At 45.1% G+C, this 71235-nt stretch overlaps 2 protein-coding genes across 7 annotated transcripts in view; one reads left to right on the forward strand and one right to left on the reverse strand.

The window, feature by feature from the left end:
* The first annotated feature begins 17911 nt into the window (after positions 1 to 17911).
* On the forward strand, positions 17912 to 49701 carry EDRF1 (erythroid differentiation regulatory factor 1). Of its 3 annotated transcripts, none has more exons than XM_040255132.1 (25): positions 17912 to 18158; positions 19500 to 19708; positions 21651 to 21717; positions 22355 to 22480; positions 23549 to 23673; positions 23911 to 24067; positions 26999 to 27100; positions 27369 to 27490; positions 28206 to 28317; positions 29648 to 29795; positions 29885 to 29993; positions 30284 to 30395; positions 31652 to 31912; positions 34175 to 34246; positions 34916 to 35066; positions 36780 to 36968; positions 37224 to 37424; positions 38861 to 39079; positions 41157 to 41380; positions 43429 to 43587; positions 43759 to 43908; positions 45531 to 45684; positions 47170 to 47285; positions 48276 to 48427; positions 48832 to 49701. In XM_040255132.1, the coding sequence occupies exons 1-25, from the start codon at positions 18051 to 18053 to the stop codon at positions 48998 to 49000; spliced, it is 3714 nt and encodes a 1237-aa protein (XP_040111066.1). In that variant the 5' UTR covers positions 17912 to 18050; the 3' UTR covers positions 49001 to 49701. The 3 variants fall into 3 exon arrangements, with proteins under 3 accessions (XP_040111066.1, XP_040111067.1, XP_040111068.1); XM_040255133.1 differs by having other exon boundaries at positions 48835 to 49701; XM_040255134.1 differs by lacking the exon at positions 26999 to 27100.
* Positions 49702 to 63890: 14189 nt separating this feature from the next.
* The window catches only part of UROS (uroporphyrinogen III synthase), a 24790-nt gene continuing 17445 nt past the window's right edge, over positions 63891 to 71235 (reverse strand). For all 4 annotated transcript variants that reach the window (XR_005723503.1, XM_040254431.1, XM_040254429.1 and 1 more), the window contains 4 exons: positions 69988 to 70068; positions 69068 to 69153; positions 67890 to 67988; positions 63891 to 64414 (listed from right to left, as the gene is read on the reverse strand). Coding sequence is in view for 3 of the 4 variants with exons in the window: in XM_040254431.1 (XP_040110365.1) it covers positions 64280 to 64414; positions 67890 to 67988; positions 69068 to 69153; positions 69988 to 70068 (401 nt within the window). In the remaining variant the exon portion in view is untranslated. The remainder of the gene's footprint in view (positions 64415 to 67889; positions 67989 to 69067; positions 69154 to 69987; positions 70069 to 71235) is intronic.

Raw genomic sequence — 71235 nt, forward strand, 5'->3', positions numbered from 1 at the left:
TTGAGAGCAGAGGCTCTGATGGGTATTTGGATACCCATGTTCATGGCGCATTTGCAGCTGCCCAAAGGCAGAAAACAACCCAATGTCCACAAGAAGATAAATGGATAAATGAAATTTGGCATGGACACACAATGGAATATTATTCAGCCTTAAACAGGAAGACCCTTCTGACACATGCTGTAATACGGATGAGTTTTGAAGAGCTTATGCTCAGTGACATAAGCTGACTACAAAAGGCAAATATAATTCTACTTATATGAGATACCTAGAACAGGCAAATTCATAGAGACAGAAAAGAGAGATTACAAGGGGCTGGGGCGGGAGAGTGGAGAGCTATTGCTTAAGGAGCACAGAGCTTCCCTCTGTGCTTTTTACCTTCTGTTTGAGAAGATAAAAAATTCTGGAGCTGGATGGTGGTGATGGTCCCACAACACGGACGGTGTGCTTAATGCCACTGAATTGCACACGTAAAGTAGATAAAAAGGATAAAGAGAAATACCTGGATAAGAATAATACTGGGGGACTTCCCTGGCGGTCCAGTGGGTAAGACTTCATGCTTCCAAAGCAGGGGGCCCAGGTTTGATCCCCGGTCAAGGAACTAGATCCCACACAGCTCAACTAAGAGTTCACATGCTGGAACTAAAGATCCCACGTGCCACAGTTAAGACTTGGCGCAGCCAAGTAAACAAATCTAATTTTTTAAAGAATCCTATTTGAAGTTCTGTCAGTAACCAGCAGGAGAAATAGCCGCTTCCCACAAGGAAGTGATATGAGGGGATGGGAGGGATGTGGCAAGAGACTGTTCCTTTGCATTACAGTTCTTGCACTGCTTTACTGTAAAAAGTCTAGTGTTAACATTCCTGCAGTGCTGACTGTGCTCCAGGCCTGCTTCACATACTTTCTGTATATGCTCATTTAATCCTTGTATCGCTGTGAGCTGGGAGTCTGTTCCACATTTCAGAGAATAGGAAACAGATCCAGAGAGGCGGGGAGGGGGCATCCAGCCCAGGCAGGCTGGCTCCAGAATCACTGCTCTGAATCATTGGACTTTGCTGCCTTTCGTGCATATGACACAAGTGAAAAATTAATTTTAAAATATGCTTATACACTTATCTTAGGTGTGAGAGTATCAGATTCCTGGGAGTGAAACACCCCCAATTTCTATGAAGGATGAAACATGGCATTCAGTTCATCGTGTGAGCATGAAAGCTACTCAAATAACACTGACATTATGCTCATTTCATTACAGAACTGAAGCACTGAAGCAAACAACTTGTCTTTGTGTTTTAATTTTTATCAGGTCTCCCTGGTTTTTGCAGCCTCCTCCCCAATTTTCCCTCTCAGCTCCCCTGTCCCAGTATCACCATAACAGTACCTGTGGAATAAAACACTAGAAAAATGAACACTGAAAGAGTACATCAAGCTTCCTTTAGAAATAGAGGAAAATAAGTTTACAGTTAGAAAACATGTTGAACTATTACTTTTACAGTGAAAACAGTTACATCACAATTTTAAATTACATTTCCATTCGAAATGGAGTCGATTTGCACCACCTACTGGAATATACAGCTCTCTATAGTCAGAGGTTTCAAAATGATGAACCACTTTTAAAATTTTAGCGTTAACATGTCTAGTTATCTTCAAGAGACCAGCCCCTTTGACATGCTGGAAATGCCAAATGCTAATTTGCTTTGGGGACCAGTTTCTAAAACAAACTTTCTTTAAAAGCCAAATTTAATCATCTAGCTAAATTAAAAAACTGTACAACTGCTTATAAAAATAAAATGATTAAGCCAAATACATCTACCAAAGAGATAAAAATGTAAATTAGAAGCAAAGCTGAAATCAATACACATTATCAGTTGCTAACTCACCATTTAAAAAGAAAATTCAAGCAGACAAATGGAAAATGGCAGGAAACATAAGCAAAAAGGATAATAAACAGAACATAACACAACATTAATTAAAAAAGAATTCACCCAATGAAAATTTGATAGTGTTTATATCCAAAGTAATAATCATTGTCATGGCTTAATTACAGCTGAACATCAACATACAAAGTATTTGTATTTAGGGGTGTTTTTTTTTGACATTTTAAAGGAAACATCAACAAACATTTTTCATTTTTCATGACAAACTACTCCAAGCAATAAATTTCTGAATATATAGTGGCAACATTTATTATTGTGTAATTGACAGAGATTCGGGAAAAATCACATCTACAATATCTACTCTTCTAGATGAGATTGGCTTAGACTAGAAGCCTAAATATATTACGTTTTAATTTCTTGAAACCTATTATCGCATTTCACTTATTTTATGGGTATTTTGTCTGAAAATTGATTTTATTTTTATATGTCAACTAAATTAGATGTCAACTAAATTAACTGGAGCATAAAATATGCCAGCAAGATATATTTACAAATACACATGGCAAAATGGTGTGCAAGTAACAGGAATCTGATTTAAAGTCATAAGCACAGAAAGACTCTGTGCGACGATGACCCAGTCGTCCATAATCCTCTTTGTGTTGCAGTTGATTTGTGCACGACAAGCTTGTTTACAGTAACAAATGTCATGAGCAAGGTGGCCGGAAGGTTTTTCTTTCTCATTATAGTTCACTGCTGGGGTGATTTCTTTCTTAAGGTTCTCATCTGCATTGGAAAGCTTGGGTTGCTTAATTCCTACCACGTGAGCAGTGTGTCCCCAGACATCACATTCATGGACCCTGACCCTAAGGTTAAGGTTGGCTCATCACCTCCATGGAGAGATGACTCCCACACTGAAGTCTGCAGCCCTGATCCCTTTTTACAACTAGAGTGGTGTACCCTGCAGCCTGCTGAGGGCCCTCCTGGGTATCCCAAAGTTACCTCAAACCTATATATATACATATATGTATATATATACATACAGAGACAACTCATGACCTCCTATCCAGCCTTATCTTTTCTCAGTTATTCCAGCTCATCCCTCCCATCTATCCAACAGGTAACCCTGATACCTATTTCCTACTTGCCGCTGATCCAATCCCCTCAAAGTCCTGGCCATTGTACTTTCTAAGTCTCCCTGGAGCCTGTCTGCCTTTCTCCATCTCCATCACCACCCCACTGGTCCAAAGGACCATCATTTCCAGCCTGGACCAGTTCAAGATGGTGTATCTTCATTTACCCTCACCAAAGCTCTTCACTGAGGATCCTGAGAAATTTCTTAACAAGGTCACAGAGCCTTCCCCTGGCCAGTGCTCACCTGCCTCCCCGGCCTCATCTCTCCTCTTGAGCTCCTGGGGCTTCTGTCCCAGTCTCACCACCACTGTTCTGGGCCTCTCTCCACTGATACCTTTGCCTGGCCTTTTCCCGCTGCCTAGAATTCTCTTCTCTCCCCTTGTTGCCAAGTTACCTTCTCTCTGACTTTCCCAACTGGGTCAATTCATAGTTGCAAATTCACTTTTAGCGGGGAACATATTTGAAAGCTTCTGCATGCCCCCAGTAAACTGTCTTCACTCACCTCTGTGTTCCCAGCCTGCCACCTGTACATAAAACCATGGAATGATTCACTCAACTCTGGGCCAGAGGAGTGCCCACTCTGGCTTCCCTCTGGCAGGGAGACAGGTCCATCTGGAGCTCCAGGGATCCTGCTCTAATGGTTTCAAGCCTGCTTTAGGGCCCACACAGGCTGCTTCCCAGACCTGGATCCCAGAGGACCTGGTATTTTCACCTCTGTGCCCAAGGGGTGGCCAGAGGGCCTCTGTGCAAGGGTCAGATGATAGCACATTTTAATAGATTCCAAGGGGTGGCTGTCCAGAAAAAACGTCTACTTCTACTTCATTGACTATGCTAAAGCCTTTGACTATGTCAGAATCACAACAAACTGTGGAAAATTCTTCAAGAGATGGGAATATCAGAGCAGCTTACCTGTCTCCTGAGAAACCTATATGCAGGTTAAGAAGCAACAATTAGAACCAGACATGGAACAATGGACTGGTTCAAAATTGGGAAAGGAATACATCAAGCCTGTATATTGTCGCCCTGTTTATTTAACTTTCATACAGAGTACATCATGAGAAACACCAGGCTGGATGAAGCACAAGTTGGAATCAAGATTGCTGGGAGAAATATCAATAACCTCAGGTATGCAGATGACACCACCTTTATGGCAGAAAGCAAAGATCCTCTTGAAGAAGATGAAAGAGGAGAGTGAAAAGACTGGCTTAAAATTCAATATTCAAAAAACTAAGATCATGGTATCCAGTCCCATCACTTTGGGGCAAATATATGGGGAAACAATGGAAACAGCGAGAGACTATTTTCTTGGGCTCTAAAATCACTGCAAATGGTGACTGCAGCCATGAAATTAACAGATGCTTCCTCCTTGGAAGAAAAGCTATGACAAACCTAGACAGCATATTAAAAAGCAGAGACATTACTTTGCCAACAAAGGTCCATACAGTCAAAGCTATGGCTTTTTTAGTAGTCATGTATGGATGTAAGAGCTGGACCATAAAGAAGGTTGAGCGCCGAAGAATTGATTCTTTTGAACTGTGGTGTTGGAGAAGATGCTTGAGAGTCCCTGGACTGCAAGGAGATCAAACCAATCAATCCTAAAGGAAATCAGTCCTGAATATTCATTGGAAGGACTGATGCTGAAGCTGAAGCTCCGATACTTTGGCTACATGCCAAGAGCTGACATTAGAAAAGACCCTAATGTTGGGAAAGATTGAAGACAGGAGGAAAGGGGATGACAGAGGATGAGACAGTTGGATGGCATCACCAACTCTATGGACATGAGTTTGAGCAACCTCCAGGAGATGGTGGAGGACAGGGAAGCCTGGCATGCTGCAGTCCGTGGGGTCGCAAGGAGTCAGACACGATTGAGTGAACAACAACAAAAGGTGGCTGTCGAGAATGTGAATCAGTCAAGGAAGGAAGACAGGATGGATTTCATTTAATAGTTTGTTGGCTTAATATATACCTTAGATGGGCTTCCCAGGTGGCCCTAGTGGTAAAGAATCTGCTTGCTAATATAAGAGATGTAAGAGAGAGATGCAGTTCAATCCCTGGGTCAGGAAGACCCCCTGGAGGAGGGCATGGCAACCGACTCCTGTATTCTTGCCTGGAGACTCCCATGGATGGAGGAGCCTGGTGGGCTACAGTCCATGGGGTCGCTAAGAGTTGGACACGACTGAAGTGACTTAGCACGAATATGCCTTAGATATTTAGCCATATCCTATGTAGGCCTCCATTTACAGTCTTCCTCAGGCCCTGCAAAAAACAAACAAACAAACAAAAAATCAAACTTCTCCTTTCTCATCTGCAGTCAGAGTTCAGAGATGAACTGACTTTGAAAGTCAACAGAGATAGAAATACTAACCCCAAAACCTGAGAGCACAATGAATGGGGGGGAGGGGGCAGGGGTGAATGACTCATGTCATTCAGGGTTGAAAACATGTTCCAAAATCATGACACCAAAATATTAAAAATTATGTTCTTTGGGTAGTGGGACAATACATTTTCTTGCCTTTTTGCTATTGTTTGAATTTTCCAACATAAAGGGTCCTATGTTTGTAATGAAAATTTTATTCTTTCAAATCAAGTTTCTATTCTGTTTCATTTACAAAACATGAATATTTTGCCAAAACTCACCATCTCCTTTGCAATCCCTTCCATGGAAGCAATGCTTGGAATTTTCTGTCCACGCATTTATTTCACTGGTGGAGACAAAAAACAACAACAACATGTTTTCTCAGAACTCAGAAAAAGACTTCAGCTATACTTACAATTTATGTAGTGGGGAATCACTATAAGCCTCATTTATAAGTTTTAAAAATGCACTGTCTGGTTAGTGGAAGCAGGCTCCGCTTTACTTCATGCAGCTCCCAGAATTTTCTCATACCACTGCTGCTGCCTAATCTCCATGAAGCCCACCTTGATTCCTTTCAATTTCCTAAGTGGTCTGGAGTTTGCTTTTCCTAGCCACGCTCTAAAAATCCAGTTTTGGAACTTCTCTGGTGGTCCAGTGGTTAAGACTGTGCTGTCAATGCTGGGGGAGTGGGTTCAATTCCTGCTCAGGGAATTAAGATTTCACATGCTGTGTAGTATGACCAAAATAAAGTAATTTCAAAAATCCAGTATTGGTTTCCCTTACTTAGAAGTGAGTATTATCTAGTTCCCAGGTGGCTCAGTGGTAAAGAATCCACCTGCCAATGCAGGTGATGTAGGTTCGATCCCTGGGTAGAGAAGATCTCCTGAGAAGGAAGTGGCAACCCACTCCAGTATTCTTGCCTGGGAAATCCCATAGACAGAGGAGCCTGGCGGGCTCCATGGGGTTGCAAAAGAGACAGAGATGACTTTGCCACTAAACGACAACCATTATTAACCTGCTGCTGCTGCTAAGTCACTTCAGTCGTGTCCGACTCTGTGCGACCCCATAGACGGCAGCCCGCCAGGCTCCCCGTCCCTGGGATTCTCCAGGCAAGAACACTGGAGTGGGTTGCCATTGCCTCTCCAATGCATGAAAGTGAAAGGTGAAAGTGAAGTCGCTCAGCCGTGTCCGACTCTCAGCGACCCCATGGACTGCAGGCTACAGGCTCCTCTGTCCATGGGATTTTCCAGGCAAGAGTACTAACCTAGGAAGACCCAACTGCTCTCCTCCCCCACCCACCCTTCATTCCTGAATCCCTCCCACCAAGCCCCTTGCAACTTGGGTTCCACCCAGCCGGAGGACACTCTTGTCCCCACGTCCCCTTCAGAGATTCCCACCCCCATGTTTTGACAAGTGTTATTCCTTCACTGTCCCACCCTGCACCCAACCTCCAAGTCCCTCCTCAACACCTCAGGCTCCACGGCCCTTCCTGACCTCCTGCAACCCTTGGCCCTGCCAGCTCAGGGTGTTCATCTCAGCCTGGAATGTCCCCCTTCCTCTGTGGCCACACTATTGGTCACGCACTGTAGGTCACCTCCTATACTAAGCTCTTGCTACAGCCCTGGTTCTCTGCCTAGAACTGGATCAGAGGCCCTTGAGATGAGGAAACCTGTCCTGCTGAGATCCTTAACCCACTGTGGAGCATAGGACTACACATGTGTCTGTTGGGTGGAACTGAATTAAGCCTACATCTTTTGGTCAATCTCAACATTTCTCCCAGAACAGCTTAGGACTCCCTGGAGCCACAGCCAACCCAGGAGACTGACTTAAGAGTGGTTGACAGAAGAAAATGCCCAGAAAAATGCAACAGGGAGCATTAAATTAAAAATGATTCAGTTCAGTTCAGTTCAGTTGCTCAGTCGTGTCTGACTCTTGGCAACCCCATGAATCGCAGCATGCCAGGCCTCCCTGTCCATCACCAACTCCCAGAGTTCACTCAGACTCATGTCCATCGAGTCAGTGATGCCATCCAGCCATCTCATCCTCTGTTGTCCCCTTCTCCTCCTGCCCCCAATCCCTTCCAGCATCAGAGTCTTTTCCAGTGAGTCAACTCTTCGCATGAGGTGGCCAAAGTACTGGAGTTTCAGCTTTAGCATCATTCCTTCCAAAGAAATCCCAGGGCTGATCTCCTTCTGAATGGACTGGTTGGATCTCCTCGCAGTCCAAGAGACTCTCAGGAGTCTTCTCCAACACCACAGTTCAAAAGCATAAGCTAATTTCAGTAATCATCTGAGGAAGAGGAGGGTCTCTGGAAGGAGACAGAATGGTGTTGGTACTTTTTCAAGAAGCACAGTGGCGATGGGCACGTGGAGGTTTGTTTTGCTGTTCTCTCTGCTTAGGGAGGGCTTCCCTTGTGACTCAGCTGGTGAAGAATCCACCTGAAATGTGGGAGACCTGGGTTTGATTGCTGGGTTGGGAAGATCCCCTGGAGAAGGCAAAGGCTACCCACTCCAGTATTCTGGCTTGGAGAATTCCATGGACTGTATAGTCTATAGGTCACAAAGAGTTGGACGTGACTGAGTGACTTTCACTTTCTGGTTAGGGATGGGCTTCCCAGGTGGCGCTAGTGGTAAAGAACCCAGCTGCCAACACAGGTAACATAGGAGACACAGGTTTGATCCCTGGGTCAGAAAGATCCCCTCAAGGAGGAAATGGCAACCCACTTCAGTATCTTTGCCTAGGGAATCCCATGGACAGAGGAGCCTAGCGGGCTATAGCTCATAGGCTTGCAAAGAGTTGGACATGACTGAAGCGACTTAGCATGCACGCATGCACTGCTTAGGTATGGATTTGAAATGCTTGTGATGAAAAGATACAAAGAAGGTGGCAGAGGAGGAGGAGAAGTGGCAGCTGGTTTGCAGACTCAGAGGGGACCCTGGGCGGGGTATAAGGGTCTGGGATATGTGTCTCTGTCTCTTTCAGAACCATACCCCCTGGTGGCAGCATTCTTTCCCTCCAAGCACCTCTCTGCTTGCATCCATACACGGCCCCCACTACTCATTTACACACCCCCATACACAGACCTTTGACTCAAGAAACACCAACCCAGGCTCAGTCTCTTGGCTAATGCTCCCTGTTCTAGAACATCCCCAGGTAGGCATGGGAGCCCCTCAGAGCCAGGCTCTACTTCAACTGCTACAGTTGGCGAACGCTCATGCTGTGTGTGATGTCACACATTGAGATCTTCTGGGGCAGAAAGTTCTTGATGTTTCGTGTGTGTGTTAGTTGCTCAGTCGTGTCTGACTCTGCAATCCCTGAACTGTAGCCCGCCAGGCTCCTCTGTCCATGGGATTCTCCAGGCAAGAATACTGGAGTGGGTTGCCATTTCCTCCTCCAGGGCATCTTCCCGGTCAGGGATCTAACATGGGTCTCCCGCATTGGCACCAGGGAAGCTCTTGATGTTTCTTAAATCACAGCAGGGCCCCTAAAGAAAGGACCTGCCATGGGTCACAAGGGCCATCTTGTTGGTGGAAATTTCTCCACTCCAGAAGCCAGTGGAGAACTGACCACCCTCTGCTCAGAACAGCTCCACTCTAAATGACTCCTCAGAAGGTCTTCCCTGTGGCTGTGATTCTTCCATGAGTCACTGCAATCAGATAAGATACATGCATTGCAGCCAATATGCACAAAGCACTGTGTTGATCTCATACTGAGGTCTTTCCAAAATAATTCACGACATCCACAGCAATTATGTCCAACCACGAATGGGGAGAAACCAGCCTGAGACCCTCCAACAGGAGAGCTCACTCTTATGTAGTCCCTCTGCTACTTCCAGACCATTAGAGATATCTGTAATGTAGATGAGGCCAGTCCTTTTGCACAAAGTTGACAGACAAGAGGAAGATTCCAGAGAGAAATGCCACAGCAGCAAGTGAATATAAATGATACTTTTCCACTCTGTGCTTACAAAAATGCCTTTTGTACCCAAATCTCAGAGCACTCCAGGACGCAAGGCTTGACTGGCACTTCCACTCAGGGTAACCATGAATGGTCAGAGCTTCTCAAGTCATTTGTGATAAGAAAGAACAAAAGTCCAGATACTTTTAAAATGCAATATTCTCACCTTCTGGGTAGTAAACAAAAGTGTGCAGATGGATAATGACATCTGTGGATTCTGGCTTCATTTCCCAGAGAGAAAATGTAAATGAATATGCAAAAAGTTGTCATGTGGAGATAACACCCATGGTCCATCCAGTAGTTAACATTCTGCCCAACATTCTCCTGCAATGGATTCCATTCCTGGGTACAACCTTGTGACTGTATTACACTGAGAAGGTAAAATAGATTTCTTCAATACCCACAGGCAGGCCAATATAGAAATGTTTAGTAAAAACGTCCAGTCAGTGGGTTTGACCCAGAACACTTCTGCACTAAGCAATACCTTCCTTTCGTTCTCTCCACTGGACCCTTGCTTGGAAATGCGCAATGGCTAAATGATTCGATAGGGTCTGCAAAGGCCAAGCCCTTAACTGGAAAGGCAGGGGACTGCCTGAGGGATTGATTTGAAGGTTCATTTAAGAATTCTCTTCGTACCCTCTACTTAAGGTGCTTCCCAGGTGGCGCTAGTGGTAAAGAACCTGCCTGCCAATGCAGGAGACATATGAGATGCAGGTTTGATTCCCTGAATCAGGAAGATCCCCTGGAGGAGGGCATGGCAACCCACTCCAGGATTCTTGCCCGGAGAATCCCATGGACAGAGAAGCCTGGCGGGCTACAGTCCACAGAGTCGCAGAGATGGACACAACTGAAGCAACTTAGCACGCACAAGGTGCACACATGGCGTGAGTCACTACCAGTGCTCCGGCCCTGGAGAGCAGTTGTTAGTAACTCTGGAACTGTTCCTAGGATTCATTTCAGGTAATAATCATCTTCAGAGGATGAAACTCACCAAGACTCTGAGGACATTTCTGCTGGGAAAGTAACACCTAGCAGAGACAAACTGGCCCTCTGATCACGTGCACTGGATTCTGGAAGTCAAAGCTAATAGCTCGGGAATGAATCTGAGTGCATTGAGTATCTGGAAAAGGAACTCCTCCAAATGCAGTCGAAATGATTTCCAAATAGTTTCAAGAACGTTATTAGTCTACAGAACAACCATTAAATAATTATCAAGAATAATGACATAAGGTATCCTGTAGCTGTAACCAAGAGTTAGCCTCGCTAGTACACTGATCAATTGCACAACAAGGTTTGCATTATCTTATACTCTAAAAATCTTCTACTCTGGTCAAATTAAAGTGTAAAGGAAAATAGAGATCATTGCTTGATTGATAACTGTTCTTGAACTAAAAAGTAACTAGTATGCAACTTTTGGTTCTAAAAGCAGTGGTCGATAAGCTTTTTTAAATGTAGATTTCTTCTCACTTTTTTTTTTTTGCCAAGCCAGGCAGTATGTGAGATCTTAGATCCCTGACCAGGGGTTGAAGCTGGGCCCTCTGTAGTGCAAGTCTGGAGTCCTAAGCACTAGACCATCAGGGAAGGCTCTAAATTTTCTTATCATACACTATATTAATTGAAAAAAATTCTGAACATGTAGCCCCCATATATGTGTATAACTTTATTTGCAAATAATGTACTAGCAGCAATACATTAGCATAAAACAAAAGTAGAAAATGTTCAAAGTCTAAAAAATAATAATAATTTTATTTAGTGGCTGCAAACTATTTAATAGTTCTGTTCTCCCAACATTTTTTTAAAGAGAGTGAAGCGGTCAGATACGTTTATGTTTGTGACTCTTGGCTGGAAACTCTGTGACGTAACAGTTTGAAGTGTCCTGAGGTTCAGTTCATTTTGAAACTTGGCTTTAATGGCTGTCATCCCTTAAAATATCTCAGGAGACAAGTAACCTAACTAGGAAGAATCACATGTCTTAGCAAGTCACACTGCGCATTTCAGATGTATCCACAAGTTATGCAAAGGTTTTAACTGAAATCTGGCTAAATTTCCAGCTTCTCTGAAGTCTACCAATCTTCCTTTTAAAAACCAATTATATAATGTCAAGGAATAATTCAGATATACTTAGCTAGTTGTTTCACGTGCACTTCACTTACTTGTGCATAAGAAGAAAGGTCAATTGACTGTTGTCATGGAACACAATTAAAAACAGGATGTATAAAAGAGAGGAGAGAGGGAAAACCCTGCTGGCAGCTAGCAATAGTGAATCTTACAGGCACATTTTGGGGTAAACAGATCAGTTGGAGACCGACAAGGAGATCAGTCTGCGTGTTGTGAGTAGGCCAAAATTAAAATATGGATCCAAAAACTCTTCACCTGGGAGATTTTTTAAAAGATGTGAGAAATTTCAGTTTGTAAGTTTTGTGCAGGTATTAGTTTTTTTTTAATAAGTGATACATGTCATTTTCAGCAACAAAATCACAAACATTGGAAAGATTGGCAAACCTCTATTTTCAAAAATGCTCTCTCCATGAGATTCAGTTCTTTTGAAAACCAATGACTTTCTCACTCATTGTTAAAACCTCACTGTTATCTTGAAGGAACAGGTTAAGTCTGTTTATTTTTGTGAAACTCTCTTACAGCACCTTCATGACAGCTACCAGTCATTATGGAAAAGATGAGGAAATGTGAAATATTTTTTGCCAAAAAACCATTGTCAAACTTGATTTTTAAGTATTTTGCCACAATAAATTCTGTGATCTCTGTGTGGTACATGAGATTTTCAAGGTCACCCCTCACCTTATCAAAACAGTCTGAAAAGCCTCTCCTAAAGGCCTTGTTTTGTCACCAAATTTTACCATGTGGACAGCATCAAGTGGCCCGCCCAAGCCACCATATGCCATGGTAGACTGCACAATGGTCTACGGACACCCAGTGACCCTCCTTCGTGGACAATTAGTCTGTACCTCCACCCAGATGCTAAGCTTGCCAAAATGTATCATTTTCACCAAAAAAAAAAGTGAGTGGCGCTGATGTTTGTGACTTCTGAGCAGGTGCTTCAGGAGCTAGTTGGTGGTTCACCAATCTCTCTGTTTCTCTACCACTCCACTGGCAGAGCTCCAGGTCCAGGTTGTTTCATCAGCCTGGGTCCTCGAGCAAAAACTACCTGGACTAGAGAAAGCATGTCCCAAACATCACACGGGATGCCTCTACTAAATATCTGGGCATCTCACCCCAAGTTTTTTTCACTGTTTACCTGAAATTTGTTTTATCTGGCATCCTGGGTTGTAAGTCACTGATGTTTGGGGACTGTTTGGTTTGGCGGCAAACCCAATTTTACTGAACTGATACAGCAGCTGACCACAGCCCAAAGAAGGCCAACTATGTCAACTTGTACGTTAAATATATTAATAGTAAGGCTTTGTTGTTGTTATCCAGTTGCTAAGTCGTGTTCGACTCTTCTGTGACTCCGTGGACCATAGCCTGCCAGGCTCCTCTGTCCATGGGATTTCCCAGGCAAGAATCTGGAGTGGGGTGCCATTTCTTTCTCCAGGAGATCTTCCCCACCCAGGGATCAAACCTTCATCTCCTGCATTGGCAAGTGGATTCTTTACCACTGAGCCACCAGGGAAGCCCATAACAGTAAGATTTGTGAGTAAGTGATAGTTGCTGTCATGTCTGACTCTTTGTGACCCCATGGACTGTAGCCTGCCAGGCTCATCTGTCCTCGGAATTATTTGCCCTTACTTTTCAGATTAATAAAAAACACAAAAACCAGAAGCCATAGTTTTCCCTGCACCCCAGGGAATTATTTTAGGAGATCGTTGTTCTAAGGTGTGGTCTGCAGGGCAAGGTGGTCAGACGCTAGTAACTCACTGAAGACACAGATTGCTCAGCACTGCCCCAGTGATACCATCTTAGAATCTGGAGATGGTAGAGGATCTGCTCACTTAACAAGTTCCTCAGGTGATTCTAAAGCAAATTAACATTCCACTGGCTGGTGTTTGCAATTTAACTTTTTTAAAGGGCTAACAGTACTAACTAGTACTCAGAGACCTGGGTACTGGTCCTGTCTTTGCTATTTACACGAGCTTTGTACGATGTTCAATGGGTCAATTCTATTCTCCTTTCTGGATGGCATTGCTCTCATCTAAAGAGGAATGAGACTGACTCAGACATCTCATATCCTCTTCCAGCTCAAAGTCCAGGAGTGGAAGTCAGAAAATCAGGGCCTTGCATGGGCCAGCAGGCAACGGACACCGTGAGGCTGCAGAGGTGTCAGACAGTAGGTCACGGAGGGGCCCTTGGGAAACAGAAGGGCCCAAGCCCGTCTCCGTGCTCCTTGGAATTTTGTGTAGGCGCAGCTGCCAATTTGGGAATTCCTAGGGCCATAGGCATACCTGCCTTACATATAACCGTAAAAACCTGGTGAAAGACTTCTAATTTTGCTTTGGTAAATACTGTGTTCCACAAGTAACTAAATGAGTTTATGATTGACTGACATGTCTCTGAAATCATCATATGGGCCGAGAGGATTTTTGTAAGCAGGGAAAATCTAATGTACCAATTATTCTAGAATGGAACAAACTGTGTGAATACTAACTTTAGTAATTAAGGACATTGACATGCCATATATTGGAGACACACATTCATTAACATTTTTAGCTTTTTTCTGTGAGATTATATATATCTTGGAGCCAACAGGGTTATGTCTGAAACATTTCGATAAGCATTTTAAAAGCCTGTTGGCACCAGTCATTTGATCTGCATTAGCTTAAGGGCTAAAACACTCATGGGCTGATGCCGCTCTGGTACTGGTAAAACAGAGATGATCAGACAGGACGTTACCGAGGAGCTCATTCAGCAAGGGAGGCAGATACAAATGAGTAATTTTTCTATAGGCTTCCCTCGTGGCTCAGTGGTATAGAATCTGTCTGCCCTGGGTTGGGAAGATCCCCTGGAGGAGAAAATGGCAACCCACTCCAGTATTCTTGCCTGGAGAACTCCATGGACAGAGGAGCCTGGTGGGCTACAGTCCATGGGGTCACAAAGAGTTGAACACAACCTAGTGACTAAAGAAACGACAAAAATAACAATTTTTCTGTAAAGAGGCAAGTGCCAGATAAAGCTGCATACAAGTTTCAGGAACAAACCCCATGAGATAAGGAGAGGGAGCGAGGTGTCAGGACAGACTTATTAGGGATGACACATGCGACGGAGAGTCTTCACGAATAAATTAGCCAGGTGAGGAAGGGAAAGGTATTCCAGGCAAAGGAAAATCACCAGCAGACACAGATTTATGGGACAACTCACTGAAGCAGCAACGTCGCTTAAGTGGTGATGGCATCAGGCACTGGGGAGGCAGGTAAACAGATGAGAGCGCTGACTGGTTACAAGGTCCAGGGTGCGGCTCCTGCAGGGCAGAGGGGGCCACAGAGGATGAAGCCTACTTGGAGGAGCTGGCCGCTGGGGGCAGGGAAGGAGGGGAAGGCAGACACTGGGAAAACATAACAATGAACCTACATGTCTCAAAATGTCAAGTTCTGGAAGTTATGGTCCAGGTCTTCCCACATTACATTTCAATCACACACATTAAAAACGATAATAACTTAAACCCAAAGCACATAAACATTTTCGAAGCGGGAAAAGAAAATAATAAGCACTTAGAACCAGCCATCAGGGATCCTCCTCCTTTAGTACCTAAACCTCTCTAGTCCTGCCCTGTTAAGAGAGCCCAGAAACCCGGCCCCTCCTCAGGCTTCCCTCCACAAACTGTTCCTGGGCATCCTCAGTTCCCCCGGCCCGAAGCCGGCTCTCACGGTCCCCTCTGCTGCTGACTCTCTGTGTGCTGAGTTCCTGGCTCTCTCTCTATTTGATTCTTTGCCTTTTCACAGGCTGTTTCCAGCACATTTTCTCCCTAGGCATCATCAACAAGGGTTCAAGCACTTAGCTCTCTAGTACTTAATAGCTCAGTCTTGTCCGACTCTTTGCAACCCCATGGACTGAAGTCCGCCAAGCTCCTCTGTCCACGGGGATTCTCCAGGCAAGAATACTGGAGTGGGTAGCCTTTCCCTTCTCCAGGGTAGTTCTCAAGAGGCATGCAATATATTTGAGTCTTAAAAAAAGAATTACAGTTACCTCAGGAAACTTCTTACCAACACAGAACTATATAATAAAACAACAGAATTTAAGGATCATTAGACGATAAATTATGTATAAAAGCTTAATGAAATGATGTTTTACTATAAAATAATGCATAATAGGAAATAAAAATAGGAAAATGAAGCTTTAAGAATATTAAATCACTTCATTTTACCCCTCAGAGATACATTTTTATTGACATTGACACAGAAATAGATATGTTTGTAAAATCAAGGTCTTATCACAGGTGTGCTTTAGATTCTTTTTCTCATTTAACATCATGCACAATTTTATAGTACAGGCACCTTTAACAGAGCCTGTGGAGTTTACATGTTCTTGAAAAATAAGTGAATTGTTGCACAAGTTAATGATATTATGTACCAAAAGTAGACTTCACCATGCTCCTAATGTTAAACATTTGTATTCAACTTACTACAATGTAAAATAACAATGTATTACCGGCAAAAACACAAAGCAGTGACTGCAAAATCCAAACAGAAAATTATAAATATCAAAACCAATACATGTTGACTTAAGGGTCTACACAATGTATTATAAAATTCAGTTATATTTAATTTATAAAAATATTTTGTTATAATTGAAACAATTTGTAAATTCTTTGCTAACAGACACAAGGACTTCTAAATCTGCAATTAGTGCCTTATCAGCACCTGATGTAAATTACAAATTGAGACAAATAATTGCAAAGGCAAAATTAATTTTTTAAAACCACTCCCAACATTTTACTGCAAAATACAACAGACATTTTAAGGAAGGCTGCAGCTCCATTTAACTACATTTGATAGGTTAGATATTGAGTATTCCCTCCTAGCTCAGTTGGTAAAGAATCTGCCCACAATTTAGGAGCTGCTGCTAAGTCACTTCAGTCGTGTCTGACTCTGTGTGACCCCACAGACGGCAGCCCACCAGGCTCCCCCATCCCTGGGATTCTCCAGGCAAGAACACTGGAATGGGTTGCCATTTCCTTCTCCAATGCATGAAAGTGAAAAGTGAAAGGGAAGTCGCTCAGTTGTGTCCGACTCTTCACAACCCCATGGACTGCAGCCTACCAGACTCCTCTGCCCATGGGATTTTCCAGGCAAGAGTATTTAGGAGACCTGGGTTCAATTTCTGGGTTGGGAAGATTCCCTGGAGGAGAAAACGGCAACCCACTCCAGTGTTCTCGCCTGGAGAATCCCATGGACACAGGATCCTGGCAGGCTACAGTCCATGGGGTCGCAGAGTCAGACACGACTAAAGTAACTAAACCGTCACCATATTGAGTGCTGGCTCAGAGGCTAACTTGGTTTTGCTGTTTCTCCACCTTTTTGCAGCTCAAGGGACTGGCATTATCTCCTGGGGTTCTGGTAGAGATTCCGAGTCTCAGGCTCCTCCCAGACCAGCTGAATCAGGATCTGCATGCCAACTAAAACCCCAGGCGTCTCCTGGGCCTTTTCAGGCTGGAGAAGGTCCTGAACCACTGCAATACCCTTTGCTAAATCCCTAGATCCTAAAGGAAATCAGTCCTCAATACTCATTGGAAGGACCGATGGCTGAAACTCCCAATACTTTGGCCACCTGATGCGAAGAACTGACTCCTTGGAAAAGACCTTGATGCTGGGAAAGATTGAAGGTGGGAGGAGAGGGGGACGACAGAGGATGAGATGGTTGGATGGCATCACCCACTGGATGGACATGAGTTTGAGTAGGCTCCGGGAGTTGGTGATGGTGCAGTCCACGGGGTGGCAAAGAGTCGGACACGACTGAGCGACTGAACCGAACTGAGATCCCTGGGGCGCGATAAATAAGGGGGCTCTCCGTAAATGCTCCACTAAGTCACTAAGTAGCAAACTGCACCTTTGGCAGGGGTAGGGGTGGGGGGTGCCATCTCCTCTGAAATCCATCTCCTCTCCTCAGCAAAGGCGGAGAGCCTCTTCTACGCCCCTCTCCCCACACTCGGGCCCGCGAGGCCCATGCACGCATTGTGATGCGCGGACAGGACGCCGAGTCCAGGAAGGCCTGATTCTGTGGACGGCCCCTCACCTGGGCACGTCTTTCCCTTCCTGGGCCTGCGAGCCCGCCGGGAACCCGATGGGTGGGGCGCACTGGAAGCTGGTGAGGGAAGAAGGCTACCGCTACACTGCTTTACGTAACAGGAGCCGCTGGTTACACCTACGGCAGCTTTCCCCCGCCCAAACGCAGAGAGGGAAGGGGGAAACCCCGACTCTATCCTGAGCCCAAGTCCCAGGGACTGTTTGCCAACAAAGAGGACCGGCGTGCAAGGGGTGGAGCCTGGGAGCCGGATTACCGCGAGACGTAGTTTCCGAAGAGCCTTTGACAGGCGCAGGCGCACTACCGTTCCCGCCCCACCCCTACCGCCTCCGCGAAGGTGGCCGTCACCGGGGGAGGCGGGGCCGGCCCTATGGCACGAAGCTCGCGAGATGTGAACGCGTCTGCGCTCGTTCTTCCTGTCAGAGGCCGGAAGTGCGGGGCCTCGCTAGCGCTCCGTCTGCTGTCTGCGGCGGCGCCGCTGGGCCCCTGGTATCCGTCTCGGCTCCTCGGGTCGCGCTTCGCCTGGCCTCCCCTGGAACGAGGTGATGGCGGACTGTAAGGAGGCCGGGGCCGAGGCTCCGCCGGCCGGGGCCGCTGCTCGGGGAGGGCTCAGCCTCCTGTCCCAAGGGGAGTCTGAGGAACCTCCTGCACAGGTGAGTCCTCCGTGGGGGCGGGACCTGCAGGGCTCCCCCGGGGCCTGCGGGTCGGCTCGGCCCGGGAGGGATGTCATGGTGCCCGGTGGCTGGTGGAGCCTTCTCCACGCCTCCCCGACGGGGCCCCTGAGGGAAGAAAGTCCGTGTGCCTGTCGACTCACGTATTTACCAGGCAAGTCATGTATGTCAAAAGCGACCCTGGCCTGCCGGTCCATGCTAGCCCACAGGTGAGTCTGACACGATCCCTTCTCTCGAGGAGGAGCGCAGGTAGGAATCAGTTCAGTTCAGTCGCTCAGTCGTGTCCGGCTCTTTGCGATCCCATGGACGGCAGCACGCCAGGCCTCCCTGTCCATCACCACCACCCGGAGTTTACTCAGAACTCATGTCCATGGAGTTGGTGATGCCATCCACCCATCTCATCCTCAGTCGTCCCCTTCTCCTCCTGCCTTCAGTCTTTCCCAGCATCAGGGTCTTTTCCAATGAGTCAGTTCTTCTCATCGGGTGGCCAGAGTATTGGAGTTTCAGCTTTAGGATCAGTCCTTCCAGTGAGTATTCAGAACTGGTTTCCTTTGGGATGGACTGGTTGGATCTCCTTGCAGTCCCAAGGGACTCTTGAGAGTCTTCTCCAACACCACAAGTGGCTCCAAAACTGACCCAGCCTTGCAGAGCTCGAGAGGGACAGAGAGTGCGTTCACTGAGATGGGACTGAGCTAGTATTTGAAGGGCGCAAACTGTTTGCCTGGCTGAAAAGGGACTGTGTGAGAGAAGGTTGGAAGAGTTAACTCAGACCCTGAGCCTTCTTGGAGGTATGCGGGTGAAATCTGTGCAGATCCCACAGTGACTTGCCTTGCTGTGAATTTAGACATTCAGAGTGTTTATGTAATAGACAGACCAATGAATTACTAAACACTGAAAAACGAAGAAGACCCAAATATTACCACAAACCACTTCCTAAATGATGCATGCTATTGAAATTAAAATACATGTTTAATATTGAACCGAGCTTTTATTACATTTTGTGTTTAGTTACTGTGGTACTGTTTACTCCCTGGTTTCTGCTTCTGCCCTTATGAATGTTTTAAAAGACAGTTTGATTGGCCTGTTTCCTAGCTAAAAACCATAACCATGATACTCCTTGACTCATCTTTTTTCTTTGAAATTATGTGAAAAAGAGCTAAGTAAATTGTACAAATTTATGCTCCCATTTATCAACTGCTGCTAGTAACATGTAGCATATTATTGTAAGCCTGATGTGGTAGGGTATTATTATTATTAAGATGGGATTTTTTTTTTTTAATTCCTAGTAATGTACATTAAAGTTTCATTTAACATGTTAATCAGGGATCAGCTTTATTTCTCGGAGGCAATGAAGTGAAGAGCCGAGCTGTGGTGAAATACTCTTCTGCCCCTCCTCGGACGGCATTTGCACGCCTCGAAGAGAAAACAGACTTGAAACTCCCACCTGCCAACTGGTTACGAGAGAGTGCCAAGTTAGGGCCGGCAGGAACTACCATTCTTGGCAACAGCAGGAAAAGCAAGCCATTTTCCAGGTAAATGTTAATTAATGGCATTTTAACCTGCTCCTCAACCCTCCACCTTAGAACTCTTAAGACTTGCTTTTCAGTGTAATTTATAACGCTCATCAACATGCCAAGACTTCACTTTAGGAAAAGATTATATTTGACTTTCATTGTGCTTTTTCACAATAATGGGATTCTGTTAAAATGTGAAGATATCAATTGCATATGCTTCTTTCAAGTCTGCATTATGTTATTAACAAAGATTAATTTTGACCACTAAAATTCAATTAGCTAGTTTCATTTTAGCCAGTTTTCATACCTTTTGATTATGTGAATATGGAGTCTCAGGGGGGAAACCCTTAAAACTACCTAACCTGTCCTGTGGAATTTTCCATTAAATGGTGGTGGATTGTCTGGTCTGAAACAACAGTGATGTAAAAACACAGCATGTTTAGATATATACCCTTAACTTTTGACACTTGCTGGAAATTCCGCTGGTGGTATTTAAGGTTGAGAAAAAGACCTGGGTCTTACAGAGGAGAATGTACTGATGTCCATATTCTTATTGACCTTTTAATGTGGGGGGTTCCCTTTTTCCCTCTCAGTGATTGAACCTAAAGTATTTCCGCATAACATACAGCAGGAGCCCTAAATATATTAATACCTTACATGCCAGTGATTTGGAAATTACCCTGATGCCTCAAGAGGTAAAAGCTATATTTGCAAAATGTTGCTTGTATGTAGCATTCTTTATACTAGCAGAAAAATTGCAAAGAGTTCGCATGTCTTCTTTTAGAAAAATGGCTTAATAAAGCAGAATTAAATGTTATAAAGTGATTTGGCTGATAATTATATTGACAGTGTACAGACACTGCTGAGTACTTTATGTGCTTATCTCGTTTCATTCTGTCAACAGCCTTTTGAATTTGGTGCTGTTAACTTTCCTGCAGAAAAGTGAGGCTTGGAAAGGTTAAGGGCTTGCCTAGCCCATGTGGTAAATCATCAGCATACTTTGAAGTGAGGCAGTCCTAAATAAGTGTTCTGACTCTGCCACCTCCTCACTAAAAAATGGTGACGGCAGCTGCTTTTCATACTTGCAGATTATAGATGTACCTCACGTGGTACCTGGCACAAGTTTGGTGCTCAGTGAGCTATTTTTTCTCCTTCTGGTTGAATTGGTGTTGTGTGCATTTTTTTCTCATACATTTTAAAAAACGGTACTAGTGTATATCACTGGGAACATGATCCCAGAGACTAAAACCGTTATAAATGTTTCTATTGTTTGTCTTATCTCCCCATCTAAAAAGAATAACTCAGACTGACTGTTTTCTATTGCATATTTTTTTAGATTTCATGACTAGAAAAGTAAAAATGATTGTAATTGTTTTTATTCTAAATATTTTCTATTATTGCTTCTATTACTGTTGTATTTCTGTCTTGTATCAAATTTAAGATGCCATTGATTTTAAGTTGTCCCATTATTTTTATTTGTTTTAACAAAATTTTTAAAAGTCTGGTTGGCTTATAATGTGTTGGTTTCTGGTGTACAGTAGTGATTCAGTTATATGTATATATACATATATGTATATTCTTTTTCATATTCTTTTCCATTATGGTTTATCATACAGTATTGAATGTAGTCCCTTGTGCTATACAGTAGGACCTTGTTTATCCATCCTGTATATAATAGTTTGTATCTGTTAATCCTAAACTCCATTCTGTCCCTCCTCAACTGCACTCCTTCATGGCAACCACAAGTCTTATTTTCTATATCTGTTAAGTGACCCCCATTATTTTATGTACCACTAAGAAGGAAAAACTAGCCAACTGTAATGGTGATAAGCATACTGTTTTCAGAGATGTTAGAGTGTGGAAAATGTATATCCAAGAAATGCTGAGATATAGTATTCTGTTATAACAACACCTGCCCCACCATGAACGTGATTTTTGTGGCCTTTGTTTTCTCCGTTAGTTTTGGGATGGCATACGACTTTATTGATTCAGTGGGAAACGATGTGGATGTTGTCTCTGACTCTGAAGTAAGTGTCCTCTTTGCGACTATAATTGGGATGTTTGTGCGGGGATTTATAACCTGTTCTTTCCTGCAGCCTGGAAAAATTATTGATGAAATAAGCTACAACTGTCTGATTATTGAACACCTTTTTTTATTAAAGTAACACTGTTCACTGCATCATTTCCTCAAAGAGGAGGGAACAACTTGCAAAATACTGGCATTGGTATTGATGGTTGTATTTTAATGATAGCAGTTTTGTTGATAGCAGTTACAATGTTGGGTTATGTAATGTTGCTGGTTGAGAATTAGATACGATACTTGTAGTAAAATCTGTTGATGCTTAGTTGGCCAGTTTTTTCTGAGATGCTAAAAGCTTGGGTCAGTGCAACAGTGTGACCTATATATACTTTATGAAATTCCATCATGTAAAAGTAAATCTTTGTCATGTACATTAACACAGGGAGACTGGTAAAGTGTAGGTGATTCTGGTTTTAAGCTCTGGCTTCCATGTGTTTGTAGGTAGCTCCTTAAGGTACAGTTTGTATGAACTTAAAGGAAATGAGGTTTATTATGCTTTAAAACTGAGTGAAGTTAAATTTGAAAGATTCCAGATCATACCGCAGAGGTGTCTCTAAACTGTTTTTCCTTTTGTATTTTTTAAGAACATAAAAAAGCTTCTGAAGATTCCCTACAGCAAATCACATGTGAGCATGGCCGTGCACCGCATAGGAAGGACTCTCTTGTTAGATGAGTTAGATATCCAGGAACTCTTTATGAGATCATCTCAGGTAATTCTTGAGAAATAACAAAAAAGCACTGTTTTAACAACTTATGGGCACTAGAAATGTGGTTTTGTTTCAAAGAAAGGACAAAGTGAAAACGTGGTTGAGTGCTTCCACCAAGAAATGAAAAGTTTAACTGAAGATTACAAAAGCTTTAATAAAGAAAAAGGTAGAAAAGAGAACAGTAGAGAAACTTATTTTATTGATACCAGTAGCCAGAATTCTTATAAGTAAAAGGGTGAAGTGAAGAAAGTTACGAAAAATATGAAGTTTAAGGGCCTGGTTAAATTTTCGAAAAATCCTTTCATGTCTATATTAAAGAGATTGTCATGAAACATGGCTACCAGGAAATGTGAAAAATGTTTAAAAAATTATTCCTCTGAATATATAGTTACGTCAGAATTAATTGGTTCTCTTTAAGCAGAGCTTCTCAAACTGTGTGTGGTAAATGACTGTTGTCCTGCACCATTTTTTTGTGATGGTGGTTTAGTTGCTAAGTCGTGTCCGACTCTTGTGACCCCATGGACTGTAGCCTGCCAGGTCCTCTTGTCCGTGAGGAGTCTCCAGGCAAGAATACTGGAGTGGGCTGCCATTTCATTCTCCAGGGGATCTTCCCCACCCAGGAATTGAACCCAGGTCTCCTGCATCGCAGGTGGATTCTTTACTAACTGAACTACAAGGGAAGTCACCATTATTTTGTAAAATGTAATAATGCTGCAGTTTCCGAAAGCTGACTCTACATTTCTGTATTTACCTTGTTGTTACAAATAGTTGTTGATTGCAAATAGTTCATGGTCTTGCCACTCACTCCCATAGGCTACTCTTAAAGAATAGTCTTGCAATGCTTTGATAAAGGAAAAGAAGTTACAGTGATTTAAACTGACATTTATAGTAAATGTTTTTCTATTTGTAAAGATCACAGTTCAGTTCAATCTGTATGTGTTAGCCACTAGGCAAGGTCTTGAGAATCACAGCCCTGCTTCCTTGTAGCTTATAAACACACAGATAATTTTAGTGCTTTGTGCATAGTGGGACTTATCCCAGGCACTAATTATCAATTTCTTATGTTACCAGACTGGTGATTGGACATGGTTAAAAGAGTTTTATCAAAGACTTATTGATCAGAAATGGCAGAGGAAGAAAAAAAGCAAAGAACACTGGTATCAGAAGGCTATTCTTTCGAAGTTTTTGTATTACAGGTACTTAGCTATTTGTTTATTTTTATTTGAAGAGAAAAAATGAAATTCTGATATAAAACGTAATTTGAAGCCAGTAAAGGTAATTTAAGTTTGGCTACTGTTATTGTTGGCATTTGTCCTGTATTCCTTTTTTTAATGAGACTTATGCTTGGTTATAGAATCTAGTTTTTTGAAACTGGTGGGCTGTTACATAAAGTTAAGTAACAATGTGTGTTTTTTTGCTTCTGACTTGGCCAGTATCAATGGCGATGGAGCTGCTCAGCCTGTCCCATCTGCCGCAGAACAGCAGGAATCGCCCAGCTCTGATCAGGCCAGTGATTCAGATGGGGCTTCGTGGCCTGCCCCCTTTGAAATGCCTTCCTCAGTCTCTGAAGACCCCAGTGCTTCCAGTCAGGTTAGACATTGCTTAGATGCTAATTCAGCAAAATCATTTAAGGAGACAAAGCCAATTATCCTATCAATAAAAAATAGACAAATAGGAATAAAAAATATTCTATCAATTTATGTCTTCACAGGTACAAAAAGTCCTTTTTTAGGTTTTTCAGTATGGAATTTACAAGGGTTATTATGGATGGCTAGATCAGATTTTTTTCAAGAAATAAAGATTTTTTAAAGTTTTACCACATTTAAAATAGCTTATTAATATGTTTATCAATATTGATGTATCTCCTCATAGTCATAAGGAGATATGGTGTATTTAAACTGTGGAAATATTAAGTGCCTTTCAGATATTGAGACTCACAGGCCTGTTTGTAATTTAAATACTAGCCTTCTACCTTAACTTTCAGTCGGATTTCTTGGTCCTGAAATAGCTCTGCACATTTTCTCAGTGGAGTTACTAAGACTTAACCTACATTAATGTTATAAAGCTTTTAGAAAGAAGAGAGAATGGACTGTGACCTCTTTGATCTCTTATATTCTTGGTTTCTTCTTATTGTTCATTTGTTTTTGTCCTTATTGTGTCTGTCAAGTAACTCCATAGATGTAAATGGTGCATGTTTATTTTTAGGAAAATTGACAAGCTTGAGGTAACTTGGTAAATTGCATTTCTCCTCTGACTGTGTGCTCTCACACACTGAACGTTCATTATTAGATTGTTTCTATCCTCGCAAACTATAAGGTCATAGGAGACAAAATACCTTTAACCTGATTTTAGTTTAGTAGGTTTTCAGATAGAGATGCCTCACTGAACTGTGTAGTGAACTTAATTTTTTTCCAGAGTTGGGAAAACTGTAAGGAAGAGTAAGGGAGTAATTAGCATCCAAGTCCACATAGTGATAACCCAGGAGGTAGGAAAGTTATTAACATAGAAATGAGAAGGGACATGGGTGCTGGGTGCTGGCAGGGTTCTATGTCATGACTTGGGTGGTGGTTACATGGATAATTTGTTTTCTAATTAGTCGTCATACTGTATTCTGTATAATTTATGTGCTTTTCTGTATTTGATTATATGGTTAGACCGCATCACCGACTCAGTGGACATGAATTTAAGCAAACTCCGGGAGATAGTGGAGGACTGAGGAGTCTGGTGAGCTATAGTCCACGGGCTCGCAAAGAGTTAGACATGACTTAGCAACTGGCCAACAGCAAAATATGTGATTATACTTTACTGAAGGAGTTTTTAAAAAATTATTTAGTATTCCTTGACTGCAAAACACACACATTATAAAAAGGCCACATAATGAAAATTCCAGTCTCCTGCTGCCCATCTCCCCATATCAGCCTTACCATCCTGTCCTTCAAAGGTCACTTTGAAAACTCTGGAGGCTTTTGAGAATCTGTAGACTTGCCTGTGAAAGAAATGGCCTGGACTCTATCTGTTCAATGCTTCTGATGCCTCATACTTTATGCCACATGGTGTGTGTATTCTTCATCCTTTTAGCTGCATATGTATTATGTTGATGGTATCGTTTTTCAAATAAGTAAATAAAGCTCATAAAAAGTAGATGTTTGTCTGTGGTCACACAGCTGGTGGAGTTCAAGCTAGGGTTTAAACCCTGGTCTTACTGATCAGAGGCCTGTCCTCACAGCAGGACTCCACTGTGTCTGTATATTCCACACATTTAGAAGGGCCCTGTGAGCAGTCAAGTTGTCTGGGCAATGGCATATCCCTAAGCAGAGCTACCCTGCCTACAAATAATCTTTTACAGAATGCTTTCTGTGACATATATAAATCTCTAAACTTCATGAATTCTTGCTCCCAAGACTAAATCGGCAAGTTTGAGGCCCATGTTAACCAATAATAGAGTTTAAATAGTTCTCTGGTCTGGCCTTGGAGCCAAACTTTTATTAAGAACATTATAACCTAGAACCTATAAATCCCACTAAAGCAATATGTGGCAAATATAATTTTGGGAACGGATCCATAGGTCGATAACTTGTCTGTATAAGTAAACAATACAGTATATGTTTGAAATTCTTTAAGGACCTCTGCGAAGAAGACATGCAGAAGCACTGGAGATCTCCCACTGCTTACCTCAGAAAACGGGTGCTAAGCTTATTAGCACACAGATAGGAATAAGCAACACACATACGTGCTCACATGCACACACACATATGCTTGCTCGTCTTGGCTTAATGGTTTTTAATGGCAGCTGCCCTAATGGTTGGAAAATCAGTGGACTGTGTTTACTATGTCAAAGGTTCCTCTTCCTGTGTGTTTTCCAAAATATATTCCACAGATAATAATAATTATAAGAATAATCTGTAATAAGAATAAAAAGTGTCACAAGATCACATAAATTGGAGAGTAATGGATTATGTAGAGGTCATGTAGGCTTCCCAGTGCAGGACCTCTCAGGAGCCTTTTATGGTAATAAGCATTGTTACTCTCCAAAAGCAAATCCTTGTAAACAGTGTTTTGCAGATCTGACTCTGGGAATTTTTCACCAAGTACCTCAGAGACTAGACTTCTGTGAAAAACACATTAGAACATGTGAAGCTGAGGACTGTTCTGATGACCTGTGTCACAAAAATATGGCTGAGATTTCTTGGGAAATGTTTAATCCAGTAGGGATGGAATAGGCTTTGAAAGAGCAGTGCTGTTCCAGTTCACCTCAAAAAAGAAGAAAAAAGGTTGGGAAGCTTAAAATAAATCTTTAGTCTTGATTGAGTAAGATCTGAATGTGTTTAGCTTATTATAGTGACTGACGGTTAGGAACTGAAGTCTGCACCCGGTGAGGAGAGGTAATGATTCATATCAGCTGTAATTTACAAGAGCAGGTTTGAGCTGTATGCCTTGATGTGTGGGTGATACTCTTTAACAGTAGGCCATCTGTAAGAAGTTACGACAGCAGAATCACTCCTGTCCTTGCACTTTTCACAGGGAACTGAGCCTCTTGAACCCTCATACATAGTGGGGCATGTGGCCTCAGCGCCTAAAGAACAAAACCTGACTCCTTTATTCAATGACGGGGAGAACAGTCAGGTATGCTCTCTGTGGGGTCCAAGTCGAGACACCACATCCCCAGTCTACTTCGTCATCTAAGAGCTAGTCTTAAATTGGAATTCATAGGGAAAAAAATCCACTTGATCTTAAAAATCTCTTCCTAAACATTTGTGATCTTCTAGCTCTGTGGCTTCATTTATCTTTTCTTCTTTGTCTTTTCCTTCTTCTAGTCTTTTTGTGGATCATGGGGGGAGATTACAGACCCCCTGTTTATTATATAATCTTTCTATTTTATTTCAAATCAAAGGGTCTTAAAAATGACTTTGTTCGGAATATTTTATGGACGTTTGAAGACATACACATGTTAGTTGGCTCCAACATGCCTATCTTTGGAGGCGGCCGATATCCAGCAGTCAGCTTACGTCTCAGGTAACTAGACTTATGTTCCTTTAGAATCGTGTTCCAGTTTGCTTTCACCTGCTTATTTTGGCATCCTTTCTTTTTTCTAGTTTTTTTTTTTTTTCTTTCACTTCCCTCCTTCCTCCACCAGTTGAAATGGCCACAGTACAGAAGGAGTGTTTGAGCAAGTGCTGAAAACCCTGTGGCTGGCTTTTCATTCTAGTCTTCGGTAGTGGAGTCAGAGACCTGCTGTCCTGACTGAGTCTTAGGTCTGAATCTACGACTTGTGAGAATAGAGTACAGTTTATTTAACTACTTAAGAAGGTGGTTTACCGGCTTCCTGTTAACTACATGTGAGCATTTTGTAATGTTCCAGTTGTAAGTGTTCACGTCGTCCATCCTGTGTGAATCCTGCCTTGGGCACTGTGATGTACGCTGGTCAATCTTCACTTCAGGTTGTATGAGGAGCATGCAGTAGGCTCCCAGCCGTCTGTGTCATAGATCCTCCTTTTGCTCCTGAAAGCTCTTAGGACACCCATTAGGAGTCCAAGCAAAGCTTATGGGAAGATGTTGAGTACAGCATACCCCATGAGCTGTGTATGCATGTCTCATTAGAAGAGAAGCATAAATGGCATTCTCCAACTAGGGAGAACAGATTAAAACATTCTAACGAGGGGAGTAAGCCTCAGAGGATTTGCAATGGAACATCTTCATTAATCAAATAACACCAGAAATGTGTTTTTAGGGATAACAACAAACCGATTAATGTGCTAACTGGAATTGACTATTGGTTGGACAACTTGATATGCAACGTGCCAGAGCTTGTCATGTGTTTTCATGTAAATGGAATTGTACAGGTAAGCCTGATACAATGTGACTTTTGAACTAACCTCTCAACTACAGATTGGGGCAGAAAGTATCTCACTAAAGTTTTTAACACCCTTCAGTAAGGTGTATTTTGGGAAGGAAGATAATGATGGCTAAACTGAAATTAGACTGCTATTACATTTGAGTTGGTGCTGTCAGAATTCTAGATGTTACAGGAGTTTAATTTATAGGTAATTTGTGAGCAGGTCATAAATATACTAAAATCTCCTTTTTTAGCCAGAGAATTACAATTTTAAGGCAAGCACCCATAGTAATTACTTCAAAGTGTCTGAACAGTGAAGGTGTTTATTCAGTATCGCATACTGTTATTCAGTATACAGATATGAATGCTTAATGCAGCATGTTGAGGAAAGGCCTCAGCAGCAATTGCATAAAGTAGATAGCTTGTATAGCAAATTGTTATAGAGCGTTTTCTATTTATGAGGGACTTTGTCCCCATCTGAAATGTTGGAGTTTGGAAAGCAATAAGATTGGTCACTACTCAGAACGATTTAATCTAATGGGAAATAAGAACGTGCCAAGAGGAGAGTAGGAAAGGGGAGGTGCAGGGTTAGAAGCATACACACGGGAACCTGGGTGGCCAGAGAAGGGTGTGGCCGCTTCTGCTCTGACCTGTTTTCCGGTTGAATTGCAGTTTCTAGCCTTAGAGTACTTCAGAAAATATGCTCAGAGGCATGTAGGGAAGTGTGAGCAGAAGACGAGCAAGAAAAAAAATGAGGAGGCCCTTTAGAGATTGTAATGGTAATAGCTTTGCAGCCTTTCCTCTTTCCTGCTTCCTCCACACGCACCCCACCCCTCCCCACCCCCGTGCTCCATTTCTTTAAAGGAATAGTCCAGAGCTCAAAGGAAAAGCAGTGTACACTAGAAATCCTGCCCAGGTGACGCTAGTGTCTGGGAAAAGAAAAAGCCAAAAATAGCGTATTTTGAGAAAGCTTACTGGGTGAAGTCTACCTTGATTTATCACCTTCCCAGTTGAAAACCATGAGGGTAGAATGGAAGAAAGTGTACAGTGTAACTTATTCTGTGGTTGGAACAGAAATGAGATGTGCCTAAGTCTGTGGTTCAAAGTATGGTGATGACTCTCCCTTAAGAATTATTCCTGTGGTAAACCACCACATTGCTGGCAAGGATGGGTCAGATTCCTTCAGAGTATCAGAGCAGAAAAAAGACCGAAAACCAGTGCCTTAAACTCTCATGCTGTGTAGGTCTCTGATTGCAGGATTTATGTATGTGGTCTCTTTTTATAAGAGCAGTGTTGCTGTGTAGGTTTTCTCAAACTGTCTTTTCTCTGTTTTCTAGAAGTATGAAATGATAAAAACAGAAGAAATTCCCAATTTGGAAAATTCTAATTTTTCTACTAAAGTCATAAAAGACATTGCACAAAATATTTTATCATTTTTGAAATCTAATTGTACCAAGGAAGGACACACCTATTGGCTATTTAAAGGTGAGCTAATGTTTCAGTGAGTGATCATTGATTTGAGTGGCAACTGTAAAATGAGGTTTATTTGGTTTTTTGTTTTGTTTTCTTCCCAGCAAGTGGCAGTGATATAGTGAAGCTCTATGATCTCACTACTCTTTGTGAAGAAACTGAAGACAAATACCAAAATCCATTCACAATGCCAGTGGCTATTCTTTTATATAAGTGAGTGCTTTAAGAAGTTAAGATGAAGAAGTAGCCTTATTTAAAAGTTTAAGTGTATGGCCTCACTATCTATGCCAAGGTTTTAAATACCTTTTAGATTTTCCTAGTTTAAAAACTGTGTATGTGTATTCATCTGTATACTGTCGCACAATCAATAGGGAAAGGGAGAGGAGCAGGGGTTTTGTTGTTTCTTCTTTCCTTATTCTGCTGGAAGGAAAGAAGAGCATGCCTAGACTTGAGTCTTGAGAAAATGATGAATGGGCAGTAAAGTTGATGTAAACTCCTTTTAGGGTTGCTTGCAACATGATGATGAAGAAGAATCAAAATAAGAAACACTACGGGACAGTTCGAACCCTGCTTCTGAATTGTGTTAAATTGCTGGACAAAAGCAGACATCCTCAAGTAAGATTAATATACGCCCTCTAAAAGAATTCTGACATTCTGATAGAGAATGGTTGCCCAGACATTAAAGCTACCTAATGCAGAGTCTGCAACTGCCTGATCTGGTTTGCCAACCAGTTACCACATGTTGTGCCTCATCTGAATTGAGATGTGCTTTAAATGGAAAACACACACTGAATTTTCAAGAGTCTGTGTGTGTGCACGTGTACACGTTACATATTGAAATATTTTGTGTTTATTGAGTCAAATATATTAAAATTGATTTCGCCAGATTTTGTTCTATAAATTTAGAACTCACATAATTTTAACAAAGTAGTGCCATTTTTCCTTTGTATTTTCATTGTTAGAAAGTGGGAAACTATTTTATAGTCTGTCTTGAGAGACCCATTTAAATAAATGAATGTCAGTATAAATAAGGTCCACATTCTGTACCTCAGTACATAAAAGCATCTCTTAAAAAAACCTCAGTCTTGTGCCCCATGGTTTTACATCACCCTTATTACAAACCTCAGTGGTCTGAATTTGATAATTGTATGTCTCAGTGTAAGGCTAGTTGTTGAATCCTGTTTAAATCAGAAAAGATACATAGTATTATGATGTTTTTATAAAAGATTCAAGTTAATTTTAATTGTAGCCATATTTAATTTGGAGATAAAGATTTTCCTGGAGACCAAACCAAGAGAAATTGGTTTCAAAGAAAAGTGGCAGAACAATTTTTGGCTATATCCATTTGCAGATTAAGGTGGTGGTTAGTAAGTTAGAAAATAATGTTAAGGCTATTGAATGTCTGTGATAAAGAATTACTTAAATAATAGAGTAGAATAATGCTGATATGTAAATGCTAATTTTAAGGGAAACCAGAAATTTCTGGACTTTTTGCTCATTAAGCTCATGGAGGTTTTTCCCCCAGAACTGTAAATTGTATAGTAAATTCCAGTTTCTTAGTTGAACGGAGTGATAGCTTACTAATATTTTAGTTGTGACACTTTACATGTGAAAACTTGTTTCCAGTGAAATACAGTTGCAGTTTTTTCTTAAGCGAGAAGACTGGGAATGGATAGTTTCAGGAAATAAACATGTCAACCCATGAGGATTTTACAGTACATTCAGAGCATTGGTACTTAGAATCAGGAACGTTTCTGTGCGTATGCCTGTCTGCAGATCTCCTCAAATGTGTTAGTACGATAGTAAAGTTCATTTCGTTTTAGAATGCTCAATTTTGGTGAGTCACTAATATATTTTTTTCTTTTTGTAAGATTATTGCTTCAGCCAATTACATGCTTTCAGAACTTTTTCAATTGGATGAACCTAAAAAAGAAGAAAGTTCAGAATCTCCATTAAATGAGAATTCTGATGAAAGTTACAGTGAAGAGGAGGAGGAGATGCCAGACAGCGATGAAAACGGACCCTACAGCACTAGCTCTGACCCTTCAGATGACAACAAAGCAGTAGCTATAATTAAGTCTGTTGGAGAGCTGTCCGTTCCGGAAAAATACAAATCCATTCATCAAATCAGGGTGAGCATGTTGACATTTGTATTAAAATTTCATCAGTGGAATTAATTGAGTACAGTTAGCCTCTCAAAAGATGGCGTTACTTCAACTAATCCTTCATGATATGGGGTCTAATAATCATTAGCTCTATGAAATCTGAAAATCGGTTGTATAATTGTCCCAGGGTCACTGACCCACATGTAAACCGACAGTGGGCAGATGTGTAAATGACACATCAGTATGTTAATTTTCATGTGGGAGATTTTTCTTCCCAGTGACCAATGTGCAGCCCCCTCTCCTCATCAGGGTGCCTCTTCCCAGTTGCTGGGAGACAGTATATGTTGCTTGGTGAACATAGAATCAGAGCGCATGGGCGGCTTGTTGATCCGTATGTGGAGAGACCTGGCACCTTGTCCTTGTGCTATAGGACGGCGCCTTTCAGTGACTGTGGGCATGTCAGCTGGATTGGACATATCCTGACTGGTCACGGCCCAGTGGACCCTGACAGCTTCCTGCCCGTTAGGTTTCTATTGGTGTTGATCGCGTTGACTGTCATACCATCCATTTTTTCTAGTGTTTTATTTTTCCAAATTATTCCTACTTTCCAGTAGTATTTATAGATAATTTCTTACTTTAAGCTCTGATGTTAACTTTCAGATGGAAATTTTATATTCAAATAGGTTTTTAGAGGATCTCTCTTGTCATTCCAAAACATTGCCTGTCCTTCTGACCTCTTCGTTTCCCCTCTCGTTTACCTTAGCCCCACTGCCTTTTTCTCTCTTATTCAGAGTCACGCCCACCTGCGGGCCTGTGCATCTGCTGTCGCTTGTGCTCGGAACTTACCCTTTCCCCAGACCTTTTTGTGGCTGGCTTTTTCTAAGTTGCTTGAAATGTTACCTCTAGGAGACCTTCCCTGACTGCTCTAGATAAAACATGGTCTGTTTTTTTCTCCTTCATGGGGCGGATAATCTGTACCTGAAATTCCCGTGTGTCTGTGTCCCATCACTGAAATATAGGCTCCCTGGAGGTATGGGCTCCCTGGAAATACAGGCTCTCCCGTGTCTCCATGGCTACAACCCATAATGTGCCTGTGTGCTCGGTTGCTCAGTCATGTCTGACTCTTTGCAGCCCCGTGGACTGCGACCCCTCTGTCCATGGGATTTTTCAGGCAAGAATATTGGAGTGGGTTGCCATTTCCTCCTCCAGAGGATCTTCCCGACTAGGGGTCAAACCCGCATCTCCTGCATTGGCAGGCGGATTCACCACCATTGCACCACCTAGGAAGCCCACAACACATAATTGGTGTTCAGTAAATATTTGACTAAATGACCATAGGAAAAAGTCATTAACTGTCCATCTGAATTTTAGTGCACTTGGCAGCTTGAGCAACTCCGAGTACAGTAAAAAAAAAAAAAAAGTTTATTACTGTAAACAAAATCATTGGTTGTAAAAAGTGCCTTATTTGGGAAACTGCTTTGTCAACAGAATGCTGTTACATTTGGTGAGTGGTGTGTTTACAGATTTTTTTTTTTTTAGCAGAGAACTTTCTATCAATATCGAAAGCACTCAGAAATAGCATTCATATAAACATGTCTTTTGTGTTAGCTCTACCATATCTCAGTACTTTCTGGAGTACAGACAGTATGGCTCCAGGGCCCCAGACTCAGCACTTGCTCACTGCAAGCTTGAACACAGCACCTAACATCTGTGTTTACTTCTCTGTATAATGAGAGCGGTAATTCCAGCCTGTAAGATTCACCAAGTGGAATGCCTCACAGAACTGCTTACACATCATATCACCTACTAGGCAGAGGTTATTAACTGGCTCTGCTCCTAATTAAGTGTATACATTATACATGAGACTGTGGGCAGTACTGGTTAACATTGCTAAACTGCTGATAATTGTGAACTGTGTGTTAGCAAGCACTTGTGCTCGTCGGGGGTGAGCTCACCCATCGGATTAGGTGTAGATTTATTTAAAACATCTCTTGCTTGCTTTTTTGTTGTAATAGAATTATTTTTTTAATTTTAAGTACTTAAAGCAACATATACTGGAAGATCTTTTTAAACAAGATTTTTGTTGATGCCTATATCCATTTACTCTGCAATTAAAACAAGATTAGTGTGTAATTGAAACAATTCATTAACCTTGAAACAGATACCTCACTAAGCTGAATACACAGAAAAGTTCAAAATTTATTGATTTGCAGAATTTTAGTAATTCCTGGGAGATGGAATTTGTTGTATCGGCAGCATGTTAATAATTTTTAATGTTCGTTTCTGAAGCCCAGTTGTGCGTTTCCCGTTTGTCATGACACAGAAGAGCGCTGTAGGCTTGTGCTGAGCTATGTTCTGGAGGTAAGTTTCAGTTTAGACTTCACTGTTTCAGTAAAGCTTGTACTTGATATGCAAATGGCACTTGTTTGCTGCTACTAAGTCTCTTCAGTCATGTCCAACTGTGTGACCCCATAGACGGCAGCCCACCGAGCTCCGCTGTCCCTGGGATTCTCCAGGCAAGAACACTGGAGTGGGTTGCCATTTCCTTCTCCAATGCATGAAAGTGAAAAGTGAAAGTGAAGTTGCTCAGTCCTCTCTGACTCTTCTCAACCCCATGGACTACAGCCTACCAGGCTCTTCAGTCCATGGGACTTTCCAGGCAAGAGTACTGGAGTGGGGTGCCATTGCCTTCTCAGTTGTTTATTGGTGTCTACATGTTAATCTTTCTTTTAAATAAATTTTTATTGGGAGTATAGTTGCTGTTACAACGTTATGCTAGTTTCTGCTGTACAGCAAAGTGAATCAGCTAAATGTTATTCTGAGTGATATTCTACTGTGATTTTTTTTCCCCCTTAAAGCATGAATTGAAAATTAGTTTTTCCTAACTTTCAGGCCAAATGTAGTTTCTAAAGTCTGTTTTCAAAATATAAATTCTCCTAAGTGTATCTGGTTGTTCAGATACTGCGTTATATTTCATTTCCAGTTGATGTTCAGTGACATGTATAGTAAACATTTCTCCTTTTTTTAAAGGGTTTAAAGTCTGTGGACAGCAGCATCAAAAAAGAAAGTGACCTCCCTGCCGCTGACCCCAACACCCCAATCCCATTAAAATATGAGGATGAATCCACAAGAGGGGGTCCTGAGGGTCTAGAGAAGCAGATGGCCTTGTTTTTGGACAAAAGTAAGTTGAATTGAAGTGCAAATAAGGCCATTTCAATGGAATAATGTACTGGGCCTTTATCAGCAGCAGATTTGGGTCAATTAAGGCCTTCATTGAAAGAAATTCAAATAAAGGGTACATACGAATGGAAAGTAGGGGAAGAAGGGGAAGATACCGTTTCATTCAAAGTGTAAAATAAAGCTGGGTGATTTCGATCCTCGGTAGATATTTCTAATGAGAGCATGAGGAACCTGCCTCCTCCTGTTGCCCGCTGTGAGGAACTAATGCCCTCAGCCCTTAGGCTTCTCCTGAGAAGGCCCTGCTTCAGTAGGAGCAGTCGAGGGCTTAAACACAAGGACTTAGGAGCCAAACCGCACAGCTTCAGGTCCCAGCTTCACTGGGGCAGGTCGTTTGACTCTGCTGAGCTGTGTTTTCTCTCCCAAAGTAGAGACAAAAGCAGGGCCTCCTTTAAAGGGGTGCTGTATGGATTAAGTGAGTTAGTGCAGGTAAACGTGCTCAGAGCAGGGCATGTGATGACCAGAGCAGTGGCAGCCTGTTCCCCTCCCAGCACTGGAATAAGCTGCACGTGTATTTAAAAGCGTTGATCTGTTCAAGGACGTCACTTCACGAGGAACATGTGGGCTTCAAAGTAAAAGTGCTGAGTTTTTCATTTTAATCTAAGTTGTATTTCTTTTCCTAACCTTATCCCCCCTCCCTTTTTTGAAACCAATTTCCAGCTAATTTTAAAAGTATCTTGAAAGCCTGTATGTTTAAAATCGTACCAAGAGCTTTCTGAAAGGTTTTCTCTTCGTGAGCATAAGTGGGGCGTGGCAGGACTCACTTCCCCAGCATTTGTGTTGTGCCTCCTGTGTGCCGGTCTGTGCTTGTACACACCAGCATGGAGAATCCTGTCTCTGCTTTTTTCACGCTGTTGTCTTTTCTGAAATGCCTTCTCTGTCTATTCCTTCCTCCCCCTCTCAGCTGTTGAATGTCCTGCTCTTGTTCAAGGCCTCTGTGTTCACCACCTCTGAGTCACAATTCCTTGGTTCCCTCACCAGTTTGTCCTGTAAGCACTTCCTGAAGCCTGCCTTAGTCATCCTCAGCTGTGCTTAATGGTTTTATACACACACACAAATACGCTTGTGAGCAAAACCTCATCTTTGCTTCTCTGAAAATGCCTCACACATCGAAAATGCTTACAGTAGCAGAGGAGAAAGAAATACAGGCATGAATAAAACCATAAAAGAGCCTTAAATACTTTTCATTTGTATTTTGAAAGACTCAAACATTAGAGCTGATCAAAAAACAAGAAATCTTGAACCTGGGAGATGCTGAGCATGACATAATAAGTGGTGAGGAACCATTTTAATGTTTAGAACAGGAGTTCTGTGATTAAAGCTGTGCTTCAGGAAGGTGAACTTCGGGGCAGGTTGACCCATAGGCTAGAGAAAGGAAGTAGATGTCAGTCAAGAACCCAGTGATGTCAATGACCCCCAGAGAGAGTGACAGAGTTAACAGCTGTGTGGAAGCAGGGCTTTGGAGATCTCAAGAGTATTGAAACACTGCTGTTCTATTAACACTTCACTGCGTTTAAGTAGCATAGTATTTACCAGTTTTGTTGTAGCTGTTAATTGTACCAAAGCCTGGTGTGTTTATATCAAGAAACAATTTTTTTTTTTGGTACAGTGAGACTTGTATTCAAATAAAATGTGCATCTTTTCCCCCTCATCGTAGTGGGCTCCCTTCAGAAGGGTAATTATTCCAGTCAATCTGGAATGATCCCTGGGTCTTGGCAACATAAAATGAAGCTCCAGCTGATTCTCAAGTCATCGAAGGCCTATTACGTCTTGTCTGATGCTGCCATGAGTCTTCAGAAATACGGAAGAGCATTACGATACATTAAATTAGCTTTGCAGAGCCATGGTAAGTCACTGCAGATGAATATGTTCAAGAGCTTTGGGAGGAGAGATCAGAGAAGGCATCTGAATCACAGTGAAATTTTACTCAGTGAAGTGTTCATGTAAAAAACTTTTTCTAACCTTGTATGTTTCCTAGTATTTTCCACTCTGGTTTAACAGCCCTTCATTTTGAAATACATGAACGATCTTCCTAAGTTTTACTGTGTCCCTTCATTTTTAATGTGCTGTGTTTTCTCTCCCTCCTGTTCTTTCCACATAGATACTTACTGCTGCCTCTGCACCAATATGCTTTCTGAAGTGCTGCTATTTCTTTCTCAGTATTTGACGCTCTGCGGTGATATCCAGCTAATGCTGGCCCAGAACGCGAGCAACAGGGCGGCACACCTCGAGGAGTTCAACTACCAAACGAAGGAGGACCAGGAGATTCTGCACAGCCTCCACAGGGAGTCCAGCTGCCAGGGTGCGCAGGGAGGGGCCCGCGCTGCGGCTCAGAGGAGCGCCGGGAACGCCAGGGTGTCACTATTTCTCACTGTTAGCGTTGAGCACAATCCTGTGTGTGTGTGTCTCAAATGGTTTTGAAATATTTTGTAATTACTAATTATACAGCTGGAACTAACTAAAAATAATCTCTGGAGATGATCATACTGACCATTTTACACTTGTCTTTCTGTAATAACCCTTTGGTCAACTGACCAACCCATGATTTTCTTTTGAAAAGGAATTAGCAGTGCATAAAAAGGAATGTGTTACCTTCTGAATGGTTCCTGGGGACTAAGATACAGAGGTCATTATTTTTTGAATGTGGTTCACGGCTGTCTGTTTTTGGAGTCATCAGATTTTAAACCTGGGAGATGGGAGAATTTAGTCCACAACAGCAGTATTCCTCCTCTTAGCTCTATCCAGTAGATATAAGCACCTGCAATTTGGGCAGTAAATGAGACGTAATGTGCTTTTGTAATGTATCATTAAATTTTTTATTATGCTCTTGAGTTGTTTATATCACTTGATACCCACACCCCAAGAAGTTTGGGACTGTTAACATCTAGAGAGTACACAGAGGAAGGAAATGTGTAATTTCCTTGGGGGTTTCTGGCCCTCTTTCTTCCCTTCCTCCCTGTCTGAATTTCTCAGATGACCATTTTATTTTAGTAGATGTGGTGAGAAAATCCATAGTTTGTTTTTGCAGCTCCCATCATGTTGGTTTCACTTAAGGTACCTCTTTGTAAGAGTGATGTGCTCCCTGAAAGTTAGCAGCAGGGGTACTGCCCTTTTTTCCCTTGAGTTTTTGGGCCCAGCCCCTGAGTTTACTCCAGTCTCCACTAGATGGCAGGTTTAAGTCTTTAGAGCTTATCAGTTAGCTTCTTCTGCGACTTAAACTTACTATTAATATAACGAGGCTTCCCTCGTAGCTAAATCGGTAAAGAATCTGCTTGCAGTGCAGGAGGCCCAGGTTCGATCCCTGGGGCGGGAAGATCCTCTGGAGAAGAAAATGTACATAACTAGCTTCTGGGAGCAGTCAGAAATTTATTTCAAGAACGGTTTTCAGTAGTTAAAAAGAAAAAAATGGTTTACTTCGTATCAGTGGACAACTTTAGGTCTGTACCAATAAGCAGTGCATCTGGTAAAATCTGGGTCTTGGGAATTGTTTGGTATTTTTAGGCAGGAAAGTACTTCTCTTAATCAGATGTTAATGTTTCAAGAAAATACAGTTGTTTAAATAAATTCAGAGACCTTTACTTCTGAAATTTAAAAGTTTAGTGGTATTAATTGAATTTTAATATGTTTATGCTATATTGCATCTATTTGTTCTTTTGTCTTAAAAGTATTAGATTACTTAGATGCTAAGGAAGAAGGGTTTATATGACTCATGGTAATGTTTCCTCTTTTTCTTTTAAGGATTTGCATGGGCCACTGATTTGTCTACAGACTTAGAAAGTCAACTTTCAGTTAGCTGTAAATGTTATGAGGCTGCTAATGAAATTTTGCAGTTTAGTGACTTAAAAAGTCAAAACCCAGAACACTATGTACAAGTATTGAAGAGAATGGGTAACATTAGAAATGAAATCGGTGTCTTTTACATGAATCAGGCTGCTGCATTACAGAGTGAGAGACTAGGTGAGTATCTTTCTGGAGTCCCCTCTTTTATCACCTATTCTGTTAGTAAATCATGCTGATTTTTTACATAGTTCAAGCCAAGAACTGTGGCATTTGGTTTAATGTCATAAAGGGATGCACTTTTTATCTTTTATTATTAAATCTTGAAGAAATAAAAATAGGAAGAGACATTATTTTCCCTTGGGAGTTATCATTTCAGTGTCCTCTGTCCTCCACCTGATCAGTTCAGAAGTGAGTTGGACAGTCAGCCATGTGGTAGGCTTTGTGCTGGATATAAAATCAGCTAAGACGTAGTTCTGCGAGTTGGGAAGCTGGATATGAATACAGATCTCTGAAAAATGCTGTTAAGTACCAGTGCAGTACAGTAGAGGAGTGGGGAAAGGAGACGTTTCTTCGAGTTGCGTGTTTTTGGAAGGCTTGTGGGAAGAACATATGGTTTGGGCAGATTGCATGTGACATGTAGGGCATCAACAGGCAGACGTGGGAAAGGTGGGGTGTCCTGACCAGAGTAGGCAGAAGGAAAGAGCCAGAGATACCGTGTCAGAGGGTTTTGGGAGTAGCAACGAGTGGTCTTCGGTGATTCAGGCAGAGGGTGTTGGATTCCTCTGGACCCATGTTGAGTGTGAGAGGCCAGTGGACATGTGAGTGAATGGTCTGGTTTAGTAGTCAGAAATGTGTGGGTTAGCAAGAGCTCTTTGGGTTAGCGAGACTTAGGCTGGGAACCATTCACATCAGGGTGATAGTTGAACCCCTGAGAATGGGTGAAATTGTAGAGGCTGTACACACAATGAGAAACAAAAAGGGCCGAGGGAGAGAACTGGGGACAGTGCATAAGCTGAGTAAGTGAGTTCCTGTATCCCTGTGCCCTGTGGGCGGTGTTTGGCACCAAGGTACAAGAGGTCATCGCCGGTGGGAGGACCTGAGCTTTTTTGTTGTTGCTGTTTATACATATATAGTATATTTTTTAAAATTGAGATATAAGAACGTGCTTTTAAGGTGCCTCTGGAGGTCAGTAAAGGCATATGAAAAGTGGTAGTCAGAAAGAATTCGAGAAGACGCAGATTGTGCCTCTTAAAATTCATGGGACCATGTCTCTAGAATCTTTATAAAATGGTGCTTTGCTCAGATGTTCTTATTTGCTTGCTTTAATACCAGCTGATTAATAGAGAAGAGGATTCAGAATATTGTTTTAGCCTGCTTGGCTGCCATAACAAAATAGCACAGACTAATCTACTGTATAGCATAGGGATATAGTAGGGAACTCTGCTCAGTGTTATGTGGCAGCCTGGGTGGAATGGGAGTTTGAGGGAGAATGGATACATGTGTATGTATGGCTGAGTCCCTTTGCTGTCAACCTGAAACTATCACAACATTGTTAATCAGCTGTACTCCAATACAAAATAAAGAGTTAAAAAAAAAAAAAAAACAGACTAGATGGTTTCACAACAGAAGTTGATGTCACATAGTCTGGAGCTAAAAGTCCAAGGCTGGATTTCTCTGAGACTTCTCCTGTTGGCTTCAGGTGGCCCCCTTCTTGCTGTCTTCTCGCCTGGCCTTCTCTCTGTGCACATTGCTGGAGTCTGTCTCTTTTATGAGGACAGTCATTTTGGATCAGAGTCCCCCTTTATGACCTCCCAGGTGGCTTGGTGCTAAAGAACCCACCTGCCAACGCAGGAGACACGAGTTCAATCCCTGGAATGGAAAGATTCCCTGGAGTATGAAATGGCAATCCACTCTAGTATTCTTGCCTGAGAAATCCCATGGACAGAGCAGCCTGGCAGTCTGCAGTCCAGGGGTCACAAAGAGGAGGACACAGCTTAGAAACTGAACAGCAGCCACAGATGACTTTAAGTGAATCGCATTTGTGTTTAGGACCTCAGCATAGGTTTGCGGGGTGGGGAACAGAGGCGCGAGGAGAGTATAACAGATGTGATGAGAACAGCGCGCTGCAGTTGGTCCAGGCGGCTGCTGCTGCCCTGGGCATCCTGTCACTGCCACGCTCCTCTCGTCGAGACACACTGGTGGGCTTAACGCTGATAGCTGCTTACACAATTGTTTTCTTTCTTTTTTGGCAAAGTGAGCAAAACTGTGTCCACTGCAGAGCAACAGTTGTGGAAAAAAAGCTTTTCTTGTTTTGAAAAGGGAATTCACAACTTTGAGTCAATCGATGATGCCACAAATGCGGCCCTTTTATTATGTAACACGGGACGACTCATGCGGATTTGCGCACAGGCGCACTGTGGCGCAGGTGATGAATTTAAACGTGAATTTTCACCGGAAGAAGGCTTGTATTACAATAAGGTAACACACTTGCATTTGGGCTTCATCTGTTCACACTTGATTGTCATTTTCACTTTGCTGTAGCTCCACTAAAAGGTTATAAAACTAAAATAGTTAACTGGTGATGGCATAGGAAGAGACATAAGCAGCTGGCCTAAGAGTACTAGGGCTTCAGTAGTGAAGACGACAGGTTGAATTGATAGGGAAAACACAGTCGTTCAGTAAATTGCATTCGTGTAACCAGATTAAAAAGCAGAGACTTTACTTTGCCGACTAAGGTCCGTCTAGTCAGGGCTATGGTTTTTCCAGTAGTCATGTGTAGATGTGAGAGTTGGACTGTGAAGAAAGCTGAGCGCCGAAGAATTGATGCTTTTGAACTGTGGTGTTGGAGAAGACTCTTGAGAGTCCCTGGGACTGCAAGGAGATCCAACCAGTCCATTCTAAAGGAGATTAGCCCTGGGATTTCTTTGGAAGGAATGATGCTAAAGCTGAAACTCTAGTACTTTGGCCACCTGATGCGAAGAGTTGACTCATTGGGAAAGACTCTGATGCTGGAAGGGATTGGAGGCAGGAGGAGAAGGGGATGACAGAGGATAAGATGGCTGGATGGCATCACTGACTCGATGGACGTGAATCTGGGTGAACTCCGGGAGATGGTGATGGACAGGGAGTCCTGGCGTGCTGCAATTCATGGGGTCGCCAAGAGTCGGACACGACTGAGCGACTGAACTGAACCAGATTAAAGCCACCCCAGTCTGCGTGGTGCAGTGGTAAAGAATCTGCCTGCCAGTGAAGAGACACAGGAGATACGGGTCTGATCCCTAGGTTGGGAAGATCCCCTGGAGAAGGAAAAGGCAACCCACTCCAGTATCCTTGCCTGAGACTACCATGGACAGAGGAACCTGGTTGACTACAGTCCACAGGGTTACAAAGAGTTGGACATGACTTAGCAACTGAACAACAACTACCACCAGAGTAAATGTCAAATGGAATGAAGATCGACGTGGAGAAGTGAAACTAGAAATCTCAAAGGAAAACATAAGTAGATATTTAATCTGATAAGATGGGACTTTCCCTTCATAACACAATGAGCAAAAATCGCAAAGTAAAAGATGGATGTTCAGATGCATAAAAGTTGTTTTTTAAATGCACAACAGAAAGCACAGTGGCAGAGTAGTCCAAATCTAGGGAAAACAAAGCGCACGTGACAGCTCAGAGGTTAATAAACCCTTAAGATAAAAAGAAAACTAAGAATCCTTGAAAATAAGCTGCCCCCGTAGCAGAAAGAACAACTAACCTTGAGCAAAAAAACTGGTTCATATGTAAGAACAATTTCAAAGTTTTATGAAATTTTTAAACTGAGTTTCTTTTATCAAATTGTAAAATTTTTTGGCAAATGGTGATATCTAGTATTGGAGGAGGTATAAGAACTCAAGAACACACATTTAGTCAAGAACTTTGAATCTGTTTAAATTATATTTAATGAGTAATGTTCACTGCATATTGAGCTTTAAAACAAAGTGATCTTATTTTTCTTAAGTTTACATATTCATAGAAAAAGAGGATAAGTACACACCAGAAATGTAGAAATTATTGGTGGGTGATGGAATTATTGGTGAGATTTTGTTTGGCTGAATACAATGACCATGCATTTCAGCATTGTGACAGAGGTGGGAAGGGTTGCTTCTTTAAATACAGTCAAACCCAGCAATTTGTTCTATCTGTAGACTTGTCAAAAAATATTTTATCTAGTTTGCTAGTTATATAAGCTATAATTTTTATTTAGAAAGGAGGGGACAAAAATGAAGGAAGAAATGAATCCTCATGGTTCACATGAGTTGTAAAACAGCTTGCCTGATGACACTTGAGAGGAAAGGCGGGCGGCATGTAGTCCACTTGAAATCACTTCCGTCGTTGAAAAGTGTCATTGATTTACTTTTTTCCCTTTCTTCATGAAACTGTCCTATAAATTCTCTCAAGTAAAGTTGCTGTTGGGGTGACTGTGAGGCATGTTTTAGTTTAAGGCGTGCACTTACGCTGAGTCACAGCGGCCCTCTGCTCCCTCACAGGCTGTTGATTACTACCTGAAGGCTCTAAGGTCCTTGGGGACACGGGACATACACCCAGCTGTCTGGGACTCGGTGAATTGGGAACTGTCCACTACTTATTTTACGATGGCAACTCTACAGCAAGATTATGCTCCATTATCTAGAAAAGCTCAAGAGCAGGTAATAATATTTGCTGGCTTATGTAGAAGTATTAACCTTGTATATTCCTTTAACAGATACATAGCATCTGTTACAGTCTTTTCCTTGACAAGCAGTATTTGTTTTTAAAATTCTTACACAAGATTATGAGATGGTAATTTTTTCCCTTTCCCTTAAAAAAAAAATACACAGATTGAAAAAGAAGTCAGCGAGGCGATGATGAAGTCGCTGAAATACTGCGACGTGGACTCGGTGTCCGCCCGACAGCCCCTTTGTCAGTACCGAGCTGCAACCATCCATCACAGGCTGGCGTCCATGTACCACAGCTGCCTGCGGAACCAGGTATTGCCATTCCGATTCCAGTCCAGTTAGAAGTGTTGCTTGTCTTACATTTCTGTATCGATTTTAAGTGCCATCTGTTCTTGTAGCCATTTCAGAAAAGCTTGAAGGGCAGGTGTTTCCCCTTCCCCCATGTTGCATATTTTTTCCATTATAGTTGATTAGGCCTTAGTTTGCAAAATTACATATTTGCCTGAGTGTATTATTTAGCCTTTTTTTTAAAAAATGTAGTTACTCTTTATAGAAAATGGTTCTATGCCAATTTAAAGTATCCATCACCCAGTTTTAAAAAATTTTACTGTGAAATAGAGCATGCATATCAAAGGACACGGGATACATGTGAAGCATTTGTACAGTTTAAAGAATAACAAAGGAAAGCCCTGTGTACCTCGCCTCAAGGTTAAGGAGTGGAAGGGTCCTTCAGGTGCGCCCTGTGTGCCCCTTCCCCTGCTGAGTCTCTCTCAGTACCCGCCCAGATTAACCCCTGTCCGGGGCTTTCTATTATGTCCGTACCTGTCTGTGTTTTATCACTTAAGCGGTATGTTTACATTTTATCTGGTTTTGAACTTTGTAGAACAAACCATACTGTATATATTCTTCTGTGACTTACTGCTGTTTAGTTAACATCACATTTTGGAGATTCTTCCAGGTGGATGCATAACTGTTCATTTACTTAGCTTAGTAGGATTCATTAAATGAGTATATCAGTTTATTTATCCATTCTGTGATAGCTGAACTTTGGGGTTGTTCTCATTTGAGGCTGAAAAGTGAAAGTGAAGTCGCTCAGTCCTGTCTGACTCTTTGTGACCCCATGGACTGTAGCCCACCAGGCTCCTCCGTCCATGGGATTCTCCAGGCAAGAATACTGGAATGGGTTGCCATTTCCTTCTCCAGGGGAATCTTCCTGACCCAGGGATCAAACCCAGGTCTCCCGCATTGTGGGCAGACACTTTAACCTCTGAGCCACCAGGGGGCTAATTAGAAACAGTACTATGAACAGTCTTGTACATGAATCCTGGTGCTCAAACCCTTGTGTTTCTGAGAATAATCTGAGGCCTGAGGTCAAGGTGCCTTCCTTCAGAGAGGGTGACTTGCTTCTGCCAGGAGTCTTGTGCCTATATAGTTCCTCAGGGATTTTTTTTTAAATGCTTTTGTTGTTTTCCCTTCCTTAGCACCAAGGCGGCTTACCTTGCAGTCCCTTGGGTGTGGGTTTGCTTCTGGGTTGCCTTTATCCCGAGAATATTGTCCTTTGAGGCCCAGCTTAACCTGGAGAGGGTTTTTCTCTCCACTCTGAGCTGGCCCTAGACTCTTTCACTTGCCTCAGGGGGGCCCCAACCTAAACTTACATTTGTCCAGATGGCCTAATATCCTCATGGCACATGCCAGCGCGAGAGGGTTCCGAGGCAGCTTGCTGGTGCCGGGACAGCTGGCCTCCTGCACACAGAAGGATGGAGCTGGCCTGCCTTCCGCACGCAGCACGCAACCCCGTGAAACACAGACCCGGGTGCAAGAGCTAAAACCCGGGGGCTCCACAAGATGCTGGAAAGCATTTAGTGATCCAGAGATCTGGTGAAGGAGTTGCTGTCAAGCCCAAGCCTTAGGATTTATCTTATTTTTGGTTCTAGGTTGGTGATGAGCAGCTTAGGAAGCAGCACCGGGTGCTGGCAGACCTTCATTACAGCAAAGCTGGGAAGCTTTTCCAGCTTCTGAAAGACGCTCCGTGTGAACTCCTTAGAGTACAGTTAGAAAGAGTAGCCTTTGCAGAATTTCAGATGGCCAGTAAGTCTTCTTTATTTCCCAGATTTGTATGCATTGGCTTAGTGTTGGATTGTCTTAGAGTGAGGCAGACCTGTGCATCACTCTTGGATATAAGTAATGCTGTCTTCTTTTAAATTTGCCCATAGTTAATGTCTTTGGGTAGGGACGTTTTTTTGAAATGCTTTTTAAAACATAAATGTGTTAGATTATGTTTAATGACTAGAAATACTGGAATACAGCCCAGGATTTCTTATTTGAAAAAAAAAAAATTGTGACAAGTTACTTTAGACAAAGATTTGAATCATCATGAACAAGGTGGGAGCGGAGAAGCGGTGGTGGAGGTGTGGTGGCCTCACTGAGTCCATCTGCACAGTAACCACAGAGCCTGACGAGGTGAAGATGAGGTGGGAGGGCAGGGAGGGGTAAAGGGAGACGTTGTGTTCTGTCATTTTCCTCAGCTTGGAGTGGGCTGGCTCTCCACCACCGAGTGTATTTTTCTAAACTCACTCCTCTACCTTGTTCAGCTGTTCCCTTTTTGCAGAAGCATCTTGCGAGAAGTATCTCTTGTCTGGTAAAGAAACAAACATTTATTTGAAGTACAGCAATTCTACTGGTTTCATTTCAGTTATTTTCTTCTATAAAATTAAAATGAGTTTAATGTGTGCCTGTTTACACAGTGTCTCTGGAAGGATGGACACGAAACTGATGGCACTGTCTCTTCTGGGGAGGCCGGCAGGGCAGCTTCCAGCGTATGCCCACTTGAACGTTATACGTTTTGAGAACATGTTACCTACTCAAAACAGTTTTTAGGAATACCTTTTACTAGAGGGACTTCCCAGGCAGTCCAGTGGATAAGACTTCGCCTTCCAAGGCCAGTGCAGAGATGCAGGTTCAGTCCCTGGGCGGGGAGCTAAGATTCCACATGCCTTACAGCCAAAGAAAGCAAAATGTAAAACGGAAGCCATATTGTAACAAATTCAATAAAGACTTTAAAAATGGACCACATCAAAAAGATCTTAAAAAAAAAAAAAGGAAGAAATACCTTTTACTAAAAGCATCTTTTAAAAATTCTGGCAGCATATGCATAGCTAAACGTCAAGTAGCTCTTTCTGGGGGTAGTCTGGGGCAGTCTTTTCTAGTTTGCATCTTTGAATTTTCCATGTTTGAATTCCTTAGAATGAGCAGTATTCATTTTTATTTTTTTTAAAAGTAGATACTAGGAACAGATTTGCCATGATGATCAGTATGGTTAATTCCTTTTTAAAACAATGTTTACTACTCTTGAGTATGAAAGCAGGTAGTGAGGCAAGAAAACAATGATTGTTTATTGTCTCTCTAGTTCTGCTTTTCTCTAGGGATAATTACTAAGCAGAAGTTGGATTTAGAAGATTTCTTGGGATTTTCATGAGCTACCTTCACAATGTTTGAAGATCAGAATTTTCATTAATACATTGGATGAGTTTCTCTGTATTTAAAGGAATGATAATTTTGTGTTTGCCACTCTAGGTCAAAATAGCAATGTTGGGAAATTAAAAACGCTATCTGGGGCCCTTGATATAATGGTGAGAACTAAGCATGCATTCCAGCTTATCAGAAAGGAGCTTGTGGAGGAATTTGAACAGGTAAATGGAAAAAGAGATTTATCAGTTTTTTGTGTGTCTTAAAGTCAGTGCTACGTGGTAAGTATGTACAGTGGGCATGTGCGTGTATACAAATACAGAAATACATATGCTTTGCATGGGACTGCCCTGGTGGCTCAGATGGTAGAGAATCCACCTGCAATGCAGGAGACCCGGGTTTGATCTCTGGGTTGGGAAGATCTCCTGGAAAAGGGAATGGCAACCCATTCCAGTATTTGTGCCTGGGGAATTCCATGGACAGAGGAGCCTGGCAGGATACAGTCCATGGGGTCAAAGAGTCAGACACAACTGAGTGGCTAACACTGCATAAAAACACATTAACTGATTTATTTTTTTAGTGGAATTTTTAAACACTTCTTTAACTTGCAAGTGTATCTTCTATATTTTAAAATTGTTTCTTTAAATAACCACATAGACCTTGGTTAATAATAAGGCCCTGGGAATAAGGAGGAAAAAAAGGTCTGTATCAGTTTCCACTAAACTGCCTGCAGCTGAACGGTGAGCGGGCTTACACCGGCTCCCTGGGAAGGCCTTTCAGTTTCCCCAGCATCTGTGTATTCATGCTGCCTTCTCTGTGGCTGAAAGCTTCCCTGAGTTCCCGTGGTGCCTCGATCCTGCAAACTTCCGGTTCTGGTTCTCAAACCACATGGGACCAGTTTCCATCTATTCCTTGAGCATGTGGTGTTGGAAAGTCAGGAGGGTTTCGTTCAAGCTTAGTTTCTTCTACATAAGTGCCATTTAGGTTTGAGACCCTTTTTCACGTGGTTTGGTCTATCAGAAGGTTCTCCCGGGAGGCAGAGAAGGCCGAGACAAGGCGGCCGACAGGGCTGTCCCTGGACAAAAATCCTCTCGACTTGCTCTTTGGTTTTGGTTAAAACGTTTGCTGGATTATTCAAACTGTGGCTCCAACACTTTAGTATGAAGCAGTAACTGTGGGGTGACTGAGCTGAAATCACTTTTTGTTGTTTTTAGCCTAAGAGTGAAGAAACCCCTCCAGCTGCTGATTCTTCTCCTAGTCTTAATCGAGAAGAAGTGACAAAACTGCTCAGTATATTTGAATCTCGCTTGTCATTCCTTCTCCTTCAGTCCATCAAGCTGCTATCTTCAACTAAGAAGAAAACAAGGTACAGTAAATGGCTTGGGGGAGTTTCTTTCCCCGCACCTTACCCAGATCCTCGTATACCCGCCCAGCTTTCCCTCAGGAGAATGTGGCTTCCATGAAGGCTGGGAATCCTGGTCTGTTTTGTTCATGACCAGGAGCAGTTCCTGGTACATGGTAGACACTCGGCTATTTATGAAAAGAATAATCATTGGCTTTAATTGGTGTTTTGAAATAAGTGTTTAAAAACAGGCCCGTGAACAGTTGGTTTGGGGAAGTAGGTGTGAAGTCGGCATTAGTAGGACCCCTGCTTCCGTAAGAAGTGACGGCAGGGCCATCAGTGTCTGGTTTGGGGTCTCTTACTGTTCTTGGTGCGCACCACTATTTTCTTCATCTCTTGCTCTTTTTTTTTTTTTTTCCCCCACCCAGTAGTATCCTTGATGAAGACGTACTCCTCAAAACCAACAAGCAGGTTTACTCCCAGCTCCTGAGAGCCTCTGCGAACAAAAACGCCTCTCTCTCGGAAAGAGTCGACCTCCTCATCCATTTGCTGGACCAGCTGGCTCGCGGTGGAGGCGGCAGCGCTGCCGTCCAGTGACTCCCGCCTGGGGCTGCATCCACAGATGCTGTTAGTGCCTTCTGCACTCGGGTACTAGCGTTTCCATTCGGTGCTCCATGTCATTAAATATGAGGGAAATACCCACTTAAAACAGGCACAGCGGTGGAAACACAGAGTTCTCATTGCCCACGACAGACAGCCGTGGCAGAGTTCTCTGGCTTCTTTGTCGGAGGCACCAGCATCACAGTCAGACTTAGAGCTCCCGCGTTCGTTTCTTTGAGAGGACGTGGTACCTCAGTATTCATAGACTTGCTGTGAGGCAGTTAACACTTTTAAATATTTTTGAAGTATGTTAAGCTATGTGAGTTTAAGAGATACTTATCTTGGAGGAATGTTGCTTTGGTCAAGGGCACTTCTATCCAGATGATTGCAGTGGTTCAGGTGGGTTAGAGAAACTTCCGGTGTGTCCACAGTGTTTCCTTCTCAGTCGCACAGAAAAAGCCTACCCTTTTCAGGCTTCAGTATGGCATTTTTCCAAGACCAGCCATTGTGCAAGTCTGTCTTTAGTGCATGTTCTGAACAGATCTGCTTTTCTTTGACTTTGTATGACAGTTGATCAAGGATAGGTACCTCCCCCCTTCCCCCACCCCCTTATTTTTTTTTTTTTCATTTTAAACTTGAAACTGTGAATAAGGTTAAGAAAACTATTTTGAATAAATAAATTATTTATTTAAAATGTCTTTGTAGTTTTCCATTTCACATTCTTCACACTGAGTTTTGATTTGAACTGGTTTACTTAATACATTTTATAAAGTGACGATTAAAACATTAATAATGAGTAAAATTTCTGCCACCCCCTGAATTCTCACTAGAATATACTCATTACTTGCTGCTATGTGGCCCTTGTCCAGTTGCTTACAACACACTCTGTTTTTTCCACTGCCTGGAGCATGCAAGGCTGTCCTTGTCATAGTTAACTGATCTCAGCTTCGAGAGAGAGGATGTGATGCAGAAGTCAGGCATGTGCTTTTTCCCGTGGGGCTGACGGTCTGCATATATGTGCGTGATGCCGCTGTAGACAAGAGCTTGCCACGCTGTCGCTGCTGGCCTGGCCCGAGGGCGGGAGGAGGTGCTGCTGCCCACAACCCCTCCCCCACAGCCCCGTGCAGCATCTGTGTGTGAGTCTCACCATGCAGCGCCTCCACTCACCAGCCACACCCCTCTGAAGAAATCCGAACTGGGCTAGAAAATTGTCTGGAATAAACTTGTGTTTTGGGCTTCCCCAATAGCTCAGTTGGTAAAGAATCCGCCTGCAGTGCAGGAGACCCTGGATTGATTCCTGGGTCAGGAAGATCAGCTGGAGAAGGGATAGGCTACCCACTCCAGTATTCTTGGGCTTCCCCTGTTGGCTCAGATGGTAAAAGAATTCGCCTGCAACGCGGGAGACCTGGGTTTGAACCCTGGGTTGGAAAGATCCCCGGAGAAGGGAAAGGCTGCCCACTCCAGTATTCTGGCCTGGAGAATCCCATGGACTGTATAGGCCATGGGGTCGCAAAGTCAGAAACGACTGAGTGACTTTCAAGCTGAATTTTTATAGACTGCTTTTTCATACACTGAGATTTCCAGGTGTTTTCACTGGTGAGTTGACATCTGTCATAACTCGGTAGAATTATCACTTGCTGTTTTTCCACTTCCTTGTAATTATTACAATTGTATTTATTTCTGGCTGTGCTGGGCCTTCGTTGCTGCACAGCATTTTCTCTAGTTTCTGTCCTCCGGCTTCTCGTGGTGGCGGCTTCTCTTGTTGCAGAGCACAGCCTCTAGGGCTCCTGGGCTCTAGAGCACAGGCTTAATAGCTCTAGGGGCTTAGTTGCCCTGAGGCATGTGGAAAATTCCCAGCAGGGATTGAACCCATGTCTCCTGCGTGGGCAGGCAGATTCTTAGCCCCTGGATTACCAGGGAAGCTCCCTTGTAGTTTAGTTTGCATTGTCCTTGGGACAGATTTACACATCAATTTTTCAAAAATGAATTATTGAAGCATTGACAATTTGGCCTAAATTGTAAAGCAGTTGTACAAAATCTACAACGTCTCATATCAGGACAGCTGTCACTCTTGTCTCCCCTGGTGATGAGCACACACACAGAGTAAGACTGTTAATTAAACCTGGACACATCCATTGATTATACCTAATTTGGGGGTTAATGAGTTCCCAGGTGGCACAGTGGTAAAGAACATACCTGCAGTGCAGGAGACAGGTTCAATCCTTGGGTCAAGAAGATTCCCTGGAGAAAAGAATGGCTACCCACTCCACTATTCTTGCCTGGGAAATCCCATGGACAGAGGAGGGCTGGGGCTTGCAAAGAGTTGGACATAACCAAGTGACGAGTGTACCCATGCACACAGAATCATTTCCATGTCCTTGGGTTTCAGGGGGTGAGTGGCATCTCCCATGATTGGACCCATGGCTGTGGCTGCCTTCTGTCTCCCCATGAAATCAGGGCCAGTGTGGGTGGGAAGGACAAGATGGTGAGTGTTGGGAACGTGGCTACAGAGCCCTAGATAAAGTGGAAGGCAGACAGATTCCTCGGGATGCCTTTCTTTAACCTTTGGTGAATTACTTGAATTATGTTTTCTACCTGAGAAATTGGTTTTTCCAATCAAGTAATTTAACAGCTCACGTAATGCTTTTCCCATTGTGTTTTAAGGAGCCATATTTGTTTCAGTTAGTAAAAATCTGGTTTGTTTTTTTTTGTAAAATAAATCAGACTTATTCTCCTAGAAACCCTCTGTCTCTCCATTTGCCCATCTTTCTCCTTACAAGTTCAGGTTGGAGGGGTCAACGTCACAAACATCAAGCCAGTGCTCTGAGACAGAAATAAGCCATTTGAAGGGAGTCAGGAATCTGCTGTTTGTTCTCAACTTTTCAGTAAGTGTTGCTTTCGAGGAACAAGACTGACTGGTGAGTCTTGCAGGAGCAGTCTGCTGAATCTAGATGAATAGCATGGTTTTGTGGCTCTATTCCTGGGGAAAGCCTCAGTAATCTTCATTGGATAAGGAACAAGGACACGATTTCTATTCACATCAATGCAAACACCTGCAAAGAAAGTTAGGGCTGGCTTTTCTGGAAGTCATTGGTTTTTAGATTATAGCAACGAGGTAAGCAAACCTGTGGCTGCACCAAATTTGGGGGCTTGAAGTTGTTAACAGTTTTCCATATGATGGGATCATCTGCCACGGCCGTATATATAAATGTGCTCAGTCACCAAGTCGTGTCTGACTCTTTGTGACCCCATGGACTGGAGCCCGCCAGGCTCCTCTGTCCATGGGATTTCCCAGGCAAGAATACTGGAGTGGGATGCCATTTCCTTCTGCAGGGAATCTTCCTGACCCAGGAATCAAACCTGTGTCTCTAATGTCTCCTTCATGGCAGGCAGATTCTTCACTACTGCGCCACCTGGGAAGCTGGCCATATATATAGATCTGCGGTAATTGAGGACAGCGTCTAAGAGCTTGGGCATCTGACAAATTCCAGTCAAGGACAACAGAAAACACCAGACTGAAAAGTCTTCTATTACGAAGAACGCTTTGAAGAGGTAAATGAACAGCTTTCTTCCGTCATAAAAGGCAACGTCCAGGGATTTGGGACGTGAGGGGATCCTTCTGAAATCAATATGGAGTAGCTTCTCCCTCGTTCATCTTCTGAGTGGGCCTGATCCTTATCACTGTCATTATCTCCAGTGTTGGTTTTCTGAGGGCCAGACAGGTTTTAAAGTGGTTTATTACTGTTAAGTGATGGGAAACAACAGAGACAGCTTTCAGCAGGGCTCCCAGCCAACCATGACGCTCTGCCATGATCCCAAGAGAAAGCAGGACTGGCAGCACTTGGCTGAGTGAAGCCTCTGCTCACATGAATGGTCCCACAGGTCTTGAATCACCTCTAGACTTGACCCCAGGAATCGATTCTATCGTATGTCCTCGCTGCAGTTAAGAGTGTGATTGGCTCCAAGCCCATGAGGGCTCATCAAAAGCAAAAACAGCAAAAAGCATGCAGTCTTTTTCACATAAACATCTTATTTTTCTTCTCCTTTCTTTGTAGTCTAAAGATTTTTCTTTTATATGTTAGGAGCCCATGGATTGTCACGAATCATTTTCCTATCCTGATCAATATAATCTCTCTTTTTAAAGAAAAAAAAAAGCATGATGCTTATTATTGGATTCGTCTTTAATCCAGAGTTTTAGAGTCACCTAGACCCACCACTAGCCCCAGTTTTACAAATGAGGAAACTAGAATAGAGTTGAAGCAATTCATCCCGATCAGACAGCCTAGGTTGACGGGGACTCTGGAATTCCACCCAAGTGACTCATTGGAAAAGACTCTGATGCTGGGAGGGATTGTGGGCAGGAGGAAAAGGGGACGACAGAGGATGAGATGGCTGGATGGCATCATGGACTCGATGGACGTGAGTTTGAGTGAACTCTGGGAGTTGGTGATGGACAGGGAGGCCTGGCGTCCTGCAATTCATGGGGTCGCAGAGTCGGACATGACTAAGCAACTGAACTGAACTGAACTTACAGTCCTATGAATTAATATTTTGTAATTTTGCTTCATTTCATTTCAAGATCCAAATGCTAATTTCATGCTCTGAAACAGCACAGGATTGTTTTAAGCTGTCCTTATTAGTTCCTTATCCTGAATATTTGGTATAATGTCAGCATCAATAGAATAAATCCACTTGAGTTTGGGGGCTTTCCTAGTGGCTCAGATGATAAAGAATCTGCCTGCAATGTGGGAGACCTGAGTTCAGTTCTTGGATCGGGAAGATCCCCTGGAGAAGGGAATGGCTACCCACTCCAGTTTTCTTGCCTGGAGAATCCCTTGGACAGAGGAGCCTAGCAAGCTACACATCCATGGGGTCACAGAGTCAAACACGACTGAGAGATTAACACTTTTGAGTTCACAACTCACAAAACATCAGAAGCAGTTACATCCCTCAGCAACAAAATATGCAATATATTTGGAACAGTTTACCACTGAGAAGAGTGTGACACGTGTCTGGCTAAAGGTGTAATTCACTCCAACTGGGAAGACTTTTGAATTTAGAGTATTCACAACAAGTTAAATTTAAGATGTTTCCAAAGCTCCAAGAGTGGAATTCAGCTGTACTATAGAAATCCCCCATGATGGCCTAATTCTATATTTGAGGTTCTTTGAGTGTTGCCAATATAAATTCTGGACTTCTTAAGGCGCCCAAAGATTTGCTCTCAACTTCGAAAGATCCAAACCATAGAAGTCCACCCTGAGACCATTTCTTTATGTCACTGAACTCAAGTATTTCTTCCTTTGTGTGTTGTGAAGGAAAAGGAAGACCAGATTTATACATACGGCTCTTTGGGCCAGCAGTTGCGTGCAAAGTTCTTTCAGTTTTGGTTCCTGTCTCTCAACTCTTTTGAGCACTTTAAAGCAACATCATTCTGGGACTTCCCTGGTGGTCCAGGGGTTAGGAATCCACCTTGCAATGCTGGGGTCGAGGTTTGGATTCCTGGTCAGGGACCTAAGATCCCACATGCCGGGGAGAAACTAAGCTCACACATGGCAACTAGAGAGCCTGTGTGCCACAGTGAGGCCCCTGGAGCCGCAGCTGGGACCTGATGGAGTGGGCAATAAACATTACAGTAGATATCAAATATTAATGTTAATATGATGTTATACAATATATTGTCAGTTATATAATTATAATATGTATAATGTTAAATATATAATAATAAATAATACTGTATATGATACAATAATATATAATTATATAATATAAATTTATATAAATTTAATATATAAAATTTTATATATAAATGTATTTAATTTAAATTTATATAATATATATAATTTAAATATATAAATATATTTATATTATATAATCAGTTCAGTTCAGTCACCCAGTTGTGTATTATATATTATATATATTATAATTCAATATATTATGTTATATATAATTATAATTATATTCAATATATTAAATATATATAGAATTATATTCAATATAATTATATTCAATATATTATATATAATATAAATATATAATATAATTATAATTATAATATAATATATAAATTATATATAATTATAATATATAATTATATATAATTATTTATATATATAAATTATTTATATATAATTTATAATTATAATATATTTATATTATATAATTGTAATATAATATATAAATTATATAATCTATAATTCATATATTAAAATTTATACATTATATATTACATTATTATATTATGCAATATAGTATATATTATGTAATTATAATTATAGTATATTGTTATATTATATATTATAACATTATATTAATATATATTCAATACTATTTATATATCAATATATAAATATTTAATATAGTAAATATATATATAGGGGCTTCCCTGGTGGTCAGTGGTAAAGAATCCATCTGCCAGTGCAGGAGACATGAGTTCGATCCTTGATCTAAGAAGATCCCACGTGCCATGGATCAACTCAGCCCGTGGGCCACAACTACTGAGCCTGTGCTCTAGAGTCCGGGAGCCTCAACTCCTGAGCCCCAGTGCCCTGGAGCCGGTGCTCCACATCGAGAGAAGCCACCGCAGTGAGACACCTTCACGCCACGTCTAGACAGTAGGCCCTGCTTGCTGCAGCTAGAGGAAAGTCCACACAGCAACAAAGACCCAGCACACCCGATAAGTAAACAAACAGAGTGACTTCAAAATAAAGCAGTGTGGTTCTATTACTAGGCTTCGGAACAAGAATGGGCCCACGACTTTATTTCTGGGTGTCCAGGGGAGGAAAAGCGGTGCCCCCAAAATCGTGGTGGCAATTAGCCTTTGGGGACTTGGTTTGCACAGGGAGCCTGCCTCTGCCCTGAGCACCGGGGCTTAGGAAGGCCCCTGCTGCCTTCTCTACGTCACTGCAGGTCCCACCTCCCTCCCTTCTGCCTCCCCACAAAAAAACACTGCTCCTCCCTGCTTGGCAGCTGCAGCAGATCCTGCTCCATGAAGCCCACCCCCCGACCCTGGAGTTCCACAGGCCCCAGCTGACCTGCATTTCCAACCCGCCTCACCCGGGGTGAGGGCCTTAGGGTCCCTCCCCAGGGCTTAGCGATCTGGCAGCCAGGCCTGTGCCCACCCAACCCTGAGGCCTTCCTTCTGATTCCTGAGTCTGCAACCTCAGACCAACCCCCTCCCCACCTCCCCTCACAGAGCAACTGAAGAAAAAGAAGAGCATCTGACCTACTATTCTGTGCCTTAAAACTTAGCGGTAAGTATGGCAGCCGCTCGGTTGCTAAGTCATCTCCGACTCTTCGCAACACTATGGACTGCAGCACGCCAGACTTCCCTGTCCCTCACCATCTCCCAGAGCTCCCTCAGACTCATGTCCATTGAGTCGGTGATGCCATCCAACCGTCTCATCCTCTGTCGCCCCTCCTCCTCTTGCCCTCAGTCTTTCCCAGCATCAGAGACTTCTCCTGTGAGTCGGCTCTTCACATCAGGTGGCCAAAGTATGGGAGCTTCAGCATCAGTCCTTCCAATGAATATTCAGGGTTGATTTATTTTAGGATTGACTGGTTGGATCTCCTTGCAGTCCAAGGGACTGTCAAGAGTCTTCCCCAGCACCATAATTCAAACCCTGTATCATCATCACATTTACCCAGACAGTATTTACATGTTCATCTGTGGCCTCGTTCTTTATTAAATTTGAAATTAGCTTTTGCCTGGAAGCTAAAAACTTTCTGTAAAACAAAAAGTACGAAGATGAAAGGTGGAGTGAAGCTACATAAAGTGTCGTGCATGCAGGCTTCTTGTATTCACATGCTTCCTACGTGACTGTGACAAGCGACGTGCACACAGAGACAGACGCCCAGGGAGACGGCCTTGGAGCTGTGCCCGGGAGGCCCACCCTACTCCCTTCCTGTCCCTTGGGCTTCTGCGAGATGCCTCCTGTAGCTAAATGAACCCTCTCTTCTAGCGGGACTGGCTTGGCAGGCTCTCTGTACCTTGTGATCAGAGAAATGCAATCAGGACAGAACCAAACTCTAGTGTCTTCTCATCACACAGCACTTTGTTAATGTCAGTACACAGTTCTTAACTATGCTATCTGTTGCATGCTCTCTGTACCACATACATAACCATACATAAAACTCTGACGTGTGTCAATTATGTTTTATTTATATATGCTGCTGCTGCTAAGTTGCTTCAGTCGTGTCCGACTCTGCGCAACCTCATAGATGGCAGCCCACCAGGCTCCCCCGTCCCTGGGATTCTCCAGGCGAGAACACTGGAGTGGGTTGCCATTTCCTTCTCCAATGCATGAAAGTGAAAAGTGAAAGTGAAGTCGCTCAGTTGTGTATAGCCATTTATAAAACTATGTATATAGTTACATATGTCAAGTATCTATGTCAGTTACATTTATCAACTGATTTAACTAGATCAATATATGTCAGTGAACACAGATCTAAGTGGCTACACCATGTGTCCACCACGTGGCCAGAACTCTTTGGGTCTGAGGACACTGTTCACCTCCGTACGTGGTAGGTTTTCTTCCAGCTTTTTATTGAAATCTCAAACTGTGTCCATCAGAAGACAAACCCTAAACGTTTTCTCTAGGGGAAACAAGAACGTGCAAAGCTTCTGGACTTGGATCAAAATGACGAAAACTGTTACCCACACATTCTGCATTTCCTGGGAGGTGAAAATAAACCTAAACCTGGGACAGAACTGAGAACTCTGTGACCAGAAGCTGGTGTTCTGAGGGCTGATGTCACACAGCCCGATGGGTCTCAAAGCTCCAGAACATACCCGTCCCTCCCTTGAGCTCTGGCACAAGACAGCGCGTCTGAAAGTCAGGTATTCCTCGTGGTGACAGTGAGGTCCCTCCAAGAATCATAGAAGTGGGGGTGGGGGGATTCATTACCGAAGCGTCATGTTCCCCATGATTCATTTTGCTTTTATTTGGCTTCACGCAGCTCAGGACGCCTGGACTCAGGGAGGTGTTGCTACCATTCGAATTGTTGGCTTTTCTCCAGGAGTCACTTCTCTTTTCTCTAGGGATTACCAAGCCTTTGAAGGGACCCACTTCTCAAGGCTCAGAGTGTTGATTAAACTGCTCGTTCCAGGTAAACTGGATTTTGAGGAACTCGGTTGGATTTCGGAGGAAAGATAGCCAAGCAAGGCGTATGGTCAACAATAAAGACAGAACAAGGGATGGGGGCTCCTGGTTCCTGGAGAGGCTGGCTCCTCTGTGCAGCACACTCCACCTCTAAGCCTGCAGAAGGGTGTGGAAGGGAGTTTCTAGAATTTCCTTAAATACTGAGGTGGCATGACCCATTTGTCAGTGGGAAAAATGGACATTTCCCCCCCCAAAATACGTATCATTTACTAGATGGGTTTGAGTATTCTCAGCAGTGTACACATAACATTTTTTTTGGGGAAAAAAAAAAGACATTCCCTTAGTTATTCCCACAGGAGATTTGTAAACTTGATTCGGAAAATTCAGTGTATTTCAGGGCTTCCTAGGTAAAGAACCCGCCTGCCAATGCAGGAGACTTAAGAGACTCAGTTCAGTCCCTTGGCTGAAAAGATCCCCCGGAGAAGGGAATGGCAAACCACTCCAGTATTCATGCCTGGAGAATCCCATGGACAGAGGAGCCTACAGTCCATAGGGTCACAGAGGGCTGGACACGACTGAAGTGACTTAGGATGCACACAGGGCGTGGAAGCCAAGCCATGGGTCCAAGTACAGGCCTGTTCGTCACGTCCAGCTGCGTTTCTGCCCGCGAAAGAGAAAGAGATTCTTCCCACGTGGGTTCTGCAACTCTCCCTCCACTGAAGGAAGCCCATGGAGGTTGATTGCTAAGTGGTTGGGGGTGGGGGGAGGCGGGGTCGGGGGACATTCACGTGCTTCCCGGCACTTTTCTGCCCAGGTGTGCGCTTGGCCACAAGATGATACTTGAGAGGCTTGACTTCAAGATTATGATCACCGTTGCGGGTGGCCTCCTGACGGCCGCAAGCCTGCTGATGTGCTTTATCATCTGTCTTAGCTACAAAGTGACAAAGTCAATGAAGGGAGAGAAGACGGTAAGAGTGGCTAACACTGCCCTCCACCTGCCCACCCCTCAGATGGGATCCTGGGGCTCTGTGCTTGAGTGGGGTCATCCCCGGCCCTGTGGCTGCACCCTGGGTGAGGTCAGGAACAGAGGGAGGGTAGAATCTGGTTTTCTACCCCTTGCAGTCTGGGGCTGTGAGCTCACAAGTGGAATGCCCTCAGCTGCTGGGGCTGCACTGCTTTGCTGTCACTTAGCCTCATCAGGTTAACCCTCAGCGGGTTGATTCCACACTGGCTGGCCATCCCCCCACACACTATCTGTCCCGGCCCTGCAGACTGGGGGCTGTTGGGGTGACTGTGATGAGTTCTCTGCCTCTGCTCGTTCGGACAGGCTGAGTTGATCTCCTCCTGCCTGAGTCGGTGAGCCCTGGGGGTGTCCGTGGCCCTGGGGAAGGTGAGATGGGCCTACAGGACTCTGAGGGTATTGAGCTCTGCCGAGATCCCGGCTGATCTGACCGTGGGCTGCAGGTCATTAGCCCGCAGCTCTTTGCAAAACAGTTTTTACTTTATCTGGAGTCGAGGAGTAGTTTTGCAGCAGGTAAAGGGAACGTCTCCAGTTTGGGGAAGTTGCCCCTGTGATCAGGAGGGGACCCCGGAGCCCAGGCTGGGTGTCTGAGTGGCGGTCCTGTGCATCGTGCCTGCACCTCCTGCCTGGAGCCCATGCAGACACTGTCGAGCCAGAACCGTCAGATAGATGCCACGTCCCTTCTCATGGCTAAAACGCTGGAGGAGGACAGGGTTGGCTAAGGATTCGGGAGAGGAGCGGAGAGGTACGATGGAGGGCTGGGGTCACACGTCGCCACTGCCTAGCTGAGGACCTCTGATGAGTGCAAGAAATTTTTTTTTTTTTTAAGTAATCGAATGTTTCTTATAAAATCTCTGAAGGAAAATGTAACGAGCAATGACGCTGACGCAAAAGCTAAGAAACCTGCTTTGGAGGCAGGTCAACTTGAGGTTCCGTCAACTCCAGCGTCAAAGCCCCGGTGACAGTCTCGGAGAGAGAGATGCCCTGGGGACCCTCAGTCCAGAAAGGTGGAGCCCCGGCATCTCCCGGCCACAGTGCTGCCTCAGGAAGCACAGTCAGCCGGGCTGCCTCCCGACTCTGTCCCTTCAGTGTCCGCGGCCCCTCGAAGGTAGGAGCCGCCTCTCACCCCCGGGGGTCCTGCGCACAGCCCAGACTCCTTAGGTGTCAGGGGTAATAACCCCATTGCCTTTGCACCAGATAAACCTCTCAGACATAGCAGGAAATCATGAATAGGATTAATTTTGCTTACTGGTAAGAGTATGTTCCACATTAGGATGTTTAGTAAAATAATTTCCTGCTAGTTTATTTTCTGAAAACCCATATATATCACAATGTCTTTATTTTACCACCCATTCATATTTAACATAATTGCATCAGCATTTAACATAATAGCTGGCATGGGGCTATTATTTTAACTCATTAAGTGAGTTATTATATGTAACGAATGAGTTAAAGGCCCTAAAATGTGGAATGGTACCTGAGAACACATCCTGTAATTAGGAGCTGGGCTAAGAGGTCCAAACAAAACATCTTCAATTCACTGCTGACCACCAGGGCCCGAGGCCCAGCCCTAGTTCAGCACATGGATTCCTGCCCAATGCTGTACTCTCTCCTCAAAGGTCTTCCTTCACCAGCACTCCGGGAGCTGGCTGGGGTGGGTACACGAGAGCCCATGTCGGCAGGGGGAACACAATTCAGGAAACCCTCCCCATGTTGAACGCCTCCTCCCTGCTCTTTCCTCTCCCACCTCATGTTCTGTCCCTTCTGATCCTTAAGAAGGACATGGGGAGCTTAAGAGGCGGGAACTCTATCAGGGTCATGTGGGACGCAGGCCTCCCTCCGGTTCCCGGCTGCCACTTTGGGCCTGGGAGGCGTCCTGTACATCCCCAGTCTCAACACTGACCCTTCCCAGATGAGACCTGTGCCTGACGAGCTCCTGTCCTAAGGCTGCCATTTCCTCTCTCCCAGCCGCCAGACCACAGACCATGACCCAGCTTAGCTCTGGGGGGTGGGTGCGGTCACCGTTAAGAGGAGCGGTCACCCCCTGGGCAAGGGGAGTGGGGTTGCGTGTGGCCTCTCTGGGTTTCACAGTCCTGAGTTGAAAGTTATTGGGTTTCTACTTTTGCCGCCCCCATTAACTGCAGAACCCGGGTCCCTTCCCCCTGTCACTTTACAAATTCACGTTTGCCTACTCAGCTTCACCTTCTAAACTGAACAGGAGACCCACCCCAGCCCAGCTGCCAAAGCGTGGGTTCCCCGCTCACAGCCCTGGCCGGGAACCTGCACCCTTGCTGCCTGGCTCCGGTGTGTCTGATGGACGAGGTCGGCTGCAACCCTTCCTAACCCTGAACCCACTCCATCTTTAACCCAACCTGTCCTGCCTCACTTTAAACCCTGGTCACCTCCTCTCCAAAAGGTCACATCGGGCTGCCATGTGGACAGAAGGCATTTAGCGAGTCCTTGTCCCCTGCCCCCACTACGCTCACCCTCCCCGCCCCTCCCCCCAGCGGCGGCCCCTCTTCAGCAGCCCCACCCACCCACCCACGGGCACTTTCTCGCCTTTGTCTTCCTGTCTGCCTTCAGATCCCCATCTCCTCTCCTCCTCCGTCGCTCAGCGACCGTCTCTGACTCCCCCAGCTTCTAGGGTCTGCCAGGGACCGCACCCTGACCAGGTGCAATGATTTTAGGACATGCTTGCAGGTGGGACTCACCTGGAGGGCTTCTAAACCGCCTGTGACTTAGGCCTTCCCCTAGGAAACAATTAAGTAGAAGCAGGTGGGGGGCGGGGAGCAGCTCCCTTTTCAGAAGCACCCTCAGTGGTTCTGACGTGCAGCCACGGTTCCTGATTCAGGGTCTGATCTATTTCACTTTGATGTTACAGAGAAAAACGTGTGTATAAGGCAGTGTTCTATTTTACCCAGTCCTCAGGGACAAGTGTTGGGTCTGTGTAGCCAACGCCAGAATCAGTCTTAGGATGTGCCTGTCACCCTGCGAGTCCCCCGGGCCCGCACCCCGAGTTTCCTGGGTCTGCATCAAGTGCACACGGGCACGCCCCCGACCCCAGTCGGTTAAGCCAGCCCTCCTGGGGCGCCCTGGTCCCCACGAGGGCCCCCATTACATTCTGAGGGGTCTGCTGCTCATCTCAACTGGGACCTCGAGCTCAGACAGGCAAAACTGCAGGCTTCCCCATTCACTGCCTACCGGGTTCACCGCCTTCGGCTGAAAAAGCCCTGGATTTCTGCCTGCCACCCGAACTGAGGGTGGCAAAGCTGCTGATCCCCGCAGGGGTGCACAGGGGCAAGGTGCATCTCCAGGCCACTGCCTGAGACCACTCCTGCTGGTCTGACCCAGGAGCAGGTTTTCAAGCATAAGTTGCTTCTTGGGACTTCCCTGGTGGTCCAGTGGGTAAGAACCCGACTTCCAATGCAAGGAATGTGGGCTTGATCCACGGTTGGCACACTAAAACCCCACATGCTGCAGAGCAATGAAGACCCAGCGCAGCCAAAATAAAAATGAGAAAATAAATATTTTTTAAAAAACTTAAGGAATAAATGCTTCTCAATTTGTTGCCTGACTCAGGTCAGTTTCCAGAACCCTGAAGTGGTTGTTGGTAGCAGTTTTGTCTAATTCTATCCTGGTTTCTATGAAAAGGCAGCTACCACCCCTCAGTACCCCCTCCCCTCCAAGCTCACTGTCCTGCACAAATTCACTTAGAAGTGAGGTGTGTACAGGGTTCTGCCCAGGTCACAACAGACTCCCTTCTGCCTCCTCCACTGTTCACATTTCTGGTCTCAGAGAGATTCTGAGGGCCGCAGCAGTGGCTTCAATCCTTGAGAATATACAAAGAGAAGAAAAAATTAAGGGAAGGAAAACTCTGTTCCTCGCACTAAGGTACTAAAGCAGACTCCTGTGGTTCAGCAATATTAAAAGGGAGTTTTAGGTATAATTTTCAATTCTGCTTATAAACCTAAGGGCTTGTGCTTGCAACTCTGCCTTAGCTAAAAGTACAGAATCATTAAGAGACTTCTATAGCAACTGGACCTTGCTCTGTTCCCCAGGCATGTGATCAGAGGACTGGCTGACCCAGTCCAGGTACTGTTGAGCCCACAGGACCGTCTTTTGCGGCAGTGAGGCTGGGGCCTGGGACATGGGACTCTTTCCTGCAGTGCTTGCACCTGGACAAACGTCTCCTGGAGCAACAAAATACAAAGAAACTATAAGGCACTGAAAACAACTGCATGCATGCACAGTTGGGGCAAATTACCGACAAGATACAAAGGTGTCAGGAGCAAAAACAGGATACTGCATGTGCCCCCTGCCATGGACACCCCCACAGGGGCAGGCAGGACACCTAAGCCCCCCCTCCAGCCTGGCCCCTGCACGCACCTCTACCCTCATCCCACGTAAGCAACCAGCTCGTCCCCACCTCGGGGAGTGAGCAAGTGACGCTGTTGTTTTTGCTCCCTCCTGTAGCCACCGGAGCCCCAGTAAAGCCTTGCCTGAATGTCTTGACTAGCCCTTGGTGGTGGTGGTGGAGTTGCTAAGTCGTGTCTGACCCTTGCGACCCCATGGACTGTAGCCCGCCAGGCTCCTCTGTCCATGGGATTCTGCAGGCAAGGATGCTGGAGTGGGGGCCATTCCTCCTCCAGGGGATCTTCCCGACCCAGCGCCGTAACCGCCTGCTGCTTTTCCTGCATGGGGATTCTTTCCCACTAGCGCCACCTGGGAAGCCCAGAGGTTCTTTTTTACAAGATGAATAAAACTCCTCCACACACAGCAAACTTTATTCTTCACGCCAGGTTTGTCAGTTCTCAGCACGAGGGTGTATCTGCTTCTTCCCCAAACACAGCAAGTGACAAGAACACATGGTCAGCCCGAGTAGCCAGCGAGCTTTATTTGGCTTCCTTCCTGCCGCGGAGGAGCCGTGTGCGCCAGGCGAGGGTCTGCGCTGGCCACCCTGGGGGGACGCCAGGTGCCTGCAGGCCTGATGCCAGCCCCACGGCCTATCCAGTCCCTGGTGCTGGGCGGGGAGCAGGGGGTGTTCTCCTTGGGCAGGGGCAGGAGCATGAGGGTGGCGGCCTCCCGGGAGCCCCTGTCGATGCCTGGCTCCACCTGGAGGCAGCAGCCCAGCCTGGGGAGGGCACCAGGGCCTTGCACTCAGCATGCGTGGGGCTGGAGCGCCGTCCTGATGCTGGCGGCCAGGGCGCGTGGCGTGGGGCTCTCCGCAGTGCAGCTCACGGGCAGGCCCTGCGCGGCCAGGGCGTGGGCCGTGGTGGGGCCGATGGCCACAAACTGCAGGGAGAAGACAGAGGGGTCTCAGCGGAGCCACAGGCCTAGGGGCGGGGGGCGGGTGGGGGACGCAGGGGGCGGCGGGTGCAAGGCCCGTCGGACATCCTATTAGGACAATGTCTGGAATCGGTCAGGACCTCCGTGGTGGGAGCATAGAACAAAGCCTGGAAAGCAGCTCTCTGTGAGGCAGGGGCGGCAGCCGGGACCCCTATGGAGGCAGAACAGTCCAGACCGGGGCCTGGAGACAGGGGGTCAGATTCAAACGGCAGCTCCACAGGACCGTGGCCTCAGGGCGACCCACCCTCTGCGGGCCTCCGTCCCCACCTCCATGAAGCAGAAAGGTTAACAGCTTTGCTTGTCCGGCTGCTCCAAGGATTAGATGAGCAACACGTGTAACCACTTGGCCCGTGCCTGGCACAGACCCATGCCTGGTGCCTGTTAGAGGTTACAGGACCGTCGTTATCCTAGGTTAGAAGCTTCAGTGGCCTGGGCCACGTTTTGCTGTGACTCTGTCCCCTGCCAGCTATCATTGCAAGTCACTTAGCCTTTCCGATCCTCAGTTTTCTCATCTGTGAAAGGGGCTCAATCACCCTGCCTCTCAGTGCTAGCTCGGGGTGGGGGGAGGGGGTGAAATGGGAAGATTGACAGCTTCAGGCAGAGAGAAGGTGCTCATCCCATCCCCCTCCGCACTCACACCATGGACACAGACCTGCCCGGGAGTGGTCTGTGATGGTGAGCCCCCTGAAGATGGCAGCCCCTTCCCGGCACGCCCATTCGCCCATCTGCCCCTCCCCAGGCAGGCTGGCAGGAGAGAGGACGAGATACCTCCTTCGCAAAGTCTTAGGAAGTGGTGGCCAGATGCTCCTCCCCAGGGGCGTGTGGAGGCAAGGAAGGAGGCTGCTCCTTCAGAAGCTGGGGCTCCTGGAGCCCCTACACTTCCACCCCTTCCACAAAGCAGCTACCCCTTAAGAGACCTCCCCTAAGGCAAAAAAAATGAAGCTGGACTCCTACCTCACACCATGCACAAACATTAACTCAAAACGGATCAGAGACCTCAATGTCAGAGCTAAAACTACAACAGAAAACAAATAGCAGTGAATCGTTGTGACCGTGGACGAGGCAATGGTTTCCTAGACACGATGAAAACCACAAGCAACAAAATAGAACACTGGTTAAAAAAACTTCTGTGCCTCAAAGAACACCATCAACACAGTAAACAGACAAGTCACAGAATGGGAAGAAGTGCAAATCATGTAACTAATAAGGGACTTGCATCCAAAAAAAAAAAAAGCACTCTTACAACTCAACACCAAAAAGACAAAAAACCTAGTTAAAAAGTGGCAAGGATGTGAACAGACGTTTCTCTTAAGAAGATATCAAAATAGTAAGACTCAGGGAACTCAAGTTGGTGCTCTGTGATAACCTAGAGGGGTGGGGAGGGGTGGGAGGTGGGAGGGAGATTAAAGAGAGAAGGGACAGATGTACACCTAAGGTGAATTCATGTTGATGTACGACAGAAATCAAACCAATGTTGTAAAGCAAAGATAAATATAAAAAAATTTTTTTAAAAGAAGGTATTAAAACGGTCATTATGCCTATGAAAAGATGCTCAGCGTCTTTAGTCATTAGGGAAATCCTAACCCAAACCACAAAGAAACTACTTCATACCCACTAGAATGGCTATAATCATAAAGACAAAAAAATAATAATAATAATAACATGTGTTGGCAAGAATATGGAGAGATTAGAATCCTCATATATTGCTGGTGGGACTGCAAAATGGTACAGCCACTTTGGAACACAGTTTGGCAACAGTTCAGAATGTTAAACATAACGTCACCGTATGAGCAACTCTACTCATAGGCATACACTCAAGAGAAATGAAAACGTGTTCACACACACAAAAACCTGTATTTAAATGTTCAGCTATTACTCATGATGGTTCAAAAGAGACACAATCCAAATGTCCATCAGCTGATGAATGGATAAATAAAAGGTGGTGTATTCACAGAATGGACTGTTGTCTGATAACGCAGAGGAATGAAGAACCGATACGTGACGACACGGGTGAGCCCTGAAACGACTGGGCTAAGTGAGACGAGCCAGTCACCGCAGACTGTATATGGTGCGACTCCGTTTGTATGAGACGTCCAGAATACAGGGAGATCCGCAGAGACAGGGAGAAGGCCAGTGGAGGCTTGGGGGCTGGGGCGCGGCTCTCATGGGCACGTGGTTTCTTTCACGGTATTAAAATGCTCCGGAATGAGAGGATGATGGCGGCACAACTCCGTGAATTTACTAAAACCCACTGAATTATACACTTTAAAAGGTACATATTTAAGTCATAAAAAGTGAATTTCATGGTGTGTGAATTATCTCTCAATAAAGCTGTTTTTTTCTTTAAAAAAAAAAAACACATTAAAAAAGAAAGAAAGAAACTCCCTGAAGTTGGGAACCAACAAATAGCAAGCATAATTTCAGCAGAAGCAATCTGGTCACAAGATGACGTTTCCACGTGAGCCTTTTATTTCCCCTGAAACGGACTGGTCACAGGAGGCGGGTGCGTCTAGAGAGCTCTGCTGTCAGACTCACCACCAGGGGCCTGTCTGGACCCACAGAGCCCACGGGGCTGGACCCCACGAGGGCTGGATCCCACGGAGCCCATGGGGCTGGACCCAGGCTGAGGACAGGTCCCCTGGAGCAGGGCAGCCCACTCCCCACCGGGCCCCCAACAGCCCAGCGCTAAGGCCAGTGTTCCGTCTCTGGGCCCCTGCCTGGGGCTGGGGTGGGAGTAGGGAACCAGTCTATAAGGCAGGGATAGTCCCGACCCCCCCGGTGTGCTGGGGCACCAGCAGCCCCTCCCCAGGCCCCCTCGGGCCCTTTAAGAGCATCCTCATTACAGGGCTGTGATTACTTGCCGACTCCTGAAGAGTACAAATGGAAATCCTTTGAGTTAAAAACCCCAAAGAGGAGAAAGGATTTTAGAATAGATAATTTCAAGGCAGATGGGAAACCAGGGAAACCATGCTAATAGCCAAGCCAGGCCCTGAGCTAAGGGCTTGACTTGAATTCTTTCAATGAACCTATCAGGGAAGACCACACACATGTCTCCGAAGACCACAGAGGGATAACTGTCCTCACGCTGCACAGGCTCACAGAGGTTAAGTAACTTGTCCAAGAGCACCAGCCAGGAAGCGGTGCTGTGAGCTGTGCGCAGGGGCCTGGAGTCCCGACACCTGCACTGCACAGCACGAGGACTTCCTGGACCAGGGCTGGAACCCCCTGCGGTGAAGTGCAGAGGCCTGACCCCCCGACCGCAGGCAAGTCCAGCCCTGCCTTTGCTCCAGAGCTGCCATCAGGGACTCTGCGAGCTCAGGAGTGCTTTGACTTCGCATGGAAATTCTAGGATAATTAGTAAAAGCTAAAACAAACAAAAGGATCTGAAAGAAAAAGATCAACAGCCCACTGAATATCTTACCTTAATCTGGCCAATGCTGTCACCAGATAACTCTTGAATATGCTTGAGACTGTGTGTCAGGCCAGAGGGACTGAAAAATGTGATGCTGGTGGGAACACCCTGGAGAGGGGAGAATAGAGTCAGTCCCTTGCCAGGGGCCGAGGAGAAAGATGCACCTCGGCTGGTCACCATCACCCCTGGAGCCCAGGGTGCACCCTGGGGCAGCCCGGGGGCATTCGCAGCAGGAGGGTCCTCACTGAGAGATGCTCTCTAGCTGGTCACCGTCACCCATGGAGCCCAGGGTGCACCCCGGGGCAGCCCGGGGGCATTCGCAGCAGGAGGGTCCCCACTGGGTTGGGTCCCAGGCTCCCTAGAGATGGAGCCCAGGTCGAGAACTGTTTAGAGGCGGGGGGTGGGGGAGGCTGGGCGCTGTTCCCTGGGCGCTCTGCTGCCCTCGCGTCTGCGTCTGCCAGGCCAGAGGACACAGGCATCGGGGACCCAGCACCCAGGCGAGTGGACAGCGCCTCCAGCTCCTGTGGCCAAAGCACACTGATCAAGTCAGACAGCAGCGAGCCTGCTCCCTAGCCCTCTCCGTGGCTTCTGGAGATGGAGCAGACAGACAGGCCCACTGGGCCTCTCTGCTCTGGTTGGTGCTAACAGGGCCTCCCAGGCTGGCAAGGCATTCGGGAGCCTGTCCTGGGAGAGGAAGGGGAGGCGTCTTATTGGGTGCAGATGTGGAAAGCTCCCACCAACCCCACAAGAGCTGAGCACTCTTCTGCCTGAAGCCTCCAAAGGTTCCTGTTGCCTCCCCAGTTCAACCCAGACCACGCCCCGCCCCGTGGGCCCGCCTGGTGTGCACCTCACCCGTCTCCAGCCCCTGCCCTGCAGCTCCACCACTGCCGCATGGCGAGGAATGGTGTCAAGGCTACTGCTGACCCCGGGCTTTCTCAGTCTTGAATGCTATGCAGAGGGCTTTCTGTAAATTATCTCCTTTAACCCTTGAAAAACCTTACCAGATGGGTCTGTTCCTACTTCCCAGATACAGAGACAGAACCAAAAGATGGGACACTCCCTGTCCCCCCCACCGCGAGTCGCAAGCTGCGATGGACAGTAGAACCAGCGTTGGGAGGCTGGCGCCCTGCAACCCTGCCTGTGCCACCCGGGGCCCCTGGCCCGAGCTCCCGGGAAGCGGCACACACCTGCTGGGTATAGTAGCTGGTGAGGTTCCCCTGGATCCCTGGGTGTGGAATAGTCTGGTAGACGGTTACGCTCTCCAAGGGGATCCCTGGACACAATGGAGACCAGAAGAAAGGCTTTACTGCGCCAGGAACAGACCATGGGGCACCGTTAGTAGAGGGCCCCCAGGGCCGCACAACCTTCCCGGAACAAGCGGCCGGGCACCGAGGGGCGGGGCTGGGCCGGCCCTCCACACCCCACCCGATGCTGCAGAGCAGTCACACGGTGCAGGAGGCGCAGATGACAGGGAAGGACGGGGTCCCGAAGCCTCAGCCCCCCTCGGGACCACGATTCCTTTTATCCCTGCGTCTGTGTGAACTGTCCACCAGCCTGGCCCTGGCCACTCCCGCCGTGGCTGCTGTCCGCATGGACTCCCACCCTGCGGGCCGGGGCTGGAGGCAGACTGCGCGGGGGTCTGTAAGCCTGGGGGGGTCAGCGGCCATGAGCTTTCGGGGGCCCAGACAGCTCGGCCCCTGGCACCCTGGGATGGAGCCCAGGGTTGGAGCGGGAGCAGGTCTAGGTCAGCTGAGCTGCAGGCCACCCCGTGTTTGATGAGATCGGCTCTCCCTGAAGACTGGCTTCCCCATGTGCCCACCCGGGGGTCCTGGCCACCCCACCACCACCGAGGTCCTGGTGAGGTCTCTGGGCCCCCCGCCAGCCCCCAGCTGAGCTGAGAGGGTTGTAGGGAGCAGATCTGAAGCAGGAAGGCGCCTGCACCCCAAACACAACATGAGGGGCGCCCACTTCCCGGCCCACTGGCTCAGCCCAGCCTTGCCCTCCCTCGAAGGCTCTGGGGTGATGCTTTGTCACTGCGTGGGCAGGCTCTCAGGACCCCGGAGAGGCCGGGGCAGGCGTGGCCCCAAGGGCCAGTGCATTTGGTCACCTTTGTCCTTGAGCGTTTTTGGCAGGATCTCTCTTTTGAGGGTTCCACAGGGAAACAGAAGAGGCAGTGCTGATGACTCCCCTGCGAATAAACAGGCAGGCGTTGTAGACAGGCCAGAGGTAATGTGTCAGGGGTGTGGGAGGCACAGGCCCAGGCCCCGCCCTGGGTCAGGTCGGTTCCAGGACGGAGTGGAGGAAGCTCCTGGGGTCATGTGGGGTTGGGGGTGGCATGTGGAACACTGACACCCACGCGTGCCTCGGCTGCAATCCCCCCAGCTCTCAAAGCCCCTCCCACCCGGGTGGCCCTGGGCAGCGGTGAGCATACAGAGCTGGGTCATAGGTCAGGCCCAGTACCGGCCCCAGAGTAACAGTCTCTGCCTCCAGAGGGGACCAGCTGGGAAGGAAGTAGCTGGAACCTGGGCTCCACGGGCAGGCAGCAAATGGGAGCCGAGCGTGGACGGTGGACGTGCAGCCACCCCAGCAGAGACCAGCTGCAGGGCCACTTCTGTTATGATGGGGATGGCGGCCACCAGGCCAGGTGCCCCAGGGACTGAGGGACACTTGGGAGGGCCCAGCCTGCTCAGAACGGCCCTGCCTCCTGCCCCCACGTACATCTCCGCTCTGGGAGAATCAGTTGGAGGCCTCTATTTGCAGAATCATGGAGACACCATGGAGACAGCTGCTGCTGCTGCTAAGTCGCTTCAGTCGTATCCGACTCTGTGTGACCCCAGAGACAGCAGCTCCCAACAAAACCGATGGGCCGTCAGGTGTCAGATTCCTCCCCAAGAGCAGAGGCTTGACAGCAAACAGCCTCTGGGGGAAGGACGCCCATGGCCCGTCTCATCACCATGGAAACTGACGGCGTTTCCCAACAGGGCACTGCTCGACCACACCACTCTTCCTCTTTGTCGTAAGATCATTTATGGAAAACGAATGAACGAATTAAAAAAAATTCCTTTCTGGGATGAGCTCAGCTAAACAGGCCAGTGTGAAACCTGGTTGAGTGTTCTGCAGAGGTGAGCGGTGAGGTCTCCCTGCAATGACAGGGAGTGCAAAGGGCCTGGCGGGAGTCTAACCCCACACAGGATGGTGAACCTCGGGGCTCGGATGCTCTGCGCTCCTTTAACAGAAGGGGGCCCGCCCTGCTGGGCAGAAGACGGCAGCTGCGTGGAAAGTCCTGAAAGTGCGCTACGTGGCCGGGGCGGAGGCTGCAGTCTCTGCAGGCGAGGCGGGTGATGAGAGGGAGAGT

The sequence above is a fragment of the Oryx dammah genome, unplaced genomic scaffold (genome assembly GCF_014754425.2).
Source record: "Oryx dammah isolate SB20612 unplaced genomic scaffold, SCBI_Odam_1.1 HiC_scaffold_14, whole genome shotgun sequence".
NCBI classification, from domain to species: Eukaryota; Metazoa; Chordata; class Mammalia; order Artiodactyla; family Bovidae; genus Oryx; species Oryx dammah.

What these genes read in the sequence shown, in the direction of transcription:
- EDRF1 (XM_040255132.1), top strand. Translation starts at nt 18,051, where the DNA reads ATGGCGGACTGTAAGGAGGCCGGGGCCGAGGCTCCGCCGGCCGGGGCC. An exon ending in TCGAAGTTTTTGTATTACAG is followed by an intron (nt 23,674 to 23,910) that starts GTACTTAGCTAT and finishes TGACTTGGCCAG; the next exon opens with TATCAATGGCGATGGAGCTG. An exon ending in TGCTGAGCTATGTTCTGGAG is followed by an intron (nt 34,247 to 34,915) that starts GTAAGTTTCAGT and finishes CTTTTTTTAAAG; the next exon opens with GGTTTAAAGTCTGTGGACAG.